The 72089-nt window shown below is 42.3% G+C and overlaps 2 protein-coding genes and 1 long non-coding RNA gene across 4 annotated transcripts; 2 read left to right on the forward strand and 1 right to left on the reverse strand.

The window, feature by feature from the left end:
* The first annotated feature begins 1810 nt into the window (after positions 1-1810).
* LOC119223378 (uncharacterized) lies at positions 1811-20542 on the forward strand. The gene is made up of 4 exons (XR_005120920.2): positions 1811-3553; positions 5775-5835; positions 8362-8430; positions 18666-20542. It is a non-coding gene; the product is annotated as an uncharacterized LOC119223378 (long non-coding RNA).
* Positions 20543-23977: 3435 nt separating this feature from the next.
* On the forward strand, positions 23978-30808 carry urp2 (urotensin II-related peptide). Its single transcript, XM_037480726.2, has 5 exons — positions 23978-24645; positions 27728-28036; positions 28742-28776; positions 28872-29025; positions 29494-30808. Exons 1-5 carry the CDS (start codon positions 24534-24536, stop codon positions 29523-29525), a joined length of 642 nt encoding a protein of 213 aa, XP_037336623.2. The 5' UTR covers positions 23978-24533; the 3' UTR covers positions 29526-30808.
* Positions 30809-44853: 14045 nt separating this feature from the next.
* LOC119218731 (dehydrogenase/reductase SDR family member on chromosome X-like) lies at positions 44854-54221 on the reverse strand. Of its 2 annotated transcripts, none has more exons than XM_037473334.2 (7): positions 53323-54221; positions 50647-50754; positions 50060-50128; positions 48050-48151; positions 47758-47965; positions 46847-47054; positions 44854-46050 (listed from the first exon to the last, which is right to left on the reverse strand). In XM_037473334.2, exons 1-7 carry the CDS (start codon positions 53420-53422, stop codon positions 45871-45873), a joined length of 975 nt encoding a protein of 324 aa, XP_037329231.2. In that variant the 5' UTR covers positions 53423-54221; the 3' UTR covers positions 44854-45870. The 2 variants fall into 2 exon arrangements, with proteins under 2 accessions (XP_037329231.2, XP_062417308.1); XM_062561324.1 differs by lacking the exon at positions 53323-54221 and adding an exon at positions 53078-53316.
* Positions 54222-72089: the final 17868 nt, after the last annotated feature.

A 72089-nucleotide genomic window follows, 5' to 3' on the forward strand; every position in this document is an offset into this window, starting at 1 on the left:
GGTCCTCCCCTACTGCTCTGTTATTTGTTTGTTTGCCGTGGTTGGTTCCGCTGGGCCGCCTCTCCTCCGGCGTGTCACGACCAAACGTCTAAGCCAGAGCTAAAGGGAGGCCTCCCGGGGTCTGGTAGTGCACATGTGTGAGTGTGTGTGTGTGTGTCTGTAAAAAGGAGAGTTTTTATTTTGTCATTCAACAGTGTGTATCAGTGTAAACAAGAGGGAGGGAGAATGTTTGTGTGTGTGTGCAGGCACAAGTTTTGTCAGTATTTAATTTTGTCCACACTTCCGTGTATGTCTGCAGGCGAGTGGGGATTGTGTGTGTTTGTGCATGTGTGCTTATCACTGCTCCCTAGGGTCAGAATGAAGGGCTCAGTGCATTAAAAGTACTGTGGCAGGTAAATAAATACACACTGAACACACACACACACACACACACACACACACACACACACACACACACACACTAGGCCCTGTCTACGAACTAGCCGGGTGAAACCAAAGTAGTGTGGGCTAGGAGGAGAGAGTGTGTGTGTGTGTGTGTGTGTGTGTGTGTGTGTGTGTGTGTGTGTGTGTGTGTGTGAGTGTGAGAATGTAGTTTTAAGCAGACAGCAAGTAGCAATGTGAGCCCTGACAGGACATGGTACGGTTTAATTGAAGGTAATTAGAGTCCATTCTTTCATTTATTGATATCAACTTGTCTGTGGCTCCACTTTCAACACATGTGTGTGTGTGGGGGTTCATAGTTCTTTATTTAGTATGGTAATCATAGTTCCTATTTAGTCTATATTAAGGATTTAGACCATGTAAACTTAGTATTTGGGGGCAAATGAGCCACCTGTGACAGGTGCAGCACATATTTTATCTTTTTTATCTTCATGAATCTATAGAACCAATCACCACTTTTACGTCACACTTGGTGGGTTTATTGCTGTAATTTTGTTGCAATATGTTAAATATATTTAAAAAAAGGTAACTTTCCCTGCACAGAATCGGTGGCGGAGCTTCAATGCTCTGTAGACTACAGAATAATGTCTGTGGCTTATTGTGGACGTACAAACACAAGTGGACCTTAGCTGAGCCTGAAATCACCAACTTACTGCATTCTTCATACAGTCACCCTAATGTCGTGATCAGATATGTTTTCATGGTTTCTATTTTGATTTCCTTTTTTATGTTGTTATGCTCAAATTGGTCAATCGTCTCATCCTCTGTTTTCATCTGTCCCTGCTCATCTGTGTGATCCCTTCTTTGTACCAGTTAATGCTGGCTGACTAAAGTGAACATTCCAGCATTCTAATTTCACAATTTCTGTCTCTTTAGACCTAATCCCTGCAGTTAAGACTTAACACCCTCTCAGTTTCCTGTCTCAGCTAGGGGGTTCTACATTTGTTGACTGTGGTATTACTCGTATGACATCACAGCACATCATAAATGGTAAGGTCCAGCGGCACTGTGTGTGTTGGTGAGAGCCTCGCCCCCAGTAACAACGATATCCTGTCAGCCTGCAGCATCACAACAGGATGAATCCTTGTTACTGACGGCGCCCGTCCCTGTCCTCCACGTCCACTGTCTGTCCATCTTCTTGTCTTCACGCTGACTGACAGCAGCTCCAGCCAGCTTCACAGCATGATATATCCCCGACCTGAACACACAAACACACACACACACACAGGGACATGAGGAGGATGCTTCATTTTCACAATGAAATAGGGAAATGAAAAAGAGGGAGAATGTAAAGAAAGAGGAATATTGAATGTAATATATATATATATATATATATATATATATATATATATAATCACACTTGGTTGCTGATAAAGACTCTTGGATGTCTGGCCCTATATTGAAGGTCAGGTCCAAAGGTTTCTCCAGATAAATAAGGTACAGCACAAAGATCAACGAAAACATGTGTTGACCGTGTAGAAATAAATCACAGCCTTTTATTAGCGTCAGAAATGGGGTGTACAGAAATTCGCTGGATAGTCATTTAGGAACATTAAGATATGTTCATGCATTAAAATAGTGGCATCAGAGAAAGAAGATTGATTCAAAATAATGTGGGGAAACAGTGAACAACATGATCCTTAACCAGTCATTTACACAATAAATAAACAGGAGATTAGACAGGATGTTAGAGTGATATCCATCTGTTCAGCTCACTTTCAGAAATGCTGTTTTCTAAAACATTGAGCTCCAAACTTTAAAATGAGATATTCTCAAGATGAGCCCAAAGTCTTGCTTATTATGTTTAAAAAAACATTCTTAGGTGGAAATGTCTTTCCTTCATCCACATGAGAACTCTAAAGCCAGTTTACAGCATTTGAGTTTTTCGATCTGCTTTGTTCTCAGTGAAGCCATGATGAAGCCACAGTAGGGGGTGAAGAAGGTGGAGGAGACCAAAACAGCTCTAAGAGGGCTATTGTGTTTTCAATTTCTTTCTTTGCCCAAAAGCTTCAGTGTTCAATAAAGGAGATAATCCGAAGACAAACATTAGTAGTCCCTGTTCACTGGGCCTCATTAACACAGTGACACAGTTTTAGTAGCTGCTGCACTCTTTTCATTTACACTCAATCAACTGTATTGATCTGAGGACATACATATACACATAGGGATAAAAAGAAGGAGAAGGAGAAGAAAGAGAGCCGGAGAAACTCAATCCATCCGTCGCCTTTGAGAGCTAGTGACCAGTGTGTGTGCATGTGTGTGTCAACGGAAGGGAAACTTATATCCGCAATTAAGGTAAATAATTAACAAGCTTAACAATGTATTATTAATGAGACTGACGGACTAATTGCCCTCCGCTTAAAGCGGACAGACAACACCTGAAGATGGATAGATACAGAGGGAGCAAGGACAGCGGTAAAGACAGGTGAGGAGATCAGAGATAACGAATGATGAAAGTGGGATCATAGAACATTTTATGACCAGTGGCTGACGGATGGAAAAAGGAGGGATAAATTCATGAAGAGAAGATAAATGAAAGTGAGGGACAGACAAAGACTTATACAAACGAGTGGAGGCGAGGTGAAGTGAGGGGCTCATGAAGACAACAATAAATCAAGACAGCAGGTAAGTAGAGGAGTCTGGAAGGTAGAAGAAAAAGAAAATGCTCCAGCTTGTTACTCCTCCTAAAACCACATATCTAGCTGTGTGTGCTTCACAAACATGAGCTGGGCCAACGCTCCAGTCTCTATGGTCAGCTAGGCCAACCAGTTTTTTTTCCAGCTTAGTATGTAAGATAGTAGCTTTACTTTACATGTATTGAATTACTCTCAAATGTTATATCAATGTCTTTTGTATTACAGGATGTAGTTCCTTCTCTATTATACAATGAAACAAACCAAACTCTGTATTTCTTTAACAAACTCTGGAATCTAAAGAATTTATGAATGGCGAAAGGCTTTCCTTTCTTTCCCTTCTCAATTTAGCGTCTATCAAGTGTCTCAGACGGAGGCCTGTGGAGAGCAAGGTGTGTGTGCAGGAGCCAGCACTGGGCCTCTAAGCATCAGCGCTTCACTATCGGGATTTGAGATTGGATGAACTGCTCTACCAGCCGGTAACATCTCGCCACAGCACAAAACAGTGTGTGTCGGTGTGAGCCGCTCACTGATCATTTGAATCTGTGTGTTTCATTAAAACACTCTAATAATGATTCCATTACACAATTACTTTCAATTACATTTGATTTCATAATGTGTTGCGCAGTAGGCGTACGGTGTATTCACAGTCCATCCTTACATAGATACATCTGCTCTCACTAATACTTACAAGACTCACTAGTAACACACACACTTGACAATAATGTCAAATTAATTTTGTGAAGCAAAATATGTACAGTTATATGAAATGCTAAAGTAATTTAGGCCACAAGTACTTCAAAATAGTACTTAAGTAGATGTATTTGCGTTCATTCCACCATGGAGTGGATTCACTTTTTTTACAATCACAAGATCTCTGTAGTCAAGAATTCGAGGAGATAATCGGAGTTGTGTTATGGTTACTAAAAATTAATTATGAGTGTCATCTTTTTTCTTTTCTTTTTATCTTTGGATGTTAATAGCCAAGCCTGAAAGTTAATAGCCTGAAAGACAGAAATGTCTCAATTAAAGGACATTAAATCCAGTTTGCAAAAAATAATTAATTAAAGCAATAGCAATATAGCGTATTTCTAAAGCATTTTTTTTAACGGATGGGACATTGGGAAATAATATGAATGCATTTTATGGCAATCTGTCACACAGACATTGTTGGCACAGCAACAGACAGTAACGTTTATCTATATTATTTGGATGATTAAGTTATGAGAAGTGTCCCCAAAACGTAGTTAACTGCATGTTATTACTTGCATGCCCTGTTTTTGTTTAATGAAAAATATTTATGTGATTCATTACTTTACTTGAATTCTTTTCCACATGTAAGTCTTATGTTTTAGTTATTATCTATCAAGACTTAAGACATTTGTTAAATCATACTTCATGCTGTCTCGGTACAAAATCATACATATACCTATTTCAGTATTTTGTCATGAAACTACAGAAATACTTATAGCTCGATATTTTTATAATAGCGACTCAGGATCACTTACCTGTGTGTGTTGCTCTGCTGAGGATGTGAGGTGTGCAGAGGAATGAGTGTCGGGTATCTCAGCTCGGTCTTGTAAACCAGGTAGTGTTAACCTCTGGACTTTAGGAGTGTAATCTTTATGGCCGCGGTCCGAGTGGAGACAGGAACAGAGATAGACGGAGATATGAGGAGGTGTTGTAAGAGCTAGAGATATCCAACAGCTTATCCTCACTGAACTCTTCTACACGTGTCCACACCCTCAGATCGTACCACACTGTGGACCTCAACAAATGTTTAGTGTATGGAAGCTCTTTTCCACATCCTGGCTGTAGTGCTGCTCGATAAATCCATGTAAATTATTTTTGAGTCAAAGCCAAAGATCTCTGACCACCGTTTTAAATGACATAACATACCAAAAAAACAGTAAAATAATTTACAGTACAGTACAGTTTAACTAGACACATATTTGAAAAATTTAAAAAAAACACATTTTAACTAAATCACAATTTAAACTGCATGAACTCAATGACAGTGCCAGGGAGAAAGAGAGAGCTAACAGTGAGAGAGGATTTGATTTATTCTTAGAGACACTTCATCATCCTCCTATTTTGTGTTGGTCCCAACCTGATTGCGACTCACTGAACATAGTGAAACGTATTTACACCATTTAACAAAAATACTGCATTACATTTTGGTTATTCGCCGCTGTGCTTATTAAAATACACCTTTTATTTAAATGCTCAGGATGACTTTATGTTGTGTTATTTTTAAATATTGACTAAGATATCAGATGGATCAACAGCAATTCATTACAGTGTACAGCTGTGTAGAGATACATCGCTTAAAATGCATTTGATACCTCTCTCTAAATTAAACTCCGTGTAGGGAGGATGGTCCCAGACTTTCGCTCCTGGGACTGCGGTTTGTTTACTGTATTAACCAAAGGAAACAGGAAATAGTTTCATCCCTACTACCAAAGTCTAGACTAGTATTCTGTTGGTTTTCACATTGTCCCTTTTTTCCTTTGGAAAATTGCATGTTACTTTATTTGGTTCTGAACAACCAAAGAAGTCCAAATGAAGCTCTTTCTCCCTCTGCAGTAGCCATATAACTGATGCCACAACCATTATGCGGTCTGCGGGTTGCTCTCTCTTTCTTCACCTCCCCATTTTTTTCAGCTCCTCTCTGTGTCTGTTTCTCTCTTGGTTTGTCAGGACACTGGGAGTTGTGGTCAGAGGGAGTTGTGGGAGGAAGAGGCAGAGCAAAGAGATGAAGGTAATGTCAAATATGCCTCATTATCAACATAAGCCCTCCTTTCATCTGTTGTGTGTGTGTTTTCTTGTCTCACACACACGCTATTTACTACATAGTCACATCATGTCTGACAATTGATCTCATTATCTGATTCAAAGCTAATAGCTGTTTAAATTACCAAATATTTTCACCATAAGAAAAATAAACGAGCAGCTGTTTTGGTATAAAATGACATTGCCACATATGTAAACGGCACTCTCAATCACGTACCAAAGGAGTATGAAACATCAAGCAGTAATTGATTCCTCTCGCCAACAGTTAGAAACAAACTCTTGTTCTGAGGCAACATGGCCTACCACTCTGAGACCTCAAATAGTGAGCACGCTTAGAAGGATCCAAATAAATACATGTAAATGCTTAAAATTAAAACAAATTAAATGACAATTGTCATGAACGGTAAGTAAATTATCTGGATGTTGTAATTTTGTAATGTGTCAACTCTCCAGAAAATGGAGCAAAATCTCAATGTGAAACGTTCTCAGCCATCTGTTTTGTTATTAGTATCCTAACATGACCTGTTAAGATGACATTTGCCCTTCGCACGACCAAAGATGTAGGCAGCTCTTGCATTGTGTGCAGAACAACACATTTTCACTGAAGGAAGGGCGTCAGGAATCAGGAATCAGGAAACGTTTATTGCCATAATATGTCAGATATACATGGAATTTGACATGGCAGTTGATGCATGGCAGCAGACGGTACAATAATGGACAAAAGGCAACGTAGTGCAGGAATAAGATAAGATAAGACCTGTTTGGTGATGGAGCTGATGTTCAGCTCCCGCTTGAGGTCCTGGGTGATGATGCAGCCCAAGAAAACGGAAGGAATCCACAGTGGTGATGGGGGAGTCAGACAGGGTGAGGGTCGAAGGTGGGGCTGCGTTCTTCCTGAAGTCCACAACCATCTCCACTGTCTTTAGAACGTTGATCTCCAGGTGGTTCTGGCTGCACCACGCCAGGGAAAATGCAAATGCTCAGAAAGTGGCTGCGAGGTTGGTAATGTGAGGAAAATAAGTTTAAGGCTACATCCGTATATATATGGGGGAGGTTCGCAAGGAGACGTGTTAGCAACGATATCATGTCTCTCTTACTTTCTAAGTATGTCTCAACATTACAATTTTGAGTTTTTAAGTAATTTTTAAAAAGATAAATGTTAAAGGGTTCGTTGAACCATTGTGACGGACCCAATATAGTTTTTAGTCCATTCAAATCCAGGAATACTTCGGCCGTCAGTTGTTTGCTTGTGATCAAAACATTTGAATTTTGAGAGAACACATCAGGTTAAGTGGGTTCCCAAAGTGAACCAGTGTAGTATTGATCAGCTCTAAGATGCAATCCGATGAAAAGCTGTGGATTTTCCGTGTCTTCTGGCTGCTACTGTATGAGAAGCAGACAGATATATGATCCATTTTATTGTTGCTCCCTGTAGTCTTTAAGCACTTTAGCAGTTTCAAGTTACACTCAACTCCTAACAAGGCAATTATAAAAGGAGCTTACAGACACACTGAAACCTATCCAAACACACACGCACATAAACCCTTTGCCAGTCTGGTCTCACAGAATTACAATAAAAGGGCCAAGACGTTTTACAGCACATGTAGTATTGGCATGTGATCTGTTGGATGCATATACTGCTGTCAGGGTCATTTTAAATATTTCTGTGAGATCTCCTGGGACAGGAAAAGGTGGCGAGGAGCTGGTGAGTGCCTATACTGTGGCCGACTGGGACATTCTGTTTCCTCCTGCCCAGTTGGCCCCAAACGGGGGAGCTCGCCAGTAGCGATTGGGAAACTGGTGAGCAAACCCTCTTCCTCTACCAAACCCTTACCATGTTGCATGCTTCCTTATGGTTGTACTCCCGCACACTCTTTCTCCCTGCTTTGACTCTGGGGTGGAGCAAGACACATAGAGCAGTGGTGTCAAACTCATTTCATGTTTGGGCCAGATACTGCCTACTTTGATCAAAAACGGGCCAGACTATTAAAATTATAGGGACCGCCGTGCACGGACGGTACGGGACAGTTGACCTTCACCCCGGCTCCTTGTTCCCTTCCAGCCGGATATATAACCTGTCTAGACAAGAAAAGGCGTCCATGAAGAAGTACATCTTTCAGCCTTTAATAGCTGGAATAATTTGCCGGTCCTCAACACCACTCATAGCCGGGTTCTTTTTTGTGGATAAGAAGGACAACAGCATAACCACCCGAAAAAGAAAAAAAATCCCTGCCGTTGATTAACTCAGCCTTTGAACCACTGGCTGAAGCCACAATCTTCTCCAAGCTTGAACTCCGCTACGCGTATCCCCTGGTGCGCATCTGAGAGGGGGACAAGTGGAAGACGGCATTTAACACCCCCCTCGGTCACTTTTGTATTAGTCATTCCGTTTGGACTAATCAACACCCCTGAAGTATTCCAGGCGTTTGTGAATGAGATTTTCTCAATCTCTTTGTATTTTTGTACTTAAATTACATTCTCATCTATTCTGCAGATCAGCGTCATGTCTGGATGGTCCTCCAACGCTTGCTGGAAAACAAGCTATTTGTGAAGGCAGAGAAATGTGAGTTCCGCATAACCCCAGTTTGGTTCCTGGGGTTCATTATTAAGACGAGTCAGGTGAGGGCGAAAAGGTGAAGGCAGTAACAGAGTGGCCGCCCCCCTCCTCTCGGAAACAGCTGCAGCAGTTCTTGGGGTTTGCTAACTTCTACCGTCGCTTCATCGGGAACTACAGCACGCTTGCAGCCCCCCTGACAAGACTCACCTCCTCCAAGACTGGACTAGCACTGGAAGAATGCAGACACTGCCATTTGTGGTCTGGACTGACCCTAAACACTTACATTAAAACCTCCGCCAGGCGGGAGGTCATTCTTTTTTGGCTGTTTCGACTTCTCCATCTCCTACCGTCTAGGCCACAAAAACACCAAACACCTTTTGGTGGAGGTCGCTTGAGGCAGACACAAGGGCATTTGTTAGTGTCTGCGCCACCTGTTCCCGCAACAAGTCGTTCCATCGACCCTTTGGCGGCCCGCTGCTACCACTCCTAGTGACTCATCGTCCCTGGTCTCATATCGCCTTGAACTTTAACACAGGTCTGCCATCCTTGCATGGGAACATGGTCATTGTCGCGGTGGTGAACTGCTTCTCCAAGGCGGCCCACTTCCTTGCTCTATCAAAGCTTCCCTCTGCACACTCTGCATAACCATTGACGAGTCCTTATCGGTCTCAGCTGTGTACTGCTTGGCTATAGGCGGTGTCTGGAGGTGGGACCAAGAACACACCGACAACGAGCACATGGCAAAACAAAACCAACAGGGATGACATACACATGAGGGAAGGAGACTTTGTGGAGACAACAGAGGCAAAAGACAGAACGCGTCAAAGATGCATCCTAACATAATCATCTTTAACTTTTAGCCAATTGCTGAGATAAGCATGTTCACATTTGCTGGAACCAATGCTGCTCTCTTCTCCTGGACAATGTGGCTTGAGAGTAAGAACAGCTGCTCACAGGGTACTGTGATAGTTGGGGTTGACAGGTGTTTCTTTGCTTTTCCTGCAAGCTTTTAATTCGGCAAATCGCAGAAAACGCTGGTATGAGTATAATTTCTCGCCGAAAAATACCGAAGAATTACCAAAACCAGAGCAAAAATGGCCACTAATCATTCAGTATATGAACCATAAATGCCCCTTACCATGGACGTTTTTAACGAAATCATGAAATGAATCCCGTTTTTTTGAGTGAGGTACATCCACCTGCCATTTAATTGGCACCACAAGCAGGTCTTCTGTGCTGGATTGAGGGTAAGGGAGTTTTTTTCAGCCAATCGGCACTCTCAAGGGCCATTTTTCGCGCTAACCATTTGGGCCTTTGGGGAATAAAGGAAGCTGTCGCTCTTTTTTACGCGGGGGTCTTCGGAACCATTGGGATCAGACAATCAAAACAAGTGGATGAAAGGTGTGAAACCGACAACCAAAGGCTGAGATCATTCTGAAATTCTCAGCTGACGTTTCTGTGAGGCCTGCACCAAAGCCCCCCCCCCCCCTGTAGAGTAGTTTTCAGTGATCTATCAACATGAAACTTTCCATGATTACTGTCCACCTACTGGGCTATCATCTAGATGTGGTTTTGGCCTGGTAACTCCATACTTAAAGGATTGATATGGCTGAGCTCAGTGGAGCCCGGAATATGGAATGGAGCCAGGAGTCACAGGATTGTTACAGCCGATCACAATGTTGAGGACTACGGTTGAAATTTCCGATTATTGAGTTTCTGCATTGGGTCATAATCTTTCAAGAGAGCATCGTGATGCATCTGAAAATTTATTTTCCACCCCCACCCTTAGTAAATATACAGACATCTCTCTCTCTCTCTCTCTCTCTCTCTGTCTTCTTCCATCCCACACACCCTCAATCTCTCTCAATTACTTCTCTTCTCCTGCCATCTCTCTTAACTGTCTTCTGGAAGCGCGTGGTCCCCCCAATAACACATGCCAATGCTTAATGGCTTTGAGCAAGGCCGCCCTCCCCCACCCTACCACCTCCATCTGAGAGAGATTCAATTGGATTGGAAGCCAATCAATCACGGCGAGTATTGAGCTTTCATTGGATTTGGCTGGGGCTGACGGTTGAGGTGGATAGGTGGGGGGGGGGCTGGTTTGATTTTATCTCTGCTCCAATGAAGGTGGATCTGATGTCTTATTGCTCTGGACGTGGAGATGGGCCGGACTACGAGTGTGGGTGGACAAGGGGTGTGATTGTGGTTGACATGCGTCTTGGTTTGAGGTTTTCAAAGCAGTGCCAGATGTGCTGGCTATCTGTCATAGGGGGGGGGGGGGGGGGTCTGATGGGGGGGTCAAACAGCATCACAATACTGCTGTAGTTTCCAGGTCCTGCTTTTGTTCATGCTTGTTCGCTCTCTCATTGTCATCGTGTAGTGGGCTGCTTGACAAAATGGTTTGTCCTCTGGGGAACATGAAAGTTTGTACAGTGTTTCGTGCCAATCCATGATGGCACAGAAATAAATAGCCACTTGTTGGCATACGAGACCACAAAAGCTCAAAGCCGCACACGCATAAGTCTCAAATGGACTTAAAGAGAGTAAATTAGGGCTGTCAATCACTTTTTAACGTGTATTTTATGGTTTCATTGTTTTTAATATTCTTTTTTTAACCCAAAACCACACACATTAGATCATCTTTTGTTGAAGTGCTTTCCTCATATTTCAATGGTTCTATATGAAAAGACACTTGGTGCCTCCTGTGGGAGGGCAAATTGCATGCAGGGTAGTTTTTGAGATAGAAGGAGCCTAGCAGCTTCCATTATGTTCTGGGCACTATCATTGCCTAAAGTGGTCTGTTTTGCACTCATCCCGTTTCTGTTTGAAACAATGAGTTCCTCTGCACAGTTCTCCGCTGTTTGTCGTGCCTATTTTACTTCCAATACAAAAAGCTCTCTCCATCTTTATCTACCGTCTCGGGCCTCATGTAGGTACATTTGCAAATGTAACATTCTCTGTGATACTTTATGTCGTATTTACAAACCTTGCAGCTCATCAGGTAATCAGCGCCTTTCTCTGCCCACAACAACGCACATTGCGAGGATTTAAACGTATAAGTAGATGGACCTCCTAGCCTCTTTCTATTATTAATCAGCCGAAGTCAAAACAGCAAAATCATAAATTCTGTGACAACAAATATTTTTGAGGACTGGTGCGCTATAGGAAAGCGTTAAGTAGTTGTGCTATAATTCGGCTGAGTGCAGACTGCGATGATCCCACTGTTTGAAATGATCCTGATGCCAATAATTGTAATGTCATTGTTTAACAACTGCAGGAATGGATTCGGAGATGCTATGTCATCTTTGGTTTCTTCCAGTAACTGTAATAATCCATTGCTGCTTAATATGTAGCATGTAATGATTTTGTGTTCACTCAAATGGGAAAGTGTGATCCCTGTGGCAAAAATCCTTTCGGCCTGTCTGCATAGCCTACGTCGCCGTCTGGCTCGTATTTCTGCTGCCATTTCACCAGGAGGCATATGTGAGGACGCCCGCATTTTCACCGCAAAAGAGAGGCTTCCACGGGCAGTTTCTGTACATAACTCGGAATACATAATTAGGTGCACTTTGCACATCCCCTCCACTCTCTTTATTTGAATCTCTTACTTTCCCCTTGACCCTCCTGTAAATGCATATGCATGACAGGGAAAGCGCATTATGCCTTTTTCAGTTTCCGCGCAGGCAGTCTTTTACCTCAGTACGGGATCAGTGCGAAACAAATAGGCCTGAAGTGGGCTTAAAAGCCTTAGTACGCGAGGTCCTCGGTCTCTCCAATCGCGGCAGTTTCCTTAGAAGTAAATAAAGTTGCGTTAAACTATTTGATTGCATTTATCGTGTCCACAATAATCGCATTGATTAGCACATTAATATAACCAAGGCACAAGGATGGTGGTACAAAGGGAGGTGCACCCTGTCATTCTATTAGTTCTCTGGACGAGTCATGTCCAGGCGCCTGGTGACACGATTGGGACATATTCATGTGGAGACATGGGGTTTGTCATGGTCATGATCCTTCACTGGTCTGTCGAGTCTTGCTTAAAATCCGCCCTCTCTCTCTCTCTCTCTCTCTCTCTGTCTACTACTGTGTGGAAGTCTGTGTTGCAGACAAACTGAGATTAATCCTCCTTATAAAAGGTCAGAATTGACAACCTACACAATCACTCACTCACACACACACACACACACACACACAGAAAATAGAGTCCTTGGCAGTGTGTATGAGTGATGGCCGCATTAGGTCCGTGTAGAATCTCCTCCATGACAGTTATGATACTAAAGGATCTCTGTCACACACATACGGTATGGACATGCAGGAATCCAAAGCATTTCATTCAAACCCTATTAAATGTGAGTTACAATACAAACATAAAACTTTGGTTTACTGAGGTAATAATGTTACATATTTTGACAATACACACACACGTTTAGCCTTAGTTGTGACACCAGTGGTGAGCATAGCCACAGATAATGTTGTAAGCAGTAGGTCAATACTAATTCACTAACCATAACCTGCTTAGCACTGACCACTCTGCATGTGTGTGTGTGTGTGTGAGGGTGGGCTGAGGCAGGGGTGTTTGCATGTTTCCCTTTTCAGTGTGAGTGAACGTGTATCTGACAAAGTGTTCTGATGTACGTGTGTGTGTGTAACCCATTTAGTGTTCCCCATACATATTTCTTGGCTGTAACATGAGCTGTAGAACAGATCAATATAAATGTTTCTTTGTTAATGAAGATCTGTATGTGTGTGTGTGTGTGTGTGTGTGTGTGTGTGTGTGTGTGTGTGTGTGTGTGTGTGTGTGTGTGTGTGTCTTGTGTGTGCGTTGGGGGAGAAGGGTAAGGGGTGGGGGGGTCACTTAAGCTGACCACTGTGTCTGACCACAGTGGTCAGTCAGTGGACAATTTATAAAAGCCACAGAAATTCACCAGCAGCACACGCACAACCCACACACACACACACACAAAAAAAACAGACAGATGGATGTGTCATCCCGGGTCATGGTCATGTACCTACAAAACCATCTCTATTTCATCTCTACTTATGATCAGATGATCTTGATTTGAGGTCACATATTGTGAAATCGTTACATTAGCTTAGAGACAAGAAATACTGAATATTTAGGGCATGAGCAGACTGAAAGATTGAAAGACAATTATTGACTTTAATCACACTTTTGAGGCCTTTCCCATGTTCAGAAACACTTTTTGGCATGCGCATCAGAACTGCGAAAATGTTTCGGAGTCACGCATTTGGGTATAAAGAAATGGCTATTTTGCAATTTTGCCTATAAGCTTATTTTTTCCACCAATGACCGATTAACTTTAATTTTTGCACACAGGGCCTCAACCACATGCTCTACAAAAAACTGATGGTATGGAAATCTATCTATCAAGATATTCCAAAGTTTTACATTTTCTAAAACACAACGACCCTAAGTCGCTAAGTCAGAGTTTCACCAAATTTCCTGCGGATCATAATTGGTTCAATGCAATCAAATAACGTGTCTCACTTGGTTTTAATGTTATGGACCAAAGAAGTTTTAAGGGTTGTGGCCCAATAAGTAAAGACACAACACTTCAAAGGTACTTGGCCTGTCCTCACCAAATCTGTAGCATCGTAATTAAACTTGGCACTCACATTTAAAGCTAACAATGTTGTTACTTCATATGATTTTAATGCTCCCAAAACAGAATTTGGCTGAATAGCACCCCTACAAATTTTCGTTTAAGCAGCCCCAGCAACTGCTGTGGTGAAGGTATTTTCCAGGTGTAGTTTGTTCCTTTGTTTTGATCACACTCATTGCAGAGAAAGAAGCCCTCACATAAATATGTTTGACAAAAGGGCAGTAAATGCTCCAAGGTATTCTGTCCCAGGTCAGGGTGCAAAACTGTGTGACTGTGGATTGTGCAAACATCATCTGGAGGCCACAGTCAGAGGACACTTCCAGGATTCTTTCCTGATAAGTGGCAAGTAGCTTTCTAAATTTGTTTTCTCATCCTATCCAGCTGTACAGATTTCTCCTCTGTCAGGAAAGTAGGATTGAAAATATAGAATCACGTTGGTTAAATATACTACTATGATCGACATGACTGGACCTCTGTCCACATCCTTACTGGAGGGAAAATTATCCCATCGCATCCCAATCCAAATAGAACCCAAACCTCCAAACTCAGGGATGGTCCTCTGAAATTCAACCACCCAGAATTGCATTTGAATCTGAAAAGAATAGCATGTAATAATTATTCATTACGGTTATAACATGCAGAACGCGGCAGTTTCAGTTGCTCCGTCACCCAGCATGCTGGCTGTCCACATTCTGGTCACAGTAAGAATAAGATGGTAGAAGGTGGCGGGAGGCTTGTGATGGGAGACCAGAGGAGAACTCCAACTTTACATCAGGATACTTAGTGCTGCGACACAGCAAGATGATGGACAAAGTATTCCTCATGTTTATATTTCAATGAGGAGACGGTTGGTAGTTCTATAAGATAAGTTCTGTATGTCCTGAACTTGGTTGGGCTTTATTGTGTTAAGTAATGACAATTAATAATTGTTGCAGGTGTAACCAGCCTTTACCGAAAAAACAACCTCAAAGTACCAACAACTTCCTGAAAGATGTTCCAGCTCTCCCTCTGGAGCTTCAACTCTTTCACCAAGCCTTGATAGGCAAATAGGCGGAGGTGTACGAGTTCATGGGATGTATACCCTGTGTGACTTTCAAACAGCTTGATCTCCTTCCCCTGTATCATCATCATCATATCTGTTATTGGCACCCTGAGCGGACTCATTAGCATATCTAATTCATACGTCGCTCACATAAAATGTTGAGTATGCATGAATCCTCTGGGTCAATATTTCATTTATTTTCATTGTGAGCGAGAATGGGGGGTGTGCATGTGCATACGTGGTCGAGCAGGTGTGTGTATGTGTGATAAGAGGACAGTTAATGATTACACTGTGATTAGATTTGGATCAGGAACATGGTGGATGTGTTACCTGCATTAGGTTGAAGTTCAAAGTTTAAAGGCCACATCTGCCTGCAATGCAATATTTATGCCATAAATCTTAGTAGGTAAAGTATTCTTGCACCATTTATTGTTCCCTTCACAGTGAGAGACAGGGACGCTTTGTTTGAAGTGGAACTTTTCTGTTTTTTTTCTGGTGCATTCTAGTGGAGCTGGATTGAGAAAGTTTTATAATTAATAACCTGACGCAAGGACTGGCATATCGTTTACAAAAGGTTACAAATGTTGGATGTGATTCTTTTTTTCTGCAGTATACAATATGGTAATACCCTATTCCTATGGATGGTCTACAATTTCATAGTACAATCATGTAATTTCCAAATGTGTACTTTTAACACATGTGATGTAACTTTAGTCAAAATATTCGCTTTTTGTGCAGTTAGCAAAGGTTAGCATTTAGCTTTATCAGAGAAAACTTGATGTTCTGATGTAAGGACAACTTAACTCCATATGTTTTCTTAGGTGTTGAGGAAATCACATTCTAAAAGTTAAAAAAAAACTCTTTCAGGTATAATGGAGTGTCTTTCTCTGGTCAGGAAAAGTGACAAAGCAACAAAGCTGTATAGTCATCATATATCATATATCATGCATTTAGAAATAGTGGGCAGTTTGGTGTCATAGAAACATGAAGATACTTAAAAAAAGGTCTGATAAAGGTCTAGAAAAAAGGGCCGTGAAGCCGGAGTGGTCTGCGTCCTCCCCTTCTTCTGTTCCTTATATCCATCCATACCTCCCTTCCACAACATGCATCACTGGTAGCATATTTATGTGTGTGTGTGTGTGTGTGTGACAGTCTCCATTGATCCCCTGTCATCCTGATCGCATTACAACCTCCCTCCGATTAGATCTACATTTTTAATTTTCCTTCATGGATGACAAAAAAAGACGTGAGCGCAGGAAGGAGTGATGGAGGAATGAGAGGAGAGTTGTAGATGTGGACGAGTAAAGACGGGGAGGTCAACGGAGGTCAGCTTGGAGAGACCAGTGCATAGTTAACATAGGCTGATTTAAAAGCCCCGGGGTACTACTCACATATACTCTACTCTACTGCTCTTTTTACATTGTTACGCCCTCAAGGAAAATTTTACTCTCAGTTCCTTCATTTGAACAGTTGATCTAGAGCTAACTGAACCATGTTGGGTGACAATGTTGCAATGTCACCCAACATGTGTTAAGTTCAGTTATTGTTAGTCTTATTAGCCCCATTAGCTGTTAATTCTGCTGGTTAGCAAACTAGCTCTCTTACGTCATGAGAAGACTCTTCCCAAGATGTCATTCATGTGCAGGCCCCACTGACTGTGTCACGACGATCATGGGTTCAATGGCTATTTGAAACAGTCAATAAAATCCCCACGACCTCCAGATGTCCTCAAGCATCAGGTTCTCAGTGGGCACAAAAATATCAAGATGATGGAGCAGCAGTGTGCGAGATCAAAAAGGACAGAGGGACACAGAGACAAACACAAAAACACACCCACGTGACTAAATTATCTCCTAGCAGAAGACACATATGCATCAAGGTTAATTTCTTCACCTCAAAAAAAACTCTTCTTTGTATAAACGGGTAGAGGGTAAATTATTTGGATATTTTATCCCAAATGTCCTGGAAAATTGTTTTGCTTTCCTATTCTCCAATGAACTGGATATTTAAACAATGTTCATTTGGACGAAATCCTCATTCAAGGGTCCAGAGCATCACGTTAATGTTAAACTTATCATTAAGGGCTATCATTACTGAAGCAGCCTTTTAGTTGTAAAATAAAGATACATTTTTACCAGAATGTTGTTGTTATATTCATCTCATCTTCTAATAAGAGAAATGTGTGGGTATGAACATAGTCTATGATTATGGAACCCCCTTGTTTCCGCTCTAGTCCGCTCTGTTAACATAATTGTTAACTTGAATTCATTTTTTAGGATAATCACCATATTGTGCTCTTAGATTTATTTTGCTACATCTTCCTTTCAGTTATAGGTGGGTACGATTGCTCAAAAGAGCTGTTGTAGTTGAGCATCATATTGAAGCTGCTAATCATCATCCCGGTCTATGAACATATGAAACATACTGGTTTTAAACTGAACCAACATTCATATTTATTCTTGGTAGAAGGTTCTGGTCTCTCTGACCTTGTTTCTCTTTTTGGAGAAGGCCATACTAAATTTAATTGTATTATGATCAATCGGTTCTCTCTCCCCAACTCCTCTCACTAGATACAGATATATCTATATGTTAGCATGTTTAAGTGCATAAGACCCGATTCCATAGATCGGTCAGTGAGTCCACTGCATCGTCTGTACTATTGGGGTGGGGGGGGGGCGGGGCAGAATTTGCTGGTTTGAAGACAGATGGCTGAGGGCTGATCTGTGGAGGACACATCTGCAGTGCATCATCTCTACGGGACATACATACCTCACTTTAATGTTATTAATAATCGTATGTATTATCATTACAGTCGGTGGCCACTCTAATCTTGTGCTTTTAACACACACACACACACACACACACACACACGCACACACAGAAACAGGCAGCAGACACAGTAAGTGATACAGATGACAGCCCTCGTCACTCCTTGCAGAATAGGAGTCGCGACCTTGGACCGAACGTCGTTAAGGGACCGAGTGTGTCTACGTCCTCCTCACCTCTCCCTCTCACCTCCTTTTCTTTTCCTTCGTCTACCAGTTTAAATGTGGTTGAAGGGAAAAATGACTCCGATCTCATTGTCTCCGATAATGAAGGAAAAGACAAATGTAATTGTAAAATACAGTTGAGTCAATAAACCCCAGTTTCTTGTCTGTTTAAATAGCCAATAGGTTTCTTTTGTTTTTACCTCTATAGTTATAAACACACTGTTTGAATGCAAGCTTTTGAAGAGCTAGTAATCAATTGAATTATCAGTGAAACAAAGGTTGCCGTGATTTTTTTTTTTGCACGACTATGCATTTCTTTTACTCCAATGATGACCAACCATAGAAAGAATGATCCAATCCAATGATTTCCTCCTATAACTTGCTCGTTGGACCATATTTGGACCTTTTTGCCTTTGATGAAGGTAAAAGGAATCGTGTAGATGCCATTGGAAGTGCTGAAACACAAAAACACATAAATGATGAATAAAAGAAAACCAAGAAGCAGCAGTCTTTCACTACGAACAAACAGAGAGTGCAGAAGAAAATAACTAACTTTTGTTTCTCTTCCTTGTCCCCTCCCCACAGATCATGCCTGGCTCATCTCCCCCCTCCCTCTGTCTTTCTCCTCTTCCTTATTTATCCATCTGTCCCATCCTGGCAAGGCCATTAACTCATAAATCCAATACGGGCCACCTCAACACTATCTGTCTTCTGCCGATGGTATGGAGGGAGCAGAGAGGAGGATCAATGGCCGCCCTGACTGTCAGTCCACTCACTTGTTTTCACATCCATCTACCCATCGCCTTCTTCACCCCAGCAACCCCCCCTCTCTTTGACTCTTGTTTTGTTCCGAAACCAAAGCGTCCTGACCGAGGGACAGAACGCTGACGCGGCTTCTCCAAACACACAAAAACACACAAATTAGCAGAGGAGGCAGTGTTTAACCGACAGGACAATGAGATGGTGTCACTTCCTATTGTCCCCCGACCCTTAGGTTGCCACTCGTCCCTTAAAATACAGAACCGTCCCGTATTTGAGAAGAAAATGGCGCGTTCCATTTTGAATCAATACGGGATGGGGTTTGTCTCGTATTTTCTGAGTTGTCTTCAATGCAGCATCCCATGTGTGAGTGAGTTTGTGCGCATATGGATGTCAGTGTTTCAAATATCTGGCAAGTGAAGGGGAGCGATTGGTTTGTGAGGTGCAAAGAAATATTGTTATACACACAGAGAGGATGGCCGCTGGCCTGCGGCTTTGGCAAACACACACACAGACACACACACTCACACACAGAGTGTGGTTAGAGTGTTGCAGCCCTCAGTGAACCGCACTGGCCTCTGGTGAGCCACAGAATCCATGAGGTGTAGAGTGACAAGCTGTCTCTCTCTCTCTCTCTCTCTCACGCGCACACATACCCATAGTGTCTCTCATAAAGTCACACATGCGCACACACACAAATGCAGGTTGACTTCTACTTTGTTACCTTTCCAGATGTGATGTGATGTGTGGTGTACCAGCTCCCTCAACAAAATTCTTCCATTTGATTTTGAGTTGTTGCTCAAAATAAGCTCTATGTTGAACAGACAATGATGGAACTTGCATATTAATATTCATACGCACTGGTCAAAACTAATTTCCTGAGGTCAAAGGTCACTTTGATCAAGTTTTTTGCGACAACCTAATAATTGCTATGTCATGACATTTTCACACAAATGTTGCATCAAAAGAAATACTAAACAATAATGAAGAGGAGGTGATGATGTTTTGAACACACACACTCACGTAAACACACAAAAACAATATGACACTACATATGAAACCATCATTTAAACTTTCGCACTCACAAAAATGTATATCAAACACACCCATGCCATTTCAAAAGCAGCTAGATCTGATTCTCTCTCTCCGTCTGTCACTCACTCACAATCATACACACACACACACACACACAGTCAGGTCGTGCCCTTCTCGAGTTTCCTTTGACACATGGTAATAGATTCCGCTGTAGCTCTACGCCTCGGCTAAGTGGCCTCACCTTTCACTGAAAACAAATCATTCTCTTTCTCTGCCGCTCACACACACAAATACACTCACAGACACCTACACACACATGCACACACACACCTCCAGCTCTCTCTTCCCACAAACTCTTCATCTCCCTCCATTTTCTCTTTCCCCCTTTTCATCCTCGTCTCTGACCTTCCTCCTCTCACTCCCATGGGTGCTCTCCTCTTCCTCTCCGTCACTCACTATCCTCTTGTTTCTAGCCTAACTCTCCTTTTCTAAATTCATCTTTTTACCCCCCCCCTGCCCCTTTTCTGGGTCAGATTATTAGTATGTGTCGTTTGGTCTATTGCTAAAACTTATGTAGACTGTTCATAATGTTTTAGTTGTTAGTACTGTATCAGTATTTGTTACAATTGTTGTATTGAATCTAATTGTAGTGTGTGTATGTATGTGTGTGTGTGTGTGTGTGTGTGTGGGGGGGGGGGGGGGGGGGGGGTCATGTTGTACTTTATCATTTCTGTCCGCGAAGGACTTTGTACACTTGTTCTTCCACGACAATAAATACAATAAAGCTGAATATAAAGTTTAATATGCTCATTACCACTAAATTCATTCTAGCTGTACAAATTTTTATTTGCTCAGGTCAACAGTCTTGACTTTATTTGTAATTTATATTGCAAATGTTTCAATAGCTATCTTTATCTTTTATCATAGAAATACATTGGCCTTAATTTCTTGATTTATTTGGGATGTATTTTGTTGTAATTGAATAGATTTTTATCCATTAAAGTATGTCTGCTTTCTTCAATTCTGATCACTAACGGTTTTAGTCGGATTCATCATGGTTAGCTCTACTACTGGCCCCATTCTATCATGTGGAGTATTCTGAATATAATACAATAAAGTATGTGTGTACAAACTTTGGAATGTGACTCAGACTTAGCACTCATTATGAGTTATTAATAACAGACTGCTATATATATGTTTGTTAAGATGGTCTCTGCATTATGTTTTTAATATGTTTTATTCTCATATTTGAAAAGTAATACAATAGTATTGAAAAACAACTACCCAAAATTACAAAACCATATTGAGAAAATTCACAAAAAATCAATGAGAACATACAGTATAGTTATGGTTGTCAGAGTAACAATAATCCCAGGTGAATGCTGATAATGAAGCCGTGAAGAGATGTCAAGGCTTGGCCTTCACAAATGTTTTGCATTAAAAGTAGTTAGATTATTAATTAGATTAAAGCGTGTGGAAGATAGATGATATTTTCTTCATTTTATATGCCAATTTGGAAACTGTTTTGTCTTATCAAGCTTCACAGGTTTAGATGCAGTAAATCTGTCTTTATATTCGGAGACCTTATCATTGATGAAACATTGTGCATTTTTAAATAAAAAAACAGCAGTGTCCATTACTGCCTTATCTAATATGTGATAATTGATTGTTTTTTAAGGAAACATGAGTGTAGATTAAATGTGTTAAAAACAAAAATATGTCAAGGAGTTTAACAGATATCAAATGCAAGAAACTATACACGTTGAGCTTATTGTTATGAGCAGGTTATGATGATCTCCTCCTCTCATCTGAATGTTGGCTATAGATTTTTTAGTAAGTAACTCTTCCTCCAAGTCAACATAATACACTCAACTGCTTACTCTAATAAACAATATTAAGGACAGCATATACTTTATTGATGGGGAAATTTGAAAGCCTCAAAAACACATGTTTATAGTTTTAAAAAATGTAAAAAGAATTAAACTATGACATTCTTTAACAGTATTGCTCCATAATAGAGCATACAATACAATGAATGAGATTGTATACTCAATAACTGTTCAAAAGCAATACAGTCAGTACGTGCAATAAGCCAATCAATTCATTCATTTTTTTTAGATATGAATGAAATTATTGTTGTCTATTATCATCATCATCATCAGCATCACCATCTTAAGTTTTAATTTAATTTTGTTTTATTTGTCAGTATCATCACAACCACAACCTGTATCCAATAATCAAGGGGCTTGAAATACATTTAGATTTGATGTTCAATACAAGCAAGAAAACCCGAAAACAGAACAGCTGCCTCCAGTGGACCAGCAACCCTCCCTGGACCACTGCAACTGCTCTAAGACCATCTCCAGAAGAACACTGCCCCCTGGAGGACACTGTGGATAACACAGTTGTACTGTTCTACCTCCATCCCGAATCGGAGAGGAAGGATGGATGTGCACCCCGTCCCATCCCTGCTGTATGGAAAAGTCTCTAAGGGGGCACACACCGATTGCTTTACAATTCGTTTAATTAATTAATTTATTCATATAGAAAACCTTATTCTGATCAGGGGGGAGTTATGAACTACACTAAACTTGTGTATGTAGTTAGCTGATAATATCTACTTACATATACAAATCTATCTACATACCTCAGACTAGTGGTGAGGCTGGGGTAGCTTTATAATTTAGTAATTTAAGTAAGGCACTTATTCCTCTGTTCCTTCCTTCCTCCGGTACTCCCTCTATTACTACAGACACATAGAGGATCACACTTTATTGGGTCAATGATCCACAGTCATATCAGCAGGCTCTTTCTGATTGAAAGGATAAACCGAACCTGCTGGACTAAAAAACCCTTGGGGAAAGTAAAGGTGTATTTTTGTCAATTTAACTGACTCATTCATAGTTTGAATCATAAGAACTTAAAACTTAGACTTAGAATACTGCAGTGATCATCTGCAAATTCTTGTGAAATCGTTATCTTTTCACGAAGGATAAAGTTGCTGCCCAATTTTATGTATAAGAGTGCAGTAAATAAAGGGAGGAGAGAGAAGAAAGAAAGATGGGATGTGTTAAGACGGAGAGAAAACACACTGGAGGGAACAGAGAAGATGGAGGAACTTGAGGATGAAGGAAAAGGGAAATAACTTTTTGTTTCTGTAAAACTCCTTTACTTCCTGACGTTCTCCCATCTTCTAGAACATGTGGACACGCACCCCTACACACACACTCTCGCATACAGTGCATGAGTGTCACAGCTCCGCAGACAGACAGAGCAGTAATGAGTGGATGTTCTTAAAACTGAATTCTCTTCACCCAGCAACTGACTCACTCACACACACACACACACACACACACACACACACACACACACACACACACACACACACACACATCTCGTGGCATTCTGGCTCTGCCGTGCTCCGTACAATCCTCTGTATCGACCTCCCTCATTCATCTGTCTCCGCCCTCTGGTGTATTTGCTGGTTGGGGTATTCGTGATTGTTGGCGAGGTGGAGTCCTACCGTCACTCCGTCAACTTCCTGTCTGAGGGATTAGTAGTCACAACGCAGGAGAAAGGAAAAGGCATAGACTCTCTCTTGGTCTTTTGTCACTCGGACACGACTTTTCAGCCTTTGTGTGCCCTTTGATGTGCATCCCACGCTTCTTTTTACATTCTGTGTGTGTGTGTGTGTGCGTGCACGAGTTTGCCATGTCGTTTTCTGTGTTTGAATGTTGTACCCGTGAGTGTGTGTGTGTGCAGTCAGTATGGCTCCAGGCCCTCATGCGTCAGAGGGCCTTTTTCTCTCTGTGGCCCCTGAGCAAACATATTAAGAACTACCTTATCACTGCTTATACAGCCAGGGCCACACACACAACACACACACACTTTTAATACAAGCCTAAACACACACACGCAGACACACCGCATTCACGAAAAGATAGCTTTGACTCCAAACATACTAAGATCGCCGCCAAACTCCCCAAATGTCACCGATCCATCACGAAGGAAGAGGCGGGGGTAGAGTCCCTTTCAGGCGAGTCATTGGCTGATGCTGAGCCATCGTTCGTCATTCGGAGGCCAACACAGGTTTATAAAGGCGATATTGTTCGGTGTGTTGGGAAGAGAAACGCATCCGATACTGACAAGTCTTCTTCAAGAGGCGCATCCTTGGAAAACCAACAGGGAGAATTTAAATTGTCCTACAGTTAGAAAGAAGGACATTCCACTCTGAAGCTGTTGAGATTTTGAAGAAGGTAAATGAAGACCACAGTTTGGTTGACAAACAGGAGGAGCTTGGAAAACTCTTAGAGAACTATCACACCTGAAGAGGTTTCCTGAGCATTTCAGGATCAACTGAGCTTCTCGGGACCCCTTTCGAGAAGACGCTGGTTGATCTGAGAACAACGGCCCGACTTTAGAACCGTTTCAGTGAACGTCCACCCCTTGGAAAACATCTCCAACATCAGCAGAATGTCACGAGCCTCTGAAGAATGAGTTGAGCGAGAGCAGGAACAAGCACCGTTTCAAAACAGGATCTTCAAAAAAAACTTTCGCTCCCTAATCCCGACTTCAAGTCTCTAGAAGAGAGTTATTGTAATAATAGTTGAAAACGACGTCAATAACCCTCGGTTCTTTAAGTGCTCAGTAACCGCCGCCATGCTTAACAGTGCCGCACAAGTGTCTGTGATGAAGGTGGGGGTGATGATGATGATGCTGTTGATAGTGGTGTTTCTTGGGACGGGAGCCAAGGCAGCACCCACAGAGAGAGGTAAGGGACCCGCAGGGACAACACACACATACACACACAATGCAAAGTTTTTCAAAGGGACTCATGTCTTTCAGCAGATTGAACTCACAGGTATTCCCAAAATTTACCATCATTATGTTATCACTATTACATTATTATAATAATATAATATTTATGACCAGATCAGGACCAGTATGTAGCTTCACAGGCTGGTTACCACACACCCAGCATGTGTTGGTCTACGAGGTACTTTCAAAATTATTAAGCCTCCTATTGCGGTATCCCTTGGTTGGACCTGTAATGTATGAAATTATGTACCTGAATGTTTTTCAACATTAAAACACCGCAAAAAAATTCAACATAAAAAAAAAAATGTTGAAATATTCGAAATGGAGGCTACAATATTCAACCGCAAAAAATTCAACCTTGGCACACCAATATGCGGAGGCTACAATATTCAACCCAAATAAATTCAACCTTGGCACACCAACATCCGGGACACTAAGGAAGAGCAATCGATTCTAGATTCAAGATCAGGAGCGTGCGTCAAGCTAAAGGAGCGAGCACCCAAAACACCTTCGGCTTCGGATTGTAGCCATGTCCAATAATAACGGGGCTTTAACTCTTCTTCATGCCATCAGTGTGGCAACGTATGAAGAAATACATAAAAGAACATATAATGTTCACCCTAAACCAAAACGTTTGCTTGCCACTGACGATATACAACTCTATTAAAATATACAAATCAACTGAAATCCCTTAAGCTCGGCTGGCCGAGTGGGTAGCACAGCCGCTCTGTGTCACTACGTTATTTTGCGCGACACGGTTCGAATCCCGGTTGTGGCGGACTTTTAATAAATGTTCTTTTATGTATTTCTTCATACGTGGCAGTGACGTAGTGCTCTCTTATACAATCGTAATCGCTGCAATGGATATGGGATGCATTTTTGAACATTTTCAGAACAATATGTTTGCAAATGTGTGACGACTCAAGTGACGGAGGCAGACAACACCTGCCTGCCGGGGGGAAACAAACACGCACCCGTAGCCAAACCAGTAGGTTCAAAAACCAGTAGGCACGTAACACCGGGGGAAAACAAACACGCACCCGTAGCCAAACCAGTAGTTCAAAAACCAGTAGGCACGTAACACCGTCACTGAAAAATGGGTTCTCGTTTCAGACTTTACGAGCAAATACAGGATCCCTTTGAGATAAATTCTAAAGCCTCGCATTAAGACGTACATCCCTTTATGTAAGACTCTGCGCTACTTGCAGGTCGCTGTGTTGTGCCAGATCCTCAATAAAGTTTACCCATGGCCATGAAGACTCATTTAACGTTACGTGGACTTTGAATGTCGCTTAATACCCAACTGAGATCGGCTTGTGCCGCTGTGAAAAAGGATCCTTCCACCGACGCTACTGCGGTTATTCCTGCATGTCCTGTCGGGTTTATGCGTCTGCGCGCTCCGTTAAAGCCGCTGCCCCCCACTACGATACAGCGGCTCATCTGCCTCTTCAAGCGCGTTCCTGGTTTTCAAAACTCCGCCAATCACTCCTAACAGCTTGTCCAAGGATCTCAGCATTATTAAATGAATTCAAAACTAGAAGAAGAGGCGTATTGTGAGCGGCTGTACGCTCTCGTTTAACTTCCGCTTAGTTCATGTCCAACACAGTCTGTTAATGTACAAATGTCAGCTGTCTATTACGGAATCTTACAGAAACAAACCACACTGATGACATGAAGAAGAGTTAAAGCCCCGTTATTATTGGACATGTTTACAATCCAAAGCCGAAGGTGTTTTGGGTGCTCGGTCCTTTAGCTTGACGCACGCTACTGATCTTGAATCTAGAATCGATTGCTCTTCCTTAGTGTCCCGGATGTTGGTGTGCCAAGGTTGAATTTATTTGGGTTGAATATTGTAGCCTCCGCATATTGGTGTGCCAAGGTTGAATTTTTTGCGGTTGAATATTGTAGCCTCCATTTCGAATATTTCAACATTTTTTTTTTTTAGGTTGAATTTTTTTGCGGTGTTTTAATGTTGAAAAACATTCAGGTACATAATTTCAATGCATAAATATTCAGTGCTAGAAATTCAATCAACTTTTTATTTCAACCCCCGATGGCACAGATTTACTTCCATAGTAGTGCATCTTTCAAAAAGTAGTTTGTTGAATTTAAAGGCTTTTTTCTAGCAGCATTTATCCGAGATGTGATGACACAGATGATAAACTCACTATATTAAATTAAGTTTGTGGATGTATCTTTTTAAGAACCCAATGCCCTAACCAACAACATGGTTGAAATTTGAAATTTAGTAAAGTTTCTTAAGAAGAACAGTAGTCCTGTACTTTGACTTTTTTGGTCCAGACCGACCTACTGAAATTACTTTTTTTTCCATACAAAACTTGTGTGTGTGTGTGTGTGTGAGAGTGTGTGTGAGTGGGGATAATTTTGTCTAAACACAAAAACACTGCACTGCCTTGTTGCTGCCTCAGACGTCATTGTGCAGATATTAACACAAAATCAGAGAAAGCAGAAGCCCTGAGCTCAAACAAAACGTGATCAGAGCGAGTTGCCGGGAATAGCCTCAATCCGCACAACTTGCCCTCACTTTGAACTTGTTGCGTACCAACACTTGGATACGTCAAGGCACCCTCCAGTGTCTGTACGGGACGCACCAAGCGTTTGATTAACTTCAACGTGAACCCATTCAGGTCAGAATTAGTTGTCACAGCAGCTGCAGTGTCCACTAAGGTAGAAGTTTGTGTTGAATGGTTGCGTCAAACTAACTTTCCTGGGGAAAAGTCTGTGTTAGTTAGCATAAGAGCGTAGGCATGAGCAATTGTACCGTTCTAGAAAGAAGGCTGTGACTGGAGCAGCTGGTGAGCAGTCCACTTCATTTATATAAATAAATAAAATATATAAAAGTCTGAAGAAGGATATTGTTCAGTCCTCTTGGGAACAGGGAGCTTTCTTCATGACTCAGCTTATCAACGACCGCAGCCCCCACAGGACAACGTCATGAGTCAAGTGAAAACATTACGTCTACTGGCCAAAATGACATCAAAAACTAATGCCCCCGTATGATTGTTTGCCCCCAGGCTTTGTAAAACCTCCTCCCAGTCCCACTCATGCAGAGAAGTATTCAGGACTAAACCCAGGCCAGTACCTGAAGCACTGGCTTCGGAATACCAGGGCAGCCGGAGTGGATGGGACAACCAGAATCTCTGACAAAACCACAACGAGGACTATGACTGCTGGGAGCAGGGGAGCAGGGAGAGGAAGGAGCAACCTTGCGACAGCCGGTCCAGATAAACAAGCCCAGATGCTGAAGATGATCTCAGCCCTGGAGGAGCTGGAAAGAACTTATAACAGCACCCTCAGCTCACGGATCACCATCATACCACGAGGTAACCACCCTGGCAACATGTCAGGTTCACTTAGTCTACAGGTGAGAGGAGAGTGGGCCTAAAGACAAAATTAAATAGGTGAGGACATAATATTGGACCATTTCTACCCTTTGTGACCAAATACCTTCACCACTACTAAAAAAACAGATTAAGGCAGGGGGGAGATAGGACATATGCTATGTTTCATTCACAGCGATAAAAGGGAAGTGAGTGTAATTTTAAACTAAATGTCTATAAATTAATCTCGGAGTCTCCAATTTGTTGTACTGGGTACAAAAAAATCACAAAGGAAAATCTAGATATGTAGATGTTTATTGTAAAATAACGTTGTGCATCTTTATTAGGTAGTTCAATGATGAATACAGCGTACGTATATGATGGTAGTGTGTGATGAGGACATGGGATTGAGGACAAAGAAACCAGCTGGTGGACAAACAGAAAAAGATGGGGGTGGGCCCAGCTGTATGCTGCCGAAGTTTATTTCCTGTTGTCTATGTGAATTACAACAGAGCTGACAGGAAGTTGACATGGACACAAGCCGTTGCCTCGCAGTGCAATGCAATTCTTTTAAAGCGGTCTTTAGCTGAGGTCAGAGTTCCTCACGGGAGAGCGCGGGGGGGTGAGGCCGGTATACCGATGTCCGTCACCACTTATTGGCTCTGTCGTCATCCCCTTCAGTCACTGAAGCCTCTTTTTTCATTCTAGCAAACGGCAGAAATTCAGGAAGAAGAAATAAAGTGGTGAGCAGTAAAATATTTGCACTCATATATTTCATAAGGAATACTTAACTTGCTTGCACCACTACCAGTATTCATTATTGTATATTCTCCGGCAGCCTCCTGCTCCTGAAAGTGGGGTGAAGCCCACCACTGCGGCCCCGGCAGCAGTCGACACTACTGCCTCGAGAGCCAGCATCATCCCCCGTCCTCTGACTGGTCGAAATTTTAAAAAGTCCCTTGCACCGCAGACCAAGAAGCCCAACAAAAGAGGTGAAAGTCATGGGTGGTCCATTGTGTTCTCTTAACGAGGAATAAAAGCAGTATGCACAACATGCTTTTATTTTTTGTAATTATTATGCAATTATTATGTAATTATTTTATTTAACCAGGATTTGTCTTTTAAAGCAACACACCGGTGTGTAACACTAGCCTTTAATTACCCTTACTCTTCACACCACTGCCTACATTATGGGAAATAGCATCGGGTAGTATAACAACAAATGCACATTGTCTAATGAGGAAGTTTAAGGTAACGCAATAATGCCTTTATCGGCATAAAGCAAATAAGGTAATACAATTCTGTAAGATCCCTAAGGCAATAAATCAGAATTATGATTTAACTCCAAGTAAGATGGTGTGCAACGTTGCAACAGCAGTATGAAAATGTAATGTTTATCTTCAGCTGTCATAAAAGTATGCTTATAATGTTATTTTTCTTGTTCTTCCTTTCCTCTACAGTGTGTTTCTGGAAGTACTGCTCCCAGAACTAATCGTCTCTCAGCCAGATGACCACCCCTACGCTGGCCTCCATTCTCTTATCCCACACCTTCTATCACTTTCTCACGTCCACCTGACCATCAATCCGTGCATCCAAAAGATCTCACCCAAACTCCCCCATAATGGTTAGATGCTGTTTAATTGAATGCATCTGGTCGGACACTGGCCGTTATCGCGAATGATCCTGCACATCCTACACAATGTACATGACACAGCACAGAGGTGAACCACACCCAGGGTTGCCAACTCTTTTCAAATGAAAGTAGATCTAGTGGTAGTAGTAACATTCAATCTAGCGGGGAGGTCTTCAAGTCAGCAACAGGGACAGCTGTCCCTTCAGCCCTCCCTTCAACAAAGCATTCCCCAAATGATCCTTTCTGAACACATACGACCAACATGGCTGTTTTTAGCACTCACCGCTGTATATAAGCTTGGTGACTGTGGTTATGAGCAGTGATGGGATGCCTCTGTTCTACAGCCAGGTGTACGAAAATTGAAAATTTGAATTCTTGAAAATTCAAGAAATATATTTACATAAGACTGCATATTGAACAAGCGAAATCAACTTCTACTCTCCGTAATTTGTTATAGATGCACACACAGTGGTTTGATGGAGATTTTAAGGTTTCAGTGACGATTTAGAGGAATTGATTCCTTGATTGAAAATGTCAATTCTAATGACGTTATGGTACGCATAATGCTCAAGCGAGCATATCACCCTAGCCTAGCTTAGCGGCTCTGTGCTTTGAATGGGGCTGCGTTTAAACCCTTATCCAAGCTAAACGACTCATTCATATTTCCTCAACTTTTGTAAACAGACCCTGCTAAAGTGAATCAGTAAAGAGAAATGGTTCATTTAGTGATTTGAGAATGTTGTATTTTAATTTAATGTGGTGATTGTTAATCAAAATACTTGTTATTGGCAGGTCCAAAAAATATATATATCAGCATCGGTGCAGGCCTCCAGAAGCTCATACTGCTTTATCCACCTAGCCATCCATTTCTTCATCTCTTCATCCCTCCATTCCCTATATCCCTTCATCCAGTCTCTTCCTGTCTATTCACACCGGCGACAGCCTCGACTTGGACCCTTTCCTTCACTCCTTAATTAACAAGACTGACCAATTAAAAGAAGACGATGTCCACTTTTGTCTGGACACATGAACCAACATCCCTGTTAACCCATCCTCTTCCTTATAAGACAGACACACATTGTGTAATGTATGTGCGCGGCAACTTTGAAATAAAGTTCATTTCTAGCATGAAAAAAAAGCATTGGGACAATAAATCTTTTGTATCCACATTCGCTTTAATTGTTCATTTGACAGACTCAGAGAGTGGTTCCTGAGTCACTTCCAGCTTGTTATTTCTTTACTTTTGAATCCATCTGGTAAAATAATCATGGGTTTCTCTAATTAATGTAAATAGTGTTTATTTAGTTTTGGTTTCCTGGGTTTTAGGAGTGAGCGCATAAAACATTTTCATGTATAAAACTCCTTTTTGAAGTGTTAAATTACCCCAGTGTTATGAGTTCACAGTCCCAATACCACCATCAACAGGACATTCCTCCTTTGGATGTTTCCATGGTAACTGAGCTGTGTGTTTGCTGTCCTGGTGTGTAAACTCTGGGTCATTACATTCAGAGAGTTTCCACAGAGGTCACCATCGCTGTCGCCACGGTAATGAGAGTGTGCGTCTGCACATGCTCTAGCGTTTACATATGTGTTTAGTACACTAGCTCTCCTACATACAATTGTTTGAAATTCTTTGAGCATAGAAGTTATAGTACGAAGCAATGAAATAAATGATTATTTAAAGAAAATCTAAGCCATACCATTAAAGCACAAGTTTAGACGGTATTTCCTGTTTATACCAGCACAGGTTTTTTTGGCAGGTCCTAAGCCATGAATATTTTGAGCGTATCTTGTAATATAATCCTAATTGTAAGCCATTAAAAAGCAATTGTGTGTCTGTGTGTGTAAATATGTTATTGCATTTGTAACATGACAGACTGTCAGAATAAATGCAGATCTTAAAAAGAATTGCTTTTGAAGCAGTTCTGAAAATAGCTGTTGGGTGCATCTTCAATCTTTAATGAACTAAAATAATGTTAATTTGATGTACCTAGAAACAAGCCAAAGTGTAGACATTAACTTCATTTGACCAGTAGGTGGCACTATGACTGTGATTACATATTATTTGCTAAATATCTTCAGGCTGCAAGTTTCATCGAATATGTGACATTTGGAATAGATCTGATCATGTGGAGTTGAGTTGCATCAATTCATTTGTTTATGGCAAAGGATTGAAATTTTCACGGCCGCCACATCGGTGCCCTTTAAATGATCGTTTCAAGCTTCACGATGAAGCATCATCAATGTCTTTAGGCGTGCCTGAAAAAAATAAAGATAGATCTTATTTATCTGCGAAAAAGGAGTATGTGAAGAAGTGTACACACTATGACTTCCTGTTGCTGCAGGTGATGCTCTTACTATAATTCCAAATTGTTATATTAACGTTTTAGTGGTCACGAAGTAATGATACATGAGACATTCGGAGCTAATTAGACCAAGTATGGCCGACTTACAACAACTTCCTGTTTCATGCTAAACAGTGTTTTAAAAAAAACTATTTTTCATATATTGCTACAGTCTCAAGATCATAACAGCCAAGTACAAAGTTAATTAGATTCAGTCTCTAGGAGGAGTTTGTTAGTAAACGGCACCGTAAAACTTTCAAAAAACTTGACTTTCTATTGGGTTCAGGGCGTTCCTTCAAGAGATTTTTTTGTGATTCACAATACAAATTTCTTGCAACTAGCTGTATCCCAATATTGGGGTTAATTAAAAAGGAGGGTGCCAGCGAGTACATTTTTTATTATGCAATTACTATATGTCCTCCACACCAACTAGGTCGGTGCTCAGGCCCTTTCAAAGCTCCAGGCCTCAGGTTGAAACAACCTGTTACACCCTGCAACAAGCTGTTTTTGGCCTCTGCTCTGAAAATGGCACACAGATGATAAAATGTCTAATAACAAACTACATTGTCTATCTGGACCCTTTCTATGGGGACCAAGGGCAACAACAAACCTATAAGTCCTATAAAACACAGCAATACTAGACCAAAAGCACATCTAAGTGATAGCCCAGTGTGTGGACAGTTATCCTGAAAGGCTTTACAGAGATTTAGATGAATTGTGTGATTTGAGAGCGGCGCAAGCTTCCTGAAGGCTGGAACTGTGTCACTAATAACGCTAATGATGGCTCAGATATATTCAAGGATTCTAGTGACAGTGAAAGTGAGCCTGCATGAACACATCAAAAACCTAAGGCACATTTGTGATGAAGACCGGCCACCACTGGGAGGAGCTCCAACATAAACTGCTTTGGTTCAGTCTGTGATAATGCTGAGTCAGTGCAGCATGTACATGCTTCCAAGGCTTTTCATATTGCATTAGGTTGTTATGGAATAGAAAGATCAGGTAACTCTATATTAACACCCTGACACCAGTATTCAAATGACATGATAAGAGCAAAACACTCGACAAGATCACGACTCTTTGCTGTCCTTGCTCCCAAATGGTGGAATGAGCTCTGTGATGACATCAGGACCGCAGAGAGCCTCTACATCTTCCGACCGCAAACTAAAGACACACCTCTTCAGACTTTACCTTGACTAAAAACGCTCACAAATTGTAGCACTTAAAATGTACTTATAATGGTACTTATCTATTGGAAGTTGTAAATCGGCTTATTTATTGAAATTGCACTTTGTTGTTTCTTTTCTTTTGAGTTTGTATCCTTATGGTTGAAATTCACAACCTGAGGACATGGTGTCATTGCATTGGCATAGAGTATACAGTCTGTACAATTGAACTGTTGGCACAATGTGTGTCATCAGGTTTTGAAAGAAAAACCTGATTGAATTTCTAGCACTGAATATTTATACATTGAAATGATGTATCTGAATGTTTTTCAACGTTTAAATACTGCAAATAATTAAACCGCAAAAAATGAAATCGCATATAATTAAACCGCAAAAAATTCAACCACAACATCCGGGACCTCAGGGAAGAGCAATCGATTGTAGATTCAATATCAGCAGCGTGCGTCAAGCAAAATGAGCGAGCACCCAATACAACTTCGGCTTGTCAGCAGCATGGTGACCGGATTGTAGCCATGTCCAATAATAACGGGGCTTTAACTCTCCTTTCAATCACGTTTTTCTTTAAAAACCCGATGACACAGATTTACTTCCATACAGAAGTACTGTGAAAAGCTCCGCCTGTCACGACCGGACAATGGTCCTGAACCCAATTGTACGACGAGGTTCTCCAAAAAATCAAAGTTTATTAACAAATAAGGGGCAAGATAAAAATAAATAAAATTATAAAACAAAAATACAAAATAAAACAAATTCACGAGACAGACACGAGACAGCTTCACTAACATAATTTCCTGGACATGATACCGCCCATCTCCTCACCTCGATCTGGATTTATATAGTGTTCAATTTCAGTGACACTGAACAGTGTCAATGGATAGTTTTTAATTTTCACTGCTGTATTCACACACAGTAGCGTGTAACAACAACACCAGAGTTATTTGCCGTAGTGTTCATTTTGTATATCTATGGGTCATATTAGGCAGCACAGTGGTGTGGTGGTTAGTACTGTCGCCTCACAGCACGAGGTTCTTGGCTTTGGCTCCGCCCCGTGTTTGCATTTGTTAATTGTCAGTAATTCTTAATTGCTGATAGGTGTGTGAATGATTGTTTTTCTCTATGTTAGGCCTGTGATTGGCTGGGAATCAATTCAGGGTGTACAGTGACTCCTGGGATTGGGATTGACTCCAGCAACCCTTTATGAAGGATTTTTTATTTTTAGATGGATATATGGTGTAAAAGTTTTTTACAGTCGCTAGTAGTTGGATCACTTTTTCAAATCTATTCACAGTGTGCACAACAGAAGTACATGTGGGCTAAACTGAGTATACAATTATCATTGCTTTGGCACAAAATGCATTCAACGACTACATCTTTCAAATTATATCATTTCTTTTGATAAACGAAATAATGACTGAGAGCAAATGAATACGAAGGCATGTTAAAAGGGGAGTGTGATTGAGTTAAAGACGTTTGACGACAAATTGCAAATAAGGTTTTAGAAAACAGAGAAAACAGAAGTAACATGATTTAAAGCTATGTGGTTACAATCGTATGCGCGCTCATTGAAAATAGTGAGGAATTTGGGTTGATTTACGGCTCCTCCGGGACCGCGTTGCTGTATGAACGTAGGCAGAGGTCGTAATACAAGAAAATAGTGGTAGAATGGCATGGAGCAGTACGAGCTAGACTCCGATACGGAAACTGAGACGGAAAACGCTCTAGTTGCATTAGCAGAAATAACGTCCCCCGGTACGGCCCCTGTGAAAATAATTGCTACTCCAGAAGAGGCTCAAAGACAGTGGAATTTGACCCAAGAACAGAAAGCCGTAACAGTAGAAACCGTGCACCAACAGATAAGAGACCTGAACGATTCTTTACGGTTCATGTGGGGGGTAAACTTGGGAGTACTATTGCTGTTGTTTATTGCTATGCTGGCCGCGTTTATCAGGGTCGTATATGATTGTAAGAAATAGGGGAGGAAAGCAAGATTAAAAGGACAAAAAAAAAAAAAGTAGGATTTGGAGGATTGTGTGAAAGCGTTAAGAGAGGGTGAAAGTAGACGACAGATATAGAAAAGGGGATGGGAAAATAGTGGAAAGAATAGGAGGAAGATGGAAGGTTAAGGGCTGGTTGAGGGACGGGCTGGAACCCCGGAAAGAAGAGATCCGCGGGAGACATCAAAGAGCGAAACAAGCGGCGGAAGATGAGGACAAGAGAGGGGGCAGATTCAGTAGTCGCCCACTAAAAAAAAGGAGTTTGAGAAGGTGGAAGCAGAGACCCGAATGGGTAATCTCATGATATACTTTATGACTGCTATCAGCGAAGACGAATCCACCGAGGGGCCAAGCCAACGCCCCACAAGAATGAGGAAGTACCAGCTGCAGGCCTCTATCAGACACTCAAAATGCCCAGAAGTGGAGAGACTAAGGGGAGACCAGTCCCGCCCCCGCCTTACTCATACTCCCTCCCCGGCAACTCTCCGTATTTGTATTTAAGAGTTCTGAAACCAGTCAAGCACATAATCTGACAACAAGAAATAAAATATATTTATATAAATATATATTTATATATATAAATATATGCCGTGGTCCGGCAGGTTCTGAACATTGCCCAAATTACACTCGTTTCAGTCTTTATGAGCAAATACAGAATCCCTTTGTGTTCATTTTCTGATAAAGGAACCTCGGACCACTTTTTTTTAAATTGATTTTCCTTGTTGTCACATTATGTGCTTGACTGGATTCAGAACTCTTAAATACAATACTAAGTTAGCAAGTACAAATGTCTACTTGTCATTACGACGTTGTTATTTATGTTCCAATGGCAGTGCGTAAGCTAGCGATAAAACTGCTAACGTTAGCTTGAACACGGAGGAAGAATGACGCTGTTTGGTTTGACGGAGTTTTGTTTGACGGAGTTTCGTCTGACGCCGTTTCATTTGACCCCGTTTAGTTGGGGCGCCGTTTGGTTTGACGGAGTTTTGTCTAAGAATGAGGAAGGTTTTTCTGAGACCTGACGCCATTTCGCCTGAGTCTGAGGACTTTTGGTCTGAGAACTGACGCCTTATACTCTGAGTCTGATACTTGTGGACTTAGTAGGACCTAGACCTAGTCCTACTAAGTCCACACTCCATCTCCTTCTCCATCTTCTCACTATGGTCAGGTCAGAGGAATACATGTTTGTTCGCCAGGACGGCAATCGTCCCTGGGACCAGGGTGGGGTATTATTAGTAGGACGGAGAAAATGTTTGGTAACGTTGTGGGATGTGAATAAACGCACACGGTGTACCTAAAGGGAATTTTGCCTCAGTGTTTGTTTATGCCTACAAGTCCTCATTAACTTACTTTACTAACCTTTGGAAGCAAGCACCCGGAGTAAACTCAAAAGAATTACCAGTACATCATCCTTAAAGTAGGCCTGTTCAACATTCCTCTGGATGACATGACGTGTAAACTGCCAAATGATGATTTTTTGCTTTTAAATTAATATAATTTAATCTGATTAATTTAAACTTCGTGGGTGAACCATAGCACACTGAGAAAACCCTATAGGATTTAGCCAAGCCTAGGACTATTTAGCAGAGGAACACTTCTTTGCGTGTGGAGATCTTCTGCTTTGCAGAAAATGGAGGGAGGCTTTGGAGATTTGATCCAAACCTAACCTTGCTGGGATCCTCCAACAGGTCTCTCCTTTTCAGTGCCAGCAGCTGATGAGGCCTCGCAGCTGCCGCAGAGTAACCAAATGTTCGCATTTTTAGCATTTCGTCTCTTTTCCATTTTTTCTTCTTGGACCAACCTTTCAGCCTCTTTCTGAGTACATTGCCTTTTTCCATCCCTGTACTAATATCCCTGGCCCGGTGCTCTCTGAAAAATTTCTTTTCAGCGATGTCGTCCAGGCGATTTTTGAGTTCAACCTTCTTCAGCTCAGATTTCTGAGCCTCCTGCCGTATGCGCATCCTTTTGTCCATTTCAATCTCACGATGGCTAATTTCCCTTTCTTTCTCTTTCTGCAGTCTCTCTCTCTCTTTGCTGTTCTTTTTCTTTTATTTTTAGTTGATGATTCACCATTAAATCTTTACACATCACTTTTCTCAAAATGTTGCTCTTTTCATTTTGAGTCTGAACATCTTCAAATATACTCGTTCTTTTCACCAGATGTTCCTGGTGTTGATCTTTTGCTATGCTTTGGCAGAGAGTTGAACGTGGTTTCCCCATGTTTTTGGTTTCCTGGGTGGACACCATGACTTTTTTTCTGTTATCGACCCGCTCCAGATGAACTGTTCCCGCAGACTCGGTTGGGTTGATCAGCCTTCTGAAGCGACTGGCTCTTTGTGTATTCGCCCTCAGACCTTCTTGTGGAGGCGTTGGACGTAGTTTCTCCATGTCATTTTGGCCCTGGGTGGACACCTTCACTTTTTCCAACATTTCCTCTGTCTCACTCCCAACAGCGTATTTCTTGCACCCTCTGTGAAGTCTCTCTTTCTGCTGTTCATTCTGTGCAATTCTGAGGCGTCGAGTTTCCACCATTTCATTAATGAAACGTTTTCTCTCAATGTTCTTCTCATCGTGTATGATCCGGACTTCTTCCCATACAATCTGTCTTTTCTCCAGATGATCCTGGTATCCATGTTTTTCCTTGTTTCGTCTCTCCAGATGAACTGTTCCCACAGAGTCTGTTTTGTTGTTCAGCCTTCTGTACTGACTGTGTCTTTGTGTATGTTACGGGTCCCAGGAATGGTCCCACAGCAACAAAAATGAATTATCCTTGTTAGACAGACAAAACATCAACAGCAAAAATGACACGATGCGTTCATTTACGCTTGTAGGTTGTTTCAGCTTTAATTCGCATAACACAAGGTTCACTCTCAACTTTTTGCAAATAACATCGTTAATATTACTAACTACAACTTAGAATAGGAATCTTGCCTGTAACAGAAAATAGTATTGGCGCTATCCCTGCAAGACACCGTTCAGGGCACGCACCCGTTGTACCGTGGAATAGTGGCTAGCTTGCCTGCTAAGGCTAAGCTCGTAGCTAAGGTTGATTATTTAAACAATCCTCATCTACACCCTTAAAACCATGTGTCAAAACACCCACAACATGGTAAAGTCCTACCCAATAGTTAGCATGGTCCGTTTTCATGAGCACGTACCTGTTAGACAGACAAAACATCAGCAGCAAAAATGACACAATGCGTTCATTTATGCTTGCAGGTTGTTTCTGCGGAGCGAGCTGGAGTCACGCCCTAAAAAAACCTGTGCGCAACTGCTCCCGCGTCAATAGTTCCCCCTGATGGTTGTTCGTCTGTCACTACATACGGCCCATGCTAAAATAATTACAAAATGTACATATTTGTACACATTTACTTGAATGTGGGTACATTTTTGGGTGTGCCACACTACTGGTAGCCTATCGGTAAATGGTTGCAGGAAGTGCTGAACGCATATGCAATGAATGATATTAGCCTACTGTAATTATGCCCATTAGTTTATTTGAATAATACAATTCTATAACAGAAGATACCGGTAAGTAAGAAATAAAGGCCTGCCCCTAATACAAGCCTGCCCCAAATACAAGCCGGTGCGCTGAGCAGCCTATGTAAATAAAAACCCCGGCCACTATTTGAAGATTTACGGTATACATATTTATATAAATAAAAAGGTCCGGCAGGTTCTGAACATGGCCCAAATTACACTCGTTTTAGTCTTTGTGAGCAAATACAGAATCCCTTTGTGTTCATTTTCTAAAAAAGGAACCTCGGACCACTTTTTATTTAATTGATTGTCCTTGTTGTCACATTATGTGCTTGACTGGATTCAGAACTCTTAAATACAATACTAAGTTAGCAAGTACAAATGTCTACTTGTCATTACGACGTTGTTATTTATGTTCCAATGGCAGTGCGTAAGCTAGCGATAAAACTGCTAACGTTAGCTTGAACACGGAGGAAGAATGACGCTGTTTGGTTTGACGGAGTTTTGTTTGACGGAGTTTCGTCTGACGCCGTTTCATTTGACCCCGTTTAGTTGGGACGCCGTTTGGTTTGACGGAGTTTTGTCTAAGAATGAGGAAGGTTTTTCTGAGACCTGACGCCATTTCGCCTGAGTCTGAGGACTTTTGGTCTGAGAACTGTGAGATGTGGGGTTCTCTGTGTGTGTCTTCTTGTATTTACTTTTTTTAGCTTGTAGAATAGATGTCCGCTTGTAGGACAGATGGCGTGACCGGATTGGTCCTTATAAGGCAGACAATGTGAATGGTGGAAAAGAGAGCACAGGAAAAATGAAGATAAAATTGTATCTGAGATAACACACCTGCGACCGAAGGGAGAGCCAGTTTGAACCCATTTTCAGGGCAAGGCCGAAGGCTGCAGGAGAGAGTACCAGACACTCATTGTTCGGGGAAGGCGTTTGTTACAGAAGGATGAACTGGGTTGAACCAACGTTCAAGGGCACCAGAGGGATTAAAACAGGTCAGTGTCAGAAGGCAGGCGGACTTTGGAAGGGATTTGCTTGCGATACGTATTTCATTGTCTCCAGATATATCTGCGGAGAATTGCTCATGTACAACTTTTTCTCTTCTAAATAAATGTTAAACTTTTTGACTAATTTCCTGCAGTGGATTCTTCTATCAACCAACTCGGGTGGATAAGGAATATCCTAACAGAACTGACGCCTTATACTCTGAGTCTGATACTTGTGGACTTAGTAGGACTAAGTCCTAGATGGACTAGGTCCTACTAAGTCCACACTCCATCTCCTTCTCCATCTTCTCACTATGGTCAGGTCAGAGGAATACGTGTTTGTTCGCCAGGACGGCCGTTGTCCAGGGACCAGGGAGGGGCGTTATTAGTAGGACGAAGAAAATGTTTGGTAACGTTGTGGGATGTGAATAAACGCACACGGTGTACCTAAAGGGAATATTGCCTCAGTGTTTGTTTACGCCTACAAGTCCTCATTAACTTACTTTACTAACCTTTGGAAGCAAGAATGTTTTTTTCTCCTTTTGCAAACATTTCTTAGCTAAAGCTTGCTACGTTAGCTTGTCTTTTTTGTTAGCTTTACAAAAGAGCAAAACAATGTTAAACTGCTTCAACAACTTTCTTATAATGCGTTCGTTCACTAACAATAATTACACAGGTCTTTAACAGCATCCCTTCCACACGTGGAGCAGATGTCCACGTGGTTCAAAATGCGTGTCACTCTATGCACCAAATGAAGATTGTCCAAATTTTTTCAAAAACCTTGCACATTTGGTAGCAGATCATGGGGAGGGTCTTCTGTTAATGGGTGGGGACTTAAATTGCGTACTGAATAATAGAATAGATAAATTACCATCATCCTCAAAACCTTAAAGCAGAATGTTAAAAGCTGTGTTATTGAGCCGATAACCATCTCAGATCATAGCCCTGTACAGATTACACTTGATTTGGGGTTGGAGCCAAATATGAAGTATTGGAGAATAAATGTTTCATTATTGACAGATGTTAATACAAGAGAGGAAATAAGGTCGGCAATAGTGGAATATTTTGCTTTAAACGACAATGGAATGGTCACACCTACGGTTTTATGGGAAGCAGGAAAAGCCACAATAAGGGGGAAAATAATATCTATAGGATCAAAGTTAAAGAAGGACAGACTTAAAAAACAAGTAGATTTAGAAACTGAGATCAAGAAATTAGAAAACGAACATAAACAAAGTGGAAAACAAGAAGTATTTATTAACTTGAAGAGAATAGAGCCAAGTTAGATGAGATTCTGACATACAAGGCAGAGGGTGCCCTTAGGTTTGTTGACAGAAAATACTATGAATTGGGAAACGGCTAGCAGGTTATTATCATTCCAACTACGAAAGGCACAAGCTAGTCGAACAATTCCTAAAATTAAACAACCTTTTTCTAACGATGTCGAAACTAGCCCAAAAGCAGTAGCAAATGTCTTTGCCAAATATTACGAACAGCTATATAAGGGTCAACATCAGGAATTAAAAGAAGAAAAAATGCACGATTTCTTTAAAAACCTGAAATTAGACAAACTGACGGAGGATGAAGCCTCTGCGTTAGTAGAGCCAATTAGAGAAAAGGAGGTGAAAGAAACGATTATTAAATTAAAAAATAACAAAACGCCAGGAATAGACGGGTTCGCAGGAGAATATTATAAAGTGTTTGCTGATGACCTCACTCCAGCACTATGCAAGTTGTATAATTATGTGTTAAATTCCGGAGACCCTCCAGAGTCATGGTCTGAGGCTATCATCACAGTCCTGCATAAGGAAGGAAAAGACCCATTGCAGTGTTCTAGTTATCGACCTATTAGCCTCCTGTGTGTGGATTATAAAATATTAACATCTATTTTAGCAACTAGAGTACAAAAATACATTAGGAAAATAGTAAAATCAGATCAGACAGGGTTCATTTCAGGTCGCCAAGGGACAAACAATATAAGGAGAGCTTTAAACGTGCAGTCGCTCATGGCAAAGGGTAATCAAACGTCAATGCTTCTCGGCTTGGATGCCGTAAGGGAAGAATGAATGTAAGGGAAAAAATAAGGAAAACAATACATGTAGGTCTGGGTAATATGGACCAGATTCATAACACAATACAGAACATTTCCCAGTCCTAAATTTAAACATCATCTTTCAGACATTCCCTACATAACCATGTTGCTGGCTTCCTTTTTATGTGTGCACAGGTGTAGTGAATGTGGTCCTTTCACAGCATTTGCAGGCTCTCTGTGATACCAAGACAGGGTCATGTCTTCTTGTCAGTAGTTCAGGCAACACACTCGAGATAAAGACGTTTTGTGCTTCCTTCAAACACTCTGCATTCCTTTGGATACGTTGCACAATTAACTTTTCCTTGGACCACAGCACAAAGTCACAATATTTAACATCACACACCAACATATGAAGTAGACATTGATAGTAGTATGTGTGTGAATGCTTCAATGCGAATGACTTGTCCAGACAAAACTGCTCATCTTTTTTACATCCTTGAAGGCTTTCGCTGTATTTGTAGGGACACTTGATCTCTACCACTCCTTTGCCACAGCAGGTACATCTTGCTATCCCATCTGGTGATGATCAGAAGGTTTCACTACTAAGCCACATGAGCTGATGCTGAAATCTGGATGGCTTTGGGACATTTATGCAGTGTAGGCTTGTCTTGCCGTTTCCTCCATGTTCTTACCCCAAAGCACAGACGGGACATTTAATTCTGTTCTTTTATACTGCATTATATCGTTTAGGTATGTTTTGCTGATCTTGTCAGTTGTGTAATTTAGTGCTTGTGATTCAACCAGCCCTATAGGTGTACCAGTCCTTTGACTTTGACTGTTGCCGTGTCACAAATTCAAGTTTCCCACATTGATGAGGTTGTAGTGTAGTTTTAAGTCTGTGAAATGTATCCTCACATTTCACCTGCTTTTCCTGTGGTGAGAGTTCCCTCAGTGTTGCATCAAATAAAGCAGTCAAAAAATTATACTGATAAAAATTAAACTGTGTCTGTAGGCATTTTCATCTCTGCATCACCAAGTTACACCTTTCTCATGCTACATTATGGTCTCAGAACACTATGGCAATAGGAAGCTTATCTAGGCTGTCAACTGTTCCATGCCTCTGGGTGTGATACTATTTTTCCTAGCAAATGTTAAATGTGCTTGGAGCTGCTTGTCTAGCCTCTTTGGTTTGTGGAAGCTGATTTCCCTCAATGGAGCTGGTCTGACTTTTTTCCTGCTGATGTCTTTCCACATGCACACTCCAGATGTAACTGCTGCCTTCTCAGTCCTTCCCATCCTAACATAGAGCTCAACTTTAAATAATATTGCAGCTGCATGACTGCAGCATGACCCAAGCCTGAAATTTCACAAAACACAAACTTACTAGCTGATCAATAATGTTATGACCAGGGCTTGAAAGTAACATTTGCTTTCAGCCAAATTTCGTCTCAGACTATGAAGTAAGTAAACATCTGACTTACTACGCTTGTATACATACAACCTAAGCCTAAACAGGTTTTGAATGTAGCAGCTAACTGAATGATATTGGCTTGCTGCAGACATTTTGAACACTGTTGGCACTGTGTATTTCGTGAAAATTGTAGTTTCAAACCCTGGATATGAGAACATATGAGAATATGTAAAGGCGAGTAGGTTAAGCCTAAGTTAAACCTGAAAGGACAGTAGCACTGAAGCATTATTCATCTTTGTATGTCAACTACAAGTCCACAACACCAAATAATAGCATACTTACCCTGCCATACAGGTGCAGCTCGCGTGAGGGCGTGGTTCTCTCGTTGGTTGATTATAACCCAAGCCTCATACATCGTTGTCTTGTGTCCTTGTCTTTGACTAGGAAGAATTTCTGATTTCAACACACAAAACTCTGAGTCTATGTCATGGAATTTTACATTCTATACATGACCACAGACAACGTATTCATAATCATCCAGTGATTTATATGCTCGTAATTTCTCTCGGGTGTACACGCTCGGTTTCTCAACTAAATACGTATATATATCTGGCCACTGTTTATTTATCCACTCCACTATAGTACACGGATCTGGTAGCCGGATACCATTTGATAAAGTCAACTTTTTGAAATAACTTTCTCTGTCTGTGTTGCTTGACCCGCTCGCGTAGCTTGACCACTGCTGATTCTCGCCATACTTCCGTTGCCAATGTGCGCGCGCATACGTTGCTACGTCATCATTGTGTACAAACAGTAAAAGGGTCTATAGAATGTGTTGATGACGTTGTTATTGTTGTTTTTTATCATAAGTTGGAGTTTTTTATGACATACAATAGCCTTTTATTAGGATTGTTTTCGATCCTCAATGTGATGAAATTTATTTCAAATTAGATCTATATACACACACAGTGGGAAGGAAAGTATTCAGACCCCTTTAAATTGCAAAAGTATATATATATATACACACCTATATATATACACACATATATATATACACATATATATACATATATTAGTGCTTGAGAAAGCTGTTCTACTATGATAATTGGTAATGAAAATAAATCATGCTCAATAAGATGTGCTTGTGTTTACTAACTGTTTATTCAGCGAAGGAGTGAAGTTCCCAGCTGGCATCGATAAGGTGTACAGTAACGCCGAGGTAGTTATGGTTGTTACAGATGTCCAATGGTCCCCAGTCAGTACCACACACCTCGCCTCTACCATCTTCTCATCTTTTGCGGCTTTCTCTGCTGCGTGCTGGTCATGTATTCTCCTCATGATAGTTCGCCTAGCAGGTAGTTTGTAAGATGGATCCCCTGTGACTGCCTGAAGAACAAGCTCGAGCCCGTCATCTTCTACCACGCTGAGGGGCCGGCAGCTGGTGGCAATCCACTGAGCGAGGAGATTCATTAGCTTGGCCGATAGAGCTGTGCTGATGGACTTGCCTCGGTTGCACTCAAAGATAGTAGTTTGACGACGACTCTTCCCCCTGCGCTACATCATAGCTTGCGTAGTACCCAGCTGCCAACCCAACTTTGAGAATAGATTATCGGCGCTGTGTGTGTGTACCTGTGTGTGTACCTATATATATATATATATATACACACACATCTATACATATGTAATATATATGTATAGATGTGTATATATATATGTGTGTATATATGTATATATATATATTTGATATACGTTTGATAATGGTATGTAAAAAGGCTTTATCTCATTCAACATATCATATAATTACTTTCCATAGATCACCACACTGCCATGTTACACAGACAACATGAATCAGTCTGATACAAATCATTGCATGAAGTAAAGCCTATTATCTGGTGTCTTCTGCTGGAGGATAGTCAATAGCCACATGTTCTCTCCTGTGTTGCTCTCCACGGAGATTCCTTCCTCACGTCAACGAGGGTCTAAGGATGGAGGGTGTCGCATGCTTTGAAGGTAAGCAGGTCGCCACAACGATGCTGTTTGTATTGGGGTGGGGCACATGGCTAGAACAATGCCATCTCCATCTATAAACACTTAGCATCACGTTTCTGTCGGTTCACTGTGCTCACTTCTCTGGCTCTCAGGCGGCAGAGAGGTATCTGTATTTTCAATACATTTTAGTTACATTAATACAATTTATTTAATTTTACTAAGGTACTTTTAAGTTAACCTGTCCCTATATATATATATATATATATATATATTATATTATATTATATTTATTATATGTTACAAAACTACTTGGCTACATTTATGCTCCAATTTTCATATTCTGGGTTAATTTAAGTTTGCCAAGTTAAATTCCAGGAATGTTTTGGTTACCTACAAAAAAATCAGTCTCCTTGGGGAAAGTCCTTTTTTCATTCATTAATTCAAGAGGCATGCCTTTTGTTGGCCTCTGGACAATTGCTCAACCTGGTGTATACCATGGATACTAATATCACTAAACGTGCAACAGTATTAGCCGTTAGCACAGAGCCTACTTTTACTCAACATACTGTAGGTAAGGGTTAGTAGCTAATCCTTGGATCCTAAAAGGATTCTTATTCGAGTATTTGCGCATCTTTAGTGCACATGGGACGATGCCAAGCCAAGGTTTTTTCTTTATTCCATAAAGGCTGAGTTTTGTTATGCAAGTTGTAGCTTTACAGCTCGATGTTTGAGTGTGCAGACTCCAGAGAAGCTCAGGCAGTGGGCGGGTAGGATGTAGAACTATCCCCGATGACCCACCAGCTCACAGCTCTTCTTCCACAGTTCGGCCTGGAGCTCCGAGTCGTAGGAGCTGTTGGAGGACTGAATCCTGTGGCTGTTGTACAGGTAACAGGCCCCCACCCCCTCCATCTCAGAGGAGGCTGCAGCGTAGATGGATATGGAGGCTCCCTCTGCTGGAGTCTGAGAAGAACGAGTCAGAGAAAACAAACCATGGGAGTTCAGTTCCACAGGATCCAAGCTGATATAAGGCCTCATGTAGATCATCACCTTCTTATCAAAAACAAACTTTTGATGCTAGTTTGCGTGTTAAGTCAGATCCACCAAGCCCAGTTCTTTTTCCGACTTGTGACATAGGTTGATACGATAAACTGAATAGTTATGAAGAAAGTGAACACTAGCCCTACCAAGGTCAATGTTAACTGTGCTTAGTTCAGAAATAACTACAAGGTTAGGGTTGGATTCCCACTGCTGGGATCTGTGTGGTAGAAATGTGGTAGTCCATGCAGTCTATTGTAAAGGTGAAGGGGCTGTAGACGAGAGGTGCAGGAACACTCACTTACTAAAAATATTTAGATAAATCAATGAAATTGTAATAAAAACCCTCAAATTGTAAATTTTGGACATTGTCGTGGTTACGTGACTTGTGGCAGCAAAGTGCTGTCCCAACTTAAAGCCCTCACATGCTCTCACGCTCAATCACTAACCAGGTGATGTCAGTTAAGTCCCTAAGGGTTTAGGGTTTAGGAGGGAAATTGGGATTGGCCCATAATGCCTGATGCAAGCATGGCATCAACCAGGAAATCATTGCAGTGAAACACAGCCGGTGAATTAGGCCAAGGGGCGACAACCTATATTTTCACCCAAAAAAGTGGATTTTTCTGAGCTGTTGCAGTGCGGATAGACGAACGGACATATTAAAAACGTTACAGCACTCCGCAGTCCATTGAGAGAGCCCCAGACCCTCACAGAGACCTACCCTGAACAGTGTTTTGGCCACAGGCTTCTTCATGGCCTGCGCCAGGCTCCACAGGTTGTCGTACAGCGCCGTGTCCACCATGCCGGGGTCCACAGCGTTCACGGTCACCGGGAAACCGCCGGCCGTCAGCTGCTCCTGCAGGTGGTATGTGAAGAGGACCAGGGCCAGTTTGCTCTGGGAGTAAGCGGCGTGGGAGCTGTAGCAGATTCTGGGGCGGAGAGGAGGGCACAACGTGCGTGAGTTTGGAAGGGATGGGAGCAAAGAGTTCACCATGGTGGTTTGAGGGCTCATTAGAGATGCAATAGCGCACACCTTCAAACGATTTGACTTTTGTCCGAGATTTGCACCGCCCAATTGTAAAGGCCTTCTAGACTGGAACAATGCAGCCAGAATATCAAAATATAAATTAACTTAGAAGTTGCATCATATCCTAACCAAGTTTAGAGAAATTTGACTTGACTTTTTCCACACTGTCAGAAATGATATCCAGCGGCTACATTCAGGCCAGTAGCTCGGTGGGGGCTACATTTTATTAGCCGCATGCTCACAAATACAATTACTGGGTGTGTTAGCATCTTTTTCTCTCAGCCACACACACCGTTCCTGACCGAGGAGGTGTAAGTGTGCCACTCGACGCAGCTAGCTGATCAGATATGTCTGATGTACCTCATATATCTGTGTAAATATACCTGGCAAAGAACACTCTAAATTCAGATTTGAATCCGCTCTGACTGAAGTGTATCCCCCACCCTTCAGGTACACTGTTGCTCTGTTAGCATCGTTAGCTGCAAGCCTGCTGGCTCACCGACGCCACCTTGAGAACCGCGTGGAGGCGCCTCCGCCATCCTATTTACGAATATTTACGAATTTGGATCAACAAAAAGGACAGAATTGCCTCCCGTTCGCCACACCTTTTGTTCAAGTCCTCCATGTCCACCACGCCAGCAAAGTGAGTTGCTGAGGACATGTTGATGATTCTGGAGCAGCGCCCCGGCCGCCCTGACCTCTTCAGCGTGTCTAGAAGCAGGTTGGTCAGCAGAAAGTGGCCGAGGTAATTGAGCGCGAAGTGGAACTCGAAGCCGTCCTCCGTCTGTCTCTCGGGGACCATCATGGTGCCAGCTGCAGGGGCAGAGAAGGGGTGTTAATTAACACCCTGTATGACCTGTAGCCCCTTCTCCTAAATCCCTGGTCCACTTGGCCTACCATTGTTAACCAGAACGTGGAGTGGGAGGCCGCGGTCTCCGAAGGCCTTAGCAAACCCCCGCACCGACTTCAGAGAGGTGAGGTCCAAGAAGACGAACTCTACTGTGAACGAAAAAGAGCCGCGTTAGCCCAGATCAGCCCGTAGAGAAGGAAACATGGAGAGTTTCTGACGAGCTAGTCCAACCCGTTTGAACAGTTTAATTTATTAACGACTTAATATAATGTAAGTTGCTTTGGATAAAAGCATCAGCTAAATGACATAATAATAATTTACATCTTCCGCGGCAAACTAAAGACACCTCTTCAGACTGTACCTCGACTAAAAACACTAACCAATTGTAGCACTTATATTGTACTGAACGTCCTTACTTACCTAGCAAACGCAGAGCAGCATTCATTTAACAAGTACTAATGTATTTGTATTTCCATTCCAGGCTACACTTCTACTTTGTTACATCTATAGGAAAGGTTGGACCATCTAAAATGACAAGGCATTAGTTATATTACAAAATGTTTTACTCATAGTGATTTAGGACTAACACTTTGGCTTGTTGGCTTATACTAACTGAATTGTAAAAGGATTTAAGTTATTTCACCTATAGTTACTATGTCTGTTTGGAGTGGTGCTCTCTAAGGGGGAACTAGAATGTGTTTTAGCTGCGGGTCATTCATGGGTCAGTGTCCTCACTCACTTCTCTCACATCGACAGCTTATTAAATCCATTAAATGGAACTTACTGAACAAGAGGGGCTCAAAATAGGAACGTGGTGCCACAGAAGGTCCACGAAGCACATAATAATCAGTAAATAATCTCTGGTCCCGCTCCACTTGTGGAGATAAAAGGATATTTGCTGGACTATTTTTCACTGAATTACTGTGTAGAATTACTGATACAGACGATGTCTGTATATTATGTTGCATATCTACTGATACAAGCACTCTAACCAGCTAACCGTGGCCCGTTCTGTCCAACCAGTGGTGATTGTAGGCATTCTTGACCTGTTAGTAATTATTGGCTGGCTTTTCATCTTGATTTTAAGAAATTATGTTTCCGACTCATAAAAGCAATCTTATTATGGTACAATGAAAAAAAGTCATAATAGTGTAGGTCTATAAAATACCACACAAAGTATAGGAAAAATTTAATTGGAAAATTAGCGTATAGCAAGTTGTAAAAGGTTACTGAAATGCACCATATTAGTTCCATGAAAATAGTTATTAAAATTTACAATCCCTTACTTTGAAAAAGAAGGGCATTATAAGTCGCAGCAGGAAACATGTCACCTAGTGAGGTACAGTTTGGTCACATTACAAATGTATTCAGTATTCATAATATATTATGATTCATCTGGGCATTGCTTACGCTTGACAGGTTCCTCCCTATTTGAAGTGTGTCAGAGTGTTATGAAACACATAGATAGACAATGTGTGTACATCAAGTTCACATCATTCAACAGCTGGTGAAAATATCCTCTCTTGTCATTTACTATCTATTAACCATGTTGTCTAATGACCTAACTAACAGTTTGAACCCTAAATCCCATCATGCATTCATGCATTCATTTCCTTTGGTCTGAGTTGTAGCCCAGCGTGTCATCGTGAACTAGACCGAAAAAAGAAAAAAAAACGCAGTTATGGAGGCTGGAGCTGTTCACAAAACAAAGACGATTGGAAGATCCTCACGAGCTATAAAGCGCTTGAGAACCTGAGCGATTTGCAGTAAACTAATTATAATCTAATTTTCTAATCTCTCGCTCGTTTTCTTTGCCATTTTCCACCCCTCTCCCTGCTTCTCCACAGTGTTGAAGGCTTAAAACCTGGCCGATTAAAACAACCGGCGCTTTTAATGACACAGCGTGTTAACGCAGCACAAAACGAACCTTCTCCTTTGCCTTTTCTTCAAGAAAAATTAGAGAGAGATTAGAGAGTTCAAGTTAGCCGGAGTCCTGACAATTTAAATTGCATTAAAAGGAGCACAGTGCCCTCAGACAGAGGCGGACTCATGGTTACCTTTTCCCTCGACGCCTTCCTCCTGAATGGTCCTCACGGCTGCTGCTCCCTCTTCACACTCGTTTCCAGCTGGAGATGATGGAGATCAGAGATGATGGAGATCTGAGAGACTTGGTAGGCTCATATCCAGCACAAATCTACTCCGGCGCAAGCTCATGTCGCTACTATTTTTTCATTCTTCTGAAAGTGATTAGCTGTCACCTAAATGGATCAATGAGGGTTTTATTTATTCAACATTTTGACTACAAAAGCAAACATCACATGTCTGAATGTGATCTAAAATATTTTAGGTATTGAGAACAATCCCCAATATGTGGGCACAAACACAAGTATAGGATTACAAAACATATTTGGCCAGATGACCTAAACCCTGCTGCCCCTTCTCAACACAAGCTCCACCTTTCATGTACACATTTGTGCCATCAATCTTCCCAAAAAAGAGCAAACATTAAGGAGTCTGTGTGAAAGAAAGGAAGACTTTGAATGAGTTCTGTGCTGTTTATTTACAGTAAGTCATCAGTGCTGTATATGACATGCTAACATTCATTAAGCTGTATGATGATGGGAGGGATTGGACAGTAGCCTACCTATGACCACATGCATGCCAAGGCTGGCCAGGTGTCTTGCCGTCTCATAACCCATTCCTCTGGTGCCCCCCGTCACTACGGCAACCCTTCCATTCTGCCTGGGTAGGACTGTGTGGGAGAGAGCGGATCACATGAAACCATCATCCAATCCTTTATTTTCCATGTTCTTATGAATCAGCATTAATATGATCAACAGGTGGTTTGGATGTGGTTCCATAGACTCTGGACGACGTCAGGTCAGGAACCGCTAATCTGTAATTACTACAATGGGAGAGATGAATAATTGTAAGTGTATTCATAAAAATGCATCAATGTTAGATTCAAAAGGAAAGTCAGACAACCAGGAAAATGTTGGAAAAATATTTTTACTTTCATAGATTGCTTTTACATCATAACCTGAATAAACGTACAGCAAGACATTAAACCATTGTTAGTGCTGAGATATTGATATACATTTGGTTTTACAAATCCATCCCAAATAGAAAAAATTATTTAAAAAAACAGCAGCTTATTGTTTTAATAGAGTTTTAAACTTTTTTGGTTTGTGATTACAGCTGTAGAGATTGTGACAAATGCAATGAAACAACTCTTAATAACGATAAACTAATTTAAAGACCCTCACCCCTCTGACCTTTCCCTTCCACCTCTACTTGTCCCTGTAGCTTTGTTAATTATGTATTGTAGTAATGTGGAGACGCTGCTTTCACTCATTTTAAATACACATAAGAACATAGAGCAGCTGGATGGCTTGTTTTACTGAACAATGGGAGAACCAATCGTAGAAGTTGGTTTAATAGGGCAAAGACTTTAAAAGAAATACACGTTGCGAGTGATTAGATGTACCATGCTTCTATCAAACTCTTACCAAAGGAGTCAGGGGAGGAACTAAAACATGTTTTTGTTGAAAAATGGCTGCCAAAGAAGAAATACTCTCCAGCTCTGGTACCAAGGATGCTATTTCAGCATCACTAACTACCTCAGGACATTTCGACATTTGAACCACACAGTCAAGAGGCTGGTTTATGGTACAGTTTCTGTCCAAGCCGTGGTCCTAATCAGCCTCGCAGGGTTCACGCTCATAGTAACTCAAGTATCTCAAGTTCTCATATAAGAAGATCTTCTGATCTACCCAAGCCGGAGCTATGCGGTTCCTTTTACCAAACAGAGCAGTCCCAGAGGAGTTGAACATCCTGTGACATGGTACACTGGTAGCAGGAACACACCAGTACTTCTGCAGCACCTTAGGAAGGGTGGGGAACAAGGGCGCATGAGTCGACCACCACAGTAAAGGATCTTGTATTAGGAAGTAGGTAAGTAGGATTTGTAGTTGCCCATCTCTTCTAATACCTGAGCATGCAGCTCTTCATGGTTCTGGTCTGTGTCAGATTGACAAAATATAGCCGCCAAAGGGTTGTCTTGGGTTGAACTCCTGGCGGGTTCTCTCAGAGGCGCCGGCTTTTTATTCGGTGGCTTGTCACATACCCAGAAGTAATCATCTTGGCCTGGTTGCTCTGCAAACTGCTTCTCAAGGATCGCTTTGCACTCCTCAATGATATTACTCTCAACTTTAGAGTGTTCCTGAAGTGACAGGAAGGGCAACTTCTTGTACTGAGGACCGCCAGCACCCCCCCCCCCCCCCCCCGTTGACCGCTTTTTTAATGGCCTGCAAACATTCAGCGTGGACTGGCGCAAACGACTTGCTGAACCTGACGGCCTGACATATGCCTGCAGGTGGCAGTAATGTGTTGTATAGTATTAAGTGCATTCCCGAGAGGAAGAGGTTTGATTTGGATCTCACGTCTGTGAGGATCAGAGGGAAGTAACAATACTCTCAATTCATTCACCGATAAGTACATTTCTAAAAATGGTAAACCGCATGGAGCAACAATTAGTAGTATTAATTAATTATTATTGTGTTAGTCAGACACTTATTCTGACTCTAAGTAGTCAGAATAAGTGTCTGACTGAACACAATAATATCTGGTGTCCAAACCAAAAGTAACAAATAAACCAGAGCTCGGCTGAATTTTTTTGCTGGAAATCACGAGTCTGGATTGCCACACCATTGGCAATTCCTCATGAACAACCAGAATGGAGGAGATCCTCTTATTGACTAATAAATGGCGTGCATACTTTGAGGGATTAACAAACGTGTAAACCCCTTTCACCGCGTCTGGAGACAGAGATCACTTTTTATTTGTATCAAACAAAGGTCTCCCTCATGAAGTAAATCACCACCAGCAGTCTGAGCAGCTTATGTGTGTGTGGATATCCACATGAAGATCGTATATCCATGCTTCCTTCAGATGGACCGAATCAACCTCATCGCTCTCTCTGCAGTCTGCAGAGTTCCACACAAAAAGTGGGTTCACACCAAACGCACCATATTTCAAGCTACAGGATTACATACAAAGTCAAGACATGACCGTACCTACATTGGTCACCTCTTTTTTCCTCCTCATTCTCTTCTTCTCCACGGCTCACCACTGATCACACCATTAAACGAGCATCAGATGGGGGTCGAACCCATCACAACACACCGCTGTTATGGAGCTACGCTCGGCTGCTGTCGGATAGGTTCATTTGCAGGTCAATACGATCACCAACACATAAACAGTCCTAATTTATCATGGACTTCTGAGGCCATCGTTAGTAACAGCGGATGGGGTCTCTGACCTGGCAGCGTGAAGGACCTGTTGAACATCTGGTAGATCAGAACTTTGATCCCGCACAGATAGAGCCTGAGCAGCGGCAACAGCACGGAGAGCAGCCACATCTTTTGCCCGAACGAACGGCTTCCGACTTCCGCTGAGCTTCGCCTCAATGTGTCCGGGTGGGAGTCCGCGGCGCAGCTCCAGTCCGGAGTTCCGCCTCCAGGACTGGAGGATGCAAGAAAGTGGGCGAGGTTCTGCGTTTCCACCGAGCAGTACGGTACGGGTCGGGGCGGGTCTGTTAACCATGATTTGGCGAGCGTTTCCACCGCCAACAGTCACTTGATAGGCGTGGTATTGGACGGAAAATAGATTGACGTCATTCGATCGCGCGAAAACTGAAAGCTGATCACAAACAACAATGGAGGACATACAGCCGATCCTGTGCTTGCTTCTCGATATGTGGCACGTTAAAGTAATGCTGCGCGGCAACATTGTTTCGACGGTGTTGTAGTTTAAAAACGGCGCTTCGTGTGTTGTCTTTCCCCTTGCGGCACGCGCAAAAGACGACACTCTTTCAACCAATCAACGTTCTGCAGTGAGTCTAGCTCCACCCTTTAGTACCAAACAACTGTGTCAGGTACCCCAACGGAAGGGTACCCCAAAAGTGGTACGGTACGGTGCGGATTTTTGGTACTTGGAGTGGAGACACAAATAAAAGGGTATCTTCGGCCTACTCACAAGCGCATGTCTGAATTGTATTGTATGGTAATGTGGGCCTGAACCACCATACTCTCCTGGTAAGTAACACAAAGTGTTAAACATTGCTATCAGTATTTGTAATGTCTCATGTCTTCCCTCTGAAGAAATAAATAATAAAAACATTTAATTGGTGGCAATTCCTGAGTGATCAAAAGTCATAAAGCCTGAGCCATTAAGGCTATAAGATATCCCAAAGAGAAAGAAGCAAATAGTTATTATAAAGAAATCGTTTAAAAATAATATAAACAATTTCAACTAAAAATAAATAAAATAATAAATAAATAAATAATAAATATAAATAAATAACTATTTGCTATATATATGTATGTATTGTGAACCAGTTCATCCTTAAAGTGGCCTGTGTGCTTGTGGCCATTTGAAGGGGAAACACACCAACAGACATGTTTGAGGAGATGTGGTGGACTGAATTGGATCATATCTGCTAACACTTTCTCAAATTTTGGATTCCAGGATTTTATATGATTACAGCATGACCGTTTGTATAGTATTCAGACAAGCTGACAAGCTGTTAAATGTTTAAAAAAGAACAAAATCATATTTCTCTAGGAGCTTGACACAATATTATTCTTAGTTTTCTGAGTTTAGTTCTCAGTCATATATTTTTCAATTTTATTTTCCAACCCAAAATGTCCAAAAACAGATATGGAAATATATACATGCATATATTTATGTATACATATATATTCTTTGAAACAGCAACTAATATACTTCACCCATTGGAAGTATTATGGATCAAACCCTCATACACAGCAAACATTGTTCTCATCCATTCCTAACGTCATTAGTAATGGCAGAATGGCAGGAATTTCCAGATTTCTCCGGGAAATAACAGGGAGCCAGTAACTGGGAGTCATGTTGGGGTAGTGTGATTGGAGACGGAGCGTCTGGATCACAGGATATATACTAATTAAGGATTTTTCATGGCGTGAGTGAGGCCTTTTAATGCTTGACATTTGGGACCAGATAACATTGGTTATTTACTTATAATAAGCATGCACTTTTTAAAGAAAAAGAACCAGAAAACCAGACAGTACTGTACTGTTCTTCATACAAACAGTTTTATTATAATATGTTGATGCCTTGGGTAGGAACAGCAAGCTTCTTTTCCAATCATGCTGCATACAACCGTTTTTTATTTTTGTTTTCTTCGCTGATACGTTACTTGTTGTTCAGCACATGCGAACACTAATATTAGCCAGCGCTCCAAGCATTTCTTATCTTTAACATATCTAACATAAAGGCTGTGTTAACTTAGACAATATCATTGTTTATTTAATTTGGATATACTTAATGATCCATCCAAGGTCCAACAACAGATGCTGGTCTGTGCATTGAGTTTAATTGATCTGCTATTTAACAATGTCAGATTAGAGTTTTGACTACTCTTCTTTCAAAACTGGTTTACTCAATATCTCGGTGAAATTGATTTTTATTTACAAATTAATAAAAGCGTACTAAATATTTGAATGATACCAACATGTCGTTTAGCACATATCTGCTTGCTTCAACACATTTACATTGCTTTTGTATATATATGTTTAAGATATAGTTCACATTGATCACATGACTCAATTCATTCATTCAATAACTAATAATGCCCCTTTTTTGCCATACTGTTTCTACATCTAATCAACCTAAGAGGACGACTTTGTGATGCCACATTTCAATCACCATGAAGATAAAGTAAACATTTATTCCTGTTCCTTTGTTTACATGTATTCATCCAACCTCACAGTGCAAAATGACAAAATACAACAATAAAAACAAAGACAGAAAGACTGCGTGCGTACAATACATAGCATCATATTTTGGGGAGTTTTTCCAGTGCCGATGTGAGGGTTTCGGGACAGAGGATGTTGCATGTGTACAGACTGTAAAGCCCCCTGAGGCAAATTTGTAATTTGCGATTTTGGACTATACAAAATAAAATGAATTGAATTGAATCATGGCAGTACTGGTGTAGCTTATTGGTGAGACTTTTTATGAAAAACTTCCGGACGTGTCCTTGAGCTCCTCTCGAGGTTAGAGAGAGCTACATTTCATGTAGTAGATTTTCAGCAGCAAACTCTCTTCACCCCCAACTGAAATAGCATAAGAACATCGGGTCCTAGACCAGAAAAATATGTTTTATATGTCACGTGCCATTTCTAATTGGCTGATGAAGCATCATCCGTGTCGAAGCCAAAGTACTTCCACACTTTGCTCTTAGCCCGTGGGTGTGCCACCAGTTTAGGGCCGGTGTCCGAAGTTGCTGAACTTTCATCCTCCATTGGTTCCTTTGGTGAGCAATCCACTTGGATTCCTTCACTTATTGAGCACCTAACAAGAATAGTGAAATACACATTTGAGGAGAATGTTAGAAACGACATCCTGTGAAGCTATGCTGAGATTGGGTTATGAATTCCATTAATATGCTCACAACACTATGCACAGTGAGAAATTGGGTTACGGCTGAAATCAGCTGCCTGGGTTACCTTAATGAGTAAGGCTGTAGTCTGATCTATAAAGAATTGACTGCTGTGGAAAGGGCCAATAGGAGGACAACGGTTACTCACATGACACAACGACACTTGGTAGCTTGCCAAAAATGACTTGAACAAATGTAAGATATGATTGTATTTTGTGATTTGGTGTTTTTATGTCATCATTTTTTTAAATGTGACAACACATCTCGTCATGTTGATGCTGGGACGACTTTGTGGCCTAAAATGACAAAAGTCAGCATTATTAAAGATCATGGAGTAAAAGTCTTCTACTCTCGTAAAAATGGGTCACAGCTGCAGTGTTTAACAAGCAGAGTCAGGGTGAAACAACCCTTCATCAAAGATGGTTGATAAAGAACCAGCCTCATGGAACCTCCACCAGTATTACAAATGTTTGTGTTGCAAAAGTATATATTAAACTATTGTTTTTTTTATCGAGTAAGTTGAAACTGACGCTATTGGACTAATCTATGAAGGTGATTAGGATTGTCTGAAGCACCGTGTGTCCAAAACCAGTTGCATCAGTTAGTAAAACAAATCCCGTACCCGCTCACCGACGTGCTTCCCCTGTCTCTGACTCACTGCAGATATGTTGGTGCAACATGTGGATTATGGCCTGAATTGGGCGAGACACGGTCCCCCTGCTGTCTGCGTGTGCGTCTGATGTGTGGTCGCAATCCACGACCAGGCAGATCATCAGAACCAAAGCAAAAAAAATGTTTAGACAGAACGTTTTGGGAGGGAAAACAAAATCGTTAAGTATTTGTCCAACTCCAGTCTAATGACAGCATGTTTTAATGTAGCTGTGATCTAATAAAACATGACCATTTTATTACGAAAAGTAGAAAGAAATACAGAGAAAATACAAATTCAGAATAAAAAAAACGATTAAATTTGTGAAACACTCGTTGAGTAACTATTATGAAGTATTGTGTTATTTAAGTGAGTAACGTGACCAACATGCACCTTGCAATGAATGCTGGGAAAATTACGATGATAAGGCTGCTGCTGAAGCAGATGGTAGAGTCACATTTCTGCAACATTCATTTTGACTTGTGGTTCTCACAATAGAAATAACAAACAATCAGATAAACTTTAATAACATGAATCAGTAAATAACTGATAGGATTTCATAAGAGGGAGGCTCCCCGCCCCGTCTTTGAGTGATGGAAGCTCTTCTAACCACTAACTGTTGTGTCTGCTTTCATTCTTTCACAACGTGCATGTCTTGTGTAAGGTCTCGGTCAGAGCTGCACACCCAGCCGGCTCTTTAAAAGGCGCTGGTCCTCCCACCTATCCACAGAAATCCCAGCGCGAAGATGGAGTCTAGTCTGAGGTTGGCCGTCCTTCTCCTCCTGGCGACTGGAGCAGTGGCACTGGAAGGTGAGGCACGGATCATTCGTTGCTCGATTATTATGGTATGGATTGAACACAGGGGTTACAGCTGGGTTCCTCATTGAAAGGGAACTGACAGCAAGGCCACTTAGATTAGGTATCTGGGGTGTAGTACCTGTACTGGTTGATGGTCCTTAGGTGAACTTCTAATCATTGGAGCAACGAGGTGGGCACACATCCACTATTTACTTTGGCCCTCTCAGAACCTCTCATCCATCCTAAGGGTTGTGATATCCATAATTACCTAAATCCCTTCACTGGATCCCCATTCGCTGTTTGAGTGGCCTGGGATCGAGGAGACGAGACGAGGGGACATCAAATAGGAAGAAAACGCCACACACGAGGAGACATTTAGATGATTACTTTCTCAAAATAATAACTTCACAGGTAGGCTTGTGGATTTTTGAAGACGTGTCAGGAGTTTGCAGTTTGAATTAGAGGAAATCATTGAATTCTTCCACTTCTTGTCACGCGATGGTGCGTATCTGGCGGAAAGGATCCACACGCAGAGGGAAGTCACAGAAATGAGGGTTTTAATTATCAACTGAAACAACGAGCCGAGCTCGAAGGCAAAACATAGAACGAAAATGTATCCTCTAAGGGACCAGCTAAGCAAAAGGCAAAACACAAAATAATCCTCCGAACGGGGAAGTCTCCTCCATGAAGAGGGAAGCTCGACAGGAGCCCACGGGATGCAGCTTCCGCGGCGCGACGCTGGAGATCGGGCGGGCAGGACTAGGCTGTGCGTAAGAGACAGCGGGGTCTTGAGGCTGCTGGACAAGGCAAGAACTCGACTTACAATAACAATCCGACAAGACACAAAGGGAACACATGCAAGATATAGACAGGGTGATTAGACATGACGAGACACAGGTGTAACAGCAAACGGGGCGGGCACTGATTGGAATGAGCGGCAGGTGGATGGGAAGACTACGTGAGAAGTGGGTGTGTGCGCTAAGGTGAGACTAATGGGTAAATGAGTGTGTCAGTGAATGTGTATGGCAGAGGGGGAGAGAGAGGGAGAGACCCGGATCCTGACAGTACCCCTCCCTCAACGAGCGCCCCCAGGCGCTTCCGAGGAAGGAGTCTGGCGAGACCGGTAGAAGTCCTCAATGAGCGAGCGGTCCAGGACGTCCCGGGCCGGAATCCACTGCCGCTCCTCAGGACCGTACCCCTCCCAATCCACCAAGAACTGGCGGCCCCGCCCTCGGGGGCGAACATCCAGAAGTTTACGAACCCTATAAATAGAGTCCACCTCGTCAAGAGGTGGGGGGGGGGAAACGGGGCGGGGGGGTGCACGGATGACAGGCTTGAGACACGAAACGTGAAAAACTGGGTGTATCCGACGTAACGAACCGAGCAGCTTTAATTTGACGGTTACCGGGTTGAAAACCTTAACGATGGAAAAGGGGCCGACAAAGCGAGACATGAGTTTACGTGAGCCTTCGCGTGTGGGCAGATTGCGAGTGGAGAGCCACACCTTCTGCCCACAAACGTATCTGGGTGCCTTTACACGGCGGCGGTTGGCAGTCTTACAAGTGCGCGTTCTGGTGCGACATAAAGCGGATCTCACTCTCCTCCAAGTGCGCTTGCATCTCTGAATAAAAGCTTGAACGGAGGGGACAGAGGTCTCCGACTCCTGTGACGAAAAGAGTGGAGGCTGATAGCCGAGGCAACTCTCAAAAGGAGACAGACCGGTTGCGGAGGAGGGTAAAGAATTATGGGCGAACTCGGCCCAGGAAATCTGATCTACCCAGGACGCCGGCGTCTGAGCGATCAAACTGCGTAGCATGCGCCCAAGAATCTGGTTGGTCCGCTCGGCTTGCCCATTGGTCTGCGGGTGGAATCCTGACGACAGACTGGGGGAAGCCCCAATCAGTCGACAGAACTCCCTCCAAAACAGAGAGGCAAATTGGGGACCTCTGTCAGACACAATGTCCACGGGAAGACCGTGAATCTTAAACACATGATCGACCATAACCTGCGCGGTCTCACGGGCGGACGGCAATTTGGGAAGTGGAATAAAGTGTGCCGCCTTAGAAAAACGATCGACAACCGTCAGGATTACTGTGTTGCCGGCGGATGGAGGGAGACCGGTAACGAAGTCTAACGCGATGTGTGACCACGGGCGCGATGGGATGGGAAGGGGTCTGAGGAGACCCGCCGGCGGAGCGTTGCTTGACTTAGTTTGCGCGCAGACAGGGCAAGAGGCAACGAAGCTACGTATGTCACGCTCTCTGGTGGGCCACCAGAATCTTTGACGGATCGCGGCTAACGTGCCCTTCACGCCGGGATGCGCGAATAGTTTAGAGGCATGGCCCCACTCGAGTACGGACTTTCGCGCGCTCTCGGGAACGAACAACCTCCCCTCGGGGGCAGTAGGAGGTCTGATGGCGTGCGCAAGGGCCCTCTTAACAGTCTGTTCAACTCCCCAGACAACCGCTCCAACCACACAATGTTGGGGAACAATTCCCTCCTGGGTTGAGGCATCCTCCGTGGAGCCGAACTGACGGGAGAGGGCATCAGGCTTAACATTCTTTGAACCTGGTCTAAACGAGATGGAGAAGTCGAAGCGGCCAAAAAATAAAGCCCAGCGGGCCTGCCGCGCGTTGAGTCTTTTAGCGGAGCGAATGTATTCGAGGTTCCGGTGGTCGGTCCAAACGATGAATGGCACACTGGCCCCCTCTAGCCAATGCCGCCACTCCCCCAGCGCCAACCGGATAGCCAATAGCTCCCGGTTGCCGACGTCATAGTTTCGCTCCGCGGGTGAGAGCCGGTGCGAAAAAAAGGCGCACGGGTGGATCTTATTGTCATGGGCGGAGCGTTGCGACAAAATAGCCCCAACCCCTACGTCAGAGGCGTCGACCTCAACAATAAATTGTCTTGCGGGGTCCGGGGTGACTAAAATGGGCGCGGAGGTGAATAAACTTTTCAGACGACTGAAGGCCTCTTGTGCCGGTTCTGACCAATAAAACCTCGACTTGGTCGACGTGAGTGCGGACAGGGGGGCAGCCACCTGACTAAAATTGCGAATGAATCGCCTGTAGAAATTTGCGAATCCTAAAAACCGCTGGAGAGCAACGCGAGACTCCGGGGCTGGCCAATTGAGGACCGCCCGTACCTTCTGGGGGTCCATGCTGATTCCCCCAGCGGAGATCACAGACCCAAGGAACGTAACCGAATGCGCGTGAAAGACACATTTCTCAGACTTAACAAAAAGGCGGTTCTCGAGCAGGCGTTGTAAGACCCGACGGACGTGTTGGACGTGTAACTCGAGAGAGGGTGAGAAGATTAGAATGTCGTCCAGATAAACAAATACGAAGATGTTTAACATGTCGCGCAGGACGTCATTTACCAGTGCCTGAAACACCGCGGGGGCGTTGGCCAATCCGAAGGGAAGGACCCGGTATTCAAAGTGACCAATATGGGTATTGAACGCGGTCTTCCACTCATCCCCCTGTTTGATACGAACTAAATGGTACGCATTACGCAGATCCAACTTCGTGAAGAATCTAGCGCCCTGTAGGATCTCGAACCCTGACGACATAACCCAGTGAGCACAAGACGTTATTTCAACGTTGAAATATGGTTGAAATCGGGTTGAAATGAGGTCTGAACGTCTAAGACCTCATTTCAACGTCTTTTCAACAAGCGAAAAAGTGCACGAAACATCAACGTGCTAAAAACGGGTAAATTTCTCGATGATGTGTCATGTGGTAACGTAAGGTTGAAAGAGAGACGATAATATCATTAAGATTATCATAATAATGAATGAACTGGTCGGCGAAATTTGGTCTACGCAAAGACGTGATTTCAACGCATTTAAGATTTTTCTTAAAACGTCATGAATATGGAAATACAGAGTGTGAGTCTGTTACGCCGCCACCCCGGCTCGGGAGAGGAGGCGTAACAATATGCTTTAAGGACAAAATAATGCGGGCCGTTTCAAACATTAGTTGTAAACACGTAACTCTGATCACATCTGTAACGCGCATGCGCAAGTTCTTCGACGCTTGCACCGGGTGCAGCGCGAGGGGAAGTGTGTCCGGGAGCAGAGCGACGTGAACGGGCTGATACAACCACGGCTACCGGCCCCAATACTCTGTAAGTACGTGAGTGTTTGAATGAAGCACACCTGGAACTATAACCAGTTATTTTACTTACCACTCGATACGGGAAAGACTGTTATTTTGGTAAGCTAGTTAGCGTTAGCGCAGATCGTTTGCTAGTTAGCATGCTAGCTCGGAGCATGCTAGCTCGGAGCATGCTAGCGTTCAACATGAACTGGACCAAAAGTAAACCTCACAGAGTATTTTCCGTGTGTTTGGTGTTGCTTATGCGTTAGGTTGTTGCTGTACCCATATCATATTATTGCCGTTCCCATTTCATGTATAAAATACACGTTTTTAAAGCAACGCGGCCTAAACACAGATTGCAGGTGAATTCAACAAGTTGTGGCCTGTAAACAAGCTAGCCAAAACATCGTAAGTTACGGCATGCTTAAAGCAACATTGTAAAGTATGGTACTGTATAATATACCTGGAAATGTTACTCCAGAAATGCCATAAATGGTTTATAATGTCATAAGTAAACAATCTATAAATAAGGGTTCTCAAACACCTGCTGCTGTTATCATTATTAAACTTTTTTATTACTGTCATTATAAACCCAAATTACACACTTTGCCTTTTCCCTAAAGTCTTGGTTCTTCCCTCCTCACAGGTTCCTGTGGATGGAGGTTACATCTGATGGAGTTTGTCCCTGCAGTTGTCCTGCCTTACACCTGGTGTACTACTCTGAATATTTGAATAATTTCTGTTGTAGGAATTGAACGTACTGTACATCTTTAAGTTGTTCTTTCTGTACACAGCTACTCCTCCACTGTTCACCCTTAAGTGTTGTCCAGTTGAAGGGAGTTTTATCTGTGCCGATGTGATGGTTTCGGGACAGGATGCTACATGTTTACACACTGTAAAGCTCCCTCAGGATTATTTTTCATTTTGGGTTGAACAAAATAAAATGAATTGAATTGAATTAACTTATTGACTAGAGGCATCTGCAACTGAGGGGTGTTCTGCACATTCTGAATCATTGAAGTGACGATGAGGGAGACGGAGCTGATTTCAGGTATACGATCCGGATTCAAGTGACTCAGAACCATATCTTGTTACAGAATCTGAAAATGAAGTGCCAATGATTCAGAAAAATGGTTTACAAACACTAAATTCTAAACTAACTGGTTCATGTTGTTGCTTCACTTATAATTTCATAGTTTATTTTCACAAAATATAATTTATTTTTGTATTCTGTTTTGTATAGGAAAACTGTTTAGTGTTATATTGATATGAATAAATACAAATTAATCAAATTGTGTTGTCCTTGTTAAGGGCTGTTGACATGATTGACAACTGTCAACAGTTGATTGTGTGTAACTTGTACTTTTCCAGCGAGCAAGTTATCCGTTGAAAAGACGTTTAAAAGACGTCTATGGCCCGACGTTGAAAAGACGTTGAATAGACGTCTATGGCCCGACGTTGAAAAGACGTTGAATAGACGTCTATGGCCCGACGTTGAAAAGACGTTGAATAGACGTCTATGGCCCGACGTTGAAAAGACGTTGAAAATTGGTTTAAAAGTGAAAGTTGTTTAAACGTCTATTCGTAGACGTTGAAAAGACGTCTATGTTTAGACACGTTTTCAACGTGATTTTTAATATCGGTGGTAAACGCACAAATGTGGACGTCATTTCTTTATACACCTATAAAATAATGCTATAGCACAAAGTAGAGGACGACATTTTACCGTATTAAAAATCACGTTGATATGCGGTCTAAATATAGACGTCTTTTCAACGTCTACGAATAGGCGTTGAAACAACTTTCACTTTTAAACCATTTTGCAACGTCTTTTCAACGTCGGGCATAGACGTTGATTCAACGTCTTTTCAACCAAAAAATGTTCACTGGGAAGGGGCAAGGGATAGCGATTCTTGACCGTTATGTCGTTTAACCCTCGATAATCAATACAAGGACGCAACGACCCGTCCTTCTTTTCCACGAAGAAGAACCCCGCACCGGCAGGAGAAGAGGATGGAACAATAATTCCAGCCTCCAGCGACTCTGAGAGATATTTCTCTAACGCTTCTCGTTCGGGTGACGAGAGGGAGTATAGTCTACCGCGGGGGGGCGTGGTGCCAGGGAGGAGGTCAATGCTACAGTCGTAAGGGCGGTGAGGGGGCAGGGAGACGGCCCGGGAGCGGCTGAAAACCGCCCGCACGTCGTGGTACTCCTCCGGTACGCCAGTCAGATCACCGGGCTCCTCCTGAAAAACAGAGACAGGGGACACGGCAGGGATAGCAGACAGTTACCATGACACGAAAGACTCCAAGACAAAATAGTACTCCTGACCCAGTTAATATGGGGATTATGCTGGACAAGCCAGGGGTGCCCTAAGACAATGGGGGAATAAGGGGAACAAAAAATGAAAAAAGAAATAGTCTCTTGGTGGTTCCCGGAGACGGTCAGACTCACCGGACTGGTGACCTGATGGACCTCAGCTAGAGTTTCACCATCCAGGGAAAATATGGTGGTGCGTTTTTCTAAATCCACCAGGGGAATGTTGTGTTCCCGAGCCCATCTCTCGTCTAGGAAGTTTCCCTCCGCCCCCGAGTCAACCAGCGCCGGACAGGAGGCAGATGAGCCGGCCCACCTTAGAACGGCGGGGAGAGTGGTGCGGGATCTGGATGAGGATGAAGACACCGCCGCGCTCGCCAGTACTCCTCTGTCTACTGGCGAGCTCTGTCTTTTACCGGACAGGAGGCGGCGAAGTGGCCCGCCGCACCGCAGTAGAGGCACAGTCTGTTCGAGAGGCGGCGTTGTTTCTCCTCCGGCCGGAGGCGAATGCCACCCAGCTGCATGGGCTCAGGTTCGGGGGCAAAAGGGGGAAATAACTCTCGAGGTGTCGGGGTAGCGGTGCGGGCTCGTCGCCGTTGTTGAAAGCACCGATCGAGGCGGATTGCCAGCTCGATCAGCGTGTCGAGCTCGGCTGGTGACCCACGAGCGTAAATCTCCTCCTTGAGTTCTATGTTCAACCCCTCTAAAAAGCGGGCCACCAAGGCGGGTTCGTTCCATTCGCTGGTGGTGGAAAGAGTTCGGAACTCTATAGCGAAGTCGGCAACGGACCTCTTTCCCTGACAAATGGTGGTCAAGAGACGCGATGCTTCGCGTCCAAAGACTGACTGGTCAAATACTTTTATCATCTCCTCCTTGAAGAGGAGGAAGCGTCCGCAGCAGGGATCTCCAGCCTGCCAAACTGAGGTTCCCCATTCACGGGCGCGCCCGGTTAGTAGGGAAATCACATAAGCGATGCGGGCTCGGTCTTCAGCATAGGTCCGAGGCTGCAGAGAGAAGGCCACCTCACACTGCGTCAGGAATGCCCTGCATTCCGCCGGCTCCCCAGCGTAACACGGGGGGTTATTGATGCGAGGCTCAGGAGACGACGAGTGAGAGAGTGAAAATGAAGACTCGGAATGGGTCTGGGTCAGGCGCATAGATAGGTCGTTCACCTGAGCGGCCAGACTCTCAACGGCCTGCCTGGCTGCCGACAATTCTTCTTGGTGTCGACCCAGCATCGCTCCCTGGAACTCTACGGCTGTGGCAATGGATTCCTCCCTTGCTGGATCCATAGCGTGTGGTCGGATTGTTCTGTCACGCGATGGTGCGTATCTGGCGGAAAGGATCCACACGCAGAGGGAAGTCACAGAAATGAGGGTTTTAATTATCAACTGAAACAACGAGCCGAGCTCGAAGGCAAAACATAGAACGAAAATGTATCCTCTAAGGGACCAGCTAAGCAAAAGGCAAAACACAAAATAATCCTCCGAACGGGGAAGTCTCCTCCATGAAGAGGGAAGCTCGACAGGAGCCCACGGGATGCAGCTTCCGCGGCGCGACGCTGGAGATCGGGCGGGCAGGACTAGGCTGTGCGTAAGAGACAGCGGGGTCTTGAGGCTGCTGGACAAGGCAAGAACTCGACTTACAATAACAATCCGACAAGACACAAAGGGAACACATGCAAGATATAGACAGGGTGATTAGACATGACGAGACACAGGTGTAACAGCAAACGGGGCGGGCACTGATTGGAATGAGCGGCAGGTGGATGGGAAGACTACGTGAGAAGTGGGTGTGTGCGCTAAGGTGAGACTAATGGGTAAATGAGTGTGTCAGTGAATGTGTATGGCAGAGGGGGAGAGAGAGGGAGAGACCCGGATCCTGACACTTCTAGACAGAAGACACATCTTCACTTCAATTTACATAACGTCAAGAAGAATGCAGGAATCGACCGCTGGGCTACAAGGCACTTTGACCTCTAATTTCCCCAAAATTGCGACTTGGTAATAAATCAAATCAGATGGTCATTGTACCTTCTAACATCACTAAAATAAATTAGTTTTTGGACCATTTTCAGCGGTGGATTAATCCTCATTGTGAGTATTTGTGCCAGCGGGACGGTGAATGTGGGTATGAGTACAAATAACCTACAGTTTGTACAGCTTAATGGTGGCATGAAGAGCCTTAACGTCTTAATGCGTTGATGGAGCTCTACGGCTCATCAGGTTGTGATACGCACACAGCGCTTGTTAGTAGATACTGATGGAACATGGGCAGACGAATCCCTCAAGAAGAATGTTGTTGGAAAAATTATTTCTCGACACCAGCGTAAAAACATTAAACAATAAGTTTATGAAATAATACTTGCAAGTAGGAGACAGAATTGAGACATACACAGGCTATGCATCAAGGCTACTCAAAAGTCTTCTCCTCCAACACAAATATATAGCTGAAAGTTAACATAATGATGTCAGCTATGCACTCGCCTTTGGATACGGACCATCATGTTCCTTACCCCAGGACATATAGTTTCGCCCCACGAGACACCGGGAAGCCTAGAAAGTTAAAGCGTGGACATCTTCTATCAGCTGACATGACATACACAGTTATCATTGTAGGAGGTTACAGACACTCTGCTGTCAAGGCAAAGCAGACTATGCCATGCCATTGCAGTTTTTCTAAGAGAAGTACAACAACCAGCCAACTACGCATCTTAAATACCAGACAGTATTTACATGTGTTCATCTTTTTACACACCCCACGTCCAGTATTCTCCCCACCATGGTGTGAGTGGGCTCCGTTAAAATGGGAGCGACAGTCTTCATGTTACCATTCCACCCACGGTGCCTCAGACACCACACGCATGAGCCCTGCACCTGTTTAAGGAGTGTTGACATGTTTGGAAACAACCCCCCAGTGACCGTGTAAATGTCGTTCCAGATGTGTTGCTAACCTCCTGTCAGGAGGCAGAGGGAGGACACCTTTAAAGACACAGGGACATCCAGTGGGTTCCTTTAACCTCCCATCTCCTCCACTGCTTTAAGAACCCTGTACAGCAGTCAGCACTTTATTCACGATGCCATCTCCACAACTCCCTGCCACACAATCTATGTTCTGACATCCCAAGAGAAAAGGGGTCTTTGATGCAATGATTCTGTGCTCACAGGTCTCAACCATGAAGCTGCTGCTCAGCGGGCAAAGCGCTGGAGTGGTGAGTCATTCCATCATATCCAGGTCGGACATGTGCATTGAATAATTGTTCATCCGCAGGAGATGGCGACGTCAAGGGGAAAGCCAAAGTTTACATATTTTTAATTTGTTCAGTGTTGAACATTGGCTGTGTGAGGAGGAGCTGGACCTCTCAGTGTGAGTGGTGACTGAAGCAAGAAGTGGGTTTGTGAGGGCTTGTTCATCTCCTGTTAAGTCAAAACTCTTCTTGTCTTCCTCCATCAGGACTGAGCGTGTTCGATTCTCTCCGGGGAAAAGGTGAGTCGCCTCGTGCTAAGCTAACACTTAGCACAAGGTTTACATGGACAGTTTTAATACTTGAGCAGCACATATGGGGGACATGAAGACCAAATGAGTTCCCTTCAACTTATTAGTACTTACTTACTTTAAAGGTACTGTTATGAAATCTAGTGATGGACAATAAGATAATAGCATAAGTACAATTGAATTTCCCTTCAATTTATTGTATTTACATGCATGTATTATACTTCTTTATCCCCAGGTTTCTAGTTGTGTGTCGCATGTTAAGCTTATACTGCTGCTTTTGTCATGAAGTTGTGAAAATGTATTAGATGGATCAGAAACAATAAGAGGTAGAGAGAGGCAGTGAGTCTTCTGTTGATGCCTCTCTTACAGAACGCCCCCCTCAGTCTGCACCCACTAAGGCTCCGGCTGGAGCAGGTGAGTACAAGTAATATGTACAAATATAGATTTTATTCAAATATATTTGTGATGTTTTATGTAAAACATACAGTTTTTCTACATTTTGACATTCCGATGACATATACTGGCTGATGCTCTTCATCCAGGTAACACCTTTTAAAAGAGATTCTAGGGTTTGGATAATATTGACCTAACATAATAGTGATAATAGTAATAACAATAATGTAAAAATTATTATAATCACCCCGCATAGTTCTCTTTTTGGGTTTTAATTAGTGCTATTTCAATCATAATTCCAGCATTTTGCTGTGGTGGATGTCTATTGAATGTTGAGTTGAGTTTTTGAGTTTTTGGCCACATGGGAGCAGCAGAGCGAGCTGTAATCACAGCGCTGACATGTCAACCTACAGCATATCACATATATACAGTATATCACTCCTATTTACTGCAGAGGATCACTAAACCTAAGCTGCAGAGGACAGCCAGGATATCATATTTTAATATTCAAACATCACAATGTATATGAGTTTTTGCATTAATATATTGATTGTAAATATATGGTCTAATGAATGAACACTGCTGTCTTTGTTGATCCATAGATCCCAAACCTTCTCAGCCCGTTGGAGGAAGTCAGTATTTATTTTATTACTTATTGTTCAGTTTTTTGCAAATCTTGTGACAAACAGGAAGGGAGAAAAATGTGCTGGGTTTCACTTAAAGATCTGCTTCAGTCCAATATGCAAATATCTGAATTTCTTTGACCTCTTGCAGTGGGTATTAGATGAGTTGGATGTAGTTTATTGACATTTTGAATATTTAGAACTCATTTCTCCGTGATTTTGATAAAGTTCTTTATTTCAGACGGCGTAGGGTTCAACCTGGAGGATGCTCTCCAACCAGGTAAAGCGCTTAGTTTCATATCTATTTCCTTCTGAAGTTGAACCCACATTGGTACATTACAAATTGTTATAATGTGTATATTGGGATACGGGGATGCTATTATTCTAAATTCCTACATGCACGCACGCACGCACGCACGCACGCACGCACACACACACACACACACACACACACACACACACACACACACACACACACACACACACACACACACACAGGTTTGTGCTTGTCAGGTGATGGAGATGCCTCACTATGAATTTCAGAATAATAATTACTCATTGAAACATCTCAGCTGTCACACTGTCCTATCCTGTGTTGTTTCTACATGTTAATCCAGCCAGCTCTTCACACGCAACCAAACTCAATCACTGAGTGCAGATAGTGGATAGCATAGATTGATTGTTGATGTGGATGATAAGTGTGAGTCACTTCTAATGACATTGATCATATACAATATCTCTGCACTTCTGAAGGAATCTGGTAAAAAAGCTTCCTGATGACTCCTTTTGTTCAATATTCTATCCCTCAGCTCAGAAACCACTCGATGATCCCAGTGGAGAAAGTGAGTCTAAATCCTCTTTTATTACACGCATACTATCATATTTATTACAGAATTGTTGAATTTGGTGTGGGGGCCTGAAATAATGGTAGGAGAAACATGTTATGAAGCATTTCACAATGACCCATAAAGGCAAGTATCATGATACTTTATAATTGCAGGGCACTTACTGACGAGTAGAAATTCAAAGTTTATTTCACAATGTTGTATGTGTTCTTGTGGATTTTTTTGACATTTCTATCAATTAAGTAAATCGGCACAATTTGCTTTGGATTATTGTAAATTATAACAATGAGTATAAGCAAACATACTGTAGTACACTTTGCATGAAAAGACTGCTGTGAGTGACCAGCAATTATGAAGCATTGTCATATAGCATTCAACTAACTTTTCATTGATTGTGCGATTCGGTAGTTAATATTGACAGCCTTAGTATATATACATATACATATATTATACATGTATAATAGAATGTGTGTGTTTTTTTTAACAGGCTGCCAGGGAGGTTTGTTGGAGAAACTGAACGCCGTCATCGAGAATCAGAACCAGCAGCTCCGCCTGCTAAAGCAGCTTACTCCATCTTCTCGCTTCTATGACCGGGGCACGCGTTAAGCGTGGGGACACAGGAGGACCTCTGTGAGTCCGTTTATTACCTACTTAGGTTCATGAAATAGAGGCTGATGTCGGCACAGAGACCTGCTCACTAACTGGACCTCTCTTGTTTTTTCAGATGTGAGGAAGACCTCCTTCAATGCGCCTGTACTCAATGCTTTTTACTTTTCACTACACGTCTTATATAAGAACTGTGGCCAACTCTCTTTTATAGATTCATGTTGAATACATGAACCTAATGTATTATAAATGCACAAGTGATTACTCAACATGCATAAAGTGAGCTGCAAGACGGATGTCATGAAAGGCCAATGGTGGTGGGTGCTGAGACAAAACTCTGTTAATAAAGAGGATCATGAATTGGGAACTCGTGGGTTTGTTCATTTGTGTGAGCTTAATAGTATTTGGCATGAAAATTAAGTTAAAGGCCCTGCGTAGGGAACTGGTCAAGAGAGGCTGGCCATAAAGAGGTGAGGACACTCCCAGACCAGACATCCTAGTTTATGCAAATACAAATGCCACGTGACTGAGAGGTTTTCAGATGACTGTTGTTATAATGCAGTTGAATGAGTAACTACATTTCCCACAGTGCATGGCGGGTGGCACTTGGCAGTTTTTTTGCCTGTACACTGTGAGTGAAAAGCAACGAGAGATTCTGCGAGTAAAGCTTCTTCGATTTGTACCCAGTTGTGGACCTCCATTTATTTCCTGCTGTCTAGTTAGATTAAATACATATGTAATAGGCTGAAAACGCAAAAAAAAATATTTATTCGTTTTAGAGGGACCCCACTTATTTTTTTGGAGATACCAATCTGATAAACTACGCTAACAGTGTACTTACTGTAAAACACATTGTGAATTTACTCCAACACGACACTAGATGGCGCTTTCACGCTTCTGTTTAGTTCCGAGATCGAGAAGTTGCAGGGGCAGGTTCCTTTTTTCAGAACGGCATAAACCAATTAAAAGTACCACAACGTCTTAAATAATATTTTTTATCTTTTTTAATCTCTGCAATTTCCTTCTTTGGATCAATGCGAGGCTTCACAAGTGAAGATGAAAATGGGATTCTGTATTTGCCCTTATAGCCTGGAACTGGTCATGTGGCCGATGTTTTGTTAACCAACTCATTTCATTAAGCCGTCACTGGAAAATGGTTTGTCAATCTATTCATATTACTCATTCATTTCATACATTCATTCATGTTCCTCTCTATTGTTTCAGTCTTGCCTTGGCACTGAATAACAACATTTTTCAATCATATGAACGGCATGTCACTCTCAGTGATCAGCATGTAGCACTCATGAACGGTATGGCAGTCTGATTCAATGCTTTAACCACTTTGCACCAACATAAATAAGATTCAAAGCAGTGTATTTTTCTTCCGAAAAAGGAACCTGCCACCTGCCACTTTTCAAACTCGCCGTCACTGATGCCGCTGGCTTGATGAAGACCGTACCTCGTTATACGTCTCTTTATTAATCCACTGGTAATATAAAATATGCTTAGTTCACTAGTTAATGATTTAGAAAATACTGATAATGACTGCACATAATTACCTTTATAAATCTTATGAATTTATGTTTTGCCAAAGTTAATATTTTTCCATTATAACAAGATCAGATTCAAGAATAAACTAAACCTGCAAACATTGATGTGTAGATAATGGAACTGTCCTATTATCTACTAAACAACCTCATCCATTCAATTCAGGATGACAACAGTGAATGAAAAACAACATACAACTCTGCATTTAGTTTGTTACATCAATATGTAC

This window comes from Pungitius pungitius, chromosome 3 (genome assembly GCF_949316345.1).
Source record: "Pungitius pungitius chromosome 3, fPunPun2.1, whole genome shotgun sequence".
Taxonomy (NCBI): Eukaryota; Metazoa; Chordata; class Actinopteri; order Perciformes; family Gasterosteidae; genus Pungitius; species Pungitius pungitius.

What these genes read in the sequence shown, in the direction of transcription:
- urp2 (XM_037480726.2), top strand. Translation starts at nt 24,534, where the DNA reads ATGCTTAACAGTGCCGCACAAGTGTCTGTGATGAAGGTGGGGGTGATG. An exon ending in GGCAGCACCCACAGAGAGAG is followed by an intron (nt 24,646 to 27,727) that starts GTAAGGGACCCG and finishes GTTTGCCCCCAG; the next exon opens with GCTTTGTAAAACCTCCTCCC. An exon ending in GATCACCATCATACCACGAG is followed by an intron (nt 28,037 to 28,741) that starts GTAACCACCCTG and finishes TTTTCATTCTAG; the next exon opens with CAAACGGCAGAAATTCAGGA.
- LOC119218731 (XM_037473334.2), bottom strand. Translation starts at nt 53,422, where the DNA reads ATGTGGCTGCTCTCCGTGCTGTTGCCGCTGCTCAGGCTCTATCTGTGC. An exon ending in GGAAGGCGTCGAGGGAAAAG is followed by an intron (nt 48,152 to 50,059) that starts GTAACCATGAGT and finishes TTTCGTTCACAG; the next exon opens with TAGAGTTCGTCTTCTTGGAC. An exon ending in ATGGAGGACTTGAACAAAAG is followed by an intron (nt 47,055 to 47,757) that starts GTGTGGCGAACG and finishes TCTCCGCCCCAG; the next exon opens with AATCTGCTACAGCTCCCACG.